This window comes from Schistocerca nitens, chromosome 3, assembly GCF_023898315.1.
Source record: "Schistocerca nitens isolate TAMUIC-IGC-003100 chromosome 3, iqSchNite1.1, whole genome shotgun sequence".
Classification (NCBI taxonomy): domain Eukaryota; kingdom Metazoa; phylum Arthropoda; class Insecta; order Orthoptera; family Acrididae; genus Schistocerca; species Schistocerca nitens.
Genome location: NC_064616.1, coordinates 305,232,834 through 305,304,922, shown reverse-complemented (window position 1 = coordinate 305,304,922; position 72,089 = coordinate 305,232,834).

The following is a 72,089-nucleotide window of genomic DNA, read 5'->3' as shown; positions in this document are numbered from 1 at the left end:
CTACTGTGACAAGGCGGCACACGGAGAGTAACATTACAGCATTAAATTTAGCTCTAACGTCGTCACTATTCAAAGTTGTGTATAAATTTTTGTTTCTTATGGTCCGTTTCCTTCTTTTAATAGCTGACTTCACATGTATACGACTTCCTATGGAGACATCCCCCTTCCTCGCATGACATACTGTGAACCATTGATGGTCACCAGGCCGAGTCCATACTCCTACATTTCGGAAAAGCGTTTGACACAGTGCCACACATAATATTGTTAGAAAGGTCCTGGCGAACGGAATAGTTCCGCAGATATTCTGGATGGCTTGAAGACTTCTTAAGTAACAGAATGCACTAAGTTGTCTTAGGCGGCAAGGGTACCGACAGGGATGTGCCAGGAGCTGCGGCAGGACTGCTCTTGTTCTCCATATACATAAACGTTCTGACGGATAGGGTGAGCAGCAGTCTTCGACTGTTTGCTGCTGACGCTGTCGTGTACGCGTAAGTGTCGTCCTTTGAGAAAGTTCAGAGAACCGGAATTTGCGACAAACTGCTAAATTATCCAAACACCAACAACATGCAACTCGCATAAAGACCGCAAATGCAAGATAAATGAAATCAAGACTCCTACAGCAGCATACCGACAGTCGTTTTTTACAAGAGAGAAACCCCCCCCCAAAAAAAGGAATAACAATGTCGTGGGCGGAGCTAGTGTAGTACGCATTTCTACCGCTGGCATGTATAGCGCAACTCATTGCCAATTCAGTGCCGACTGTGTTGCCGACCTGACTTGTTCTATTCATCTGCTAGCGTTGAATGGTTGTTGTTTCGTTTTTTATGATGACAAGTTTATGTGAACAACGTGCAGCTGTGAAATTTTGTTTTCTACTCGGTGAAAATGCTGCTGAAACTGTTTTAATGTTGAAAACTACTTACCATGATTATGCTATGGGAAAAACTCAAGTGTACGAGTGGTTTGCTCGATTTAAAAATGGCGATAGATTGCTTGAGGACAAACCTTGTTTTGGACTTCCATCAACTGCCGAACCGATGAAAATATTGAAAAAATTCGAGGGCTTGTCCTCACATACCATCAACCGACAATTGATGAGCTGTCAGAGATTAGTGGGTTATCTTGGAGCTCGGTTCAGCAAATTTAAACGGAAGATTTTGGGAATGAAAACAGTTGCTGCCAAGTTTAATCGTCGGGTTCTGGCTGACACTCGAACGGAACGCCGATTTGAAACATCTCGTGTTCTGAAACAGCAGCTTGAAATTGAGCCAGATTTTCTGTCAAAGGTCGTTTACTGATGATGAGTCATGGTGCTATGATTACGACCCGGAAATAAAGCAACAGTCAAGCCAATGGATGACGTCATCGTCACCCCACCAAAAAAATTGTCCTCAAGATAAATCAAACATTAAAACAATGCTGATTCGCTTTTTTGATGTCAAGGACATAGTCCATTCAGAATTTGCCCCCCTAGTTCAGAATTTCAATCAAACCTTTTATTTGGAAGTTGTAAGAGATTTGCACAACAGTGTTCATATAAAAAGACCCGATTCGTGGCAGACAGGATGCTGGTTCTTCCACCACGACAACGTACCTGCACGCAAGGTCATCTCCGTTTTGACAGTTCTTGGCTAAAAATGGCATGCTTCCTCTGTTCACGCACCTTACTCACCTGACCTGGCTTCGTGCGACGTTTTCTTATTTCCATACACGAAAAGGGCCATAAAAAGGACACCGATTTAACAACGTTGAAGGTTTCAAGAAAAAAAAACGATGGAGGAGCTGCAAGCCATTTCTAAAGATGACAACAAAAAATGTTTCGAACAGTAGAAGCGCCATTTGGCCTAATGAATCAGTTGTAAAGAAGAGTATTTTGATGGGAATAAGGTTATTTTGTAAACCATTTGAAAATATATAGCGTTTACAATATAATTCGGGTCATTTTTGGGTAACCCCCCCGCCCCCCCCCCACCATATAGCTTCAATTGTGAGCGAACAGGGACGGAAATGACTACAGTAGTACAACGCACCCACCACCACGCACCGTATGATGGCTTTCGGGGTATGTATGAGTGGCTCTTACATGTACAAGACTTTGTATACGGCACCCAGTAGCTTTGTCTGAGTGACGAAGCTGTGTATTTGTATAATTACTTACTTCGCATGGCGACTACATTTGGTATATACGCTAAATACCGACAAGTTAACCATAGGTACACTGTAATCGAATGAAGCATGTATTACTAAATATATATCATATTTCCACATACGCTGTGAACAGGCGTCTTTCTTTAGGTACTGCTCACGTCTTCTGCATGTTACAGGGAGAACCATCCTGCCGCACGGTCACACCCACCGGCACACTGACAATCGGACGAAAACTCCTCTTCAGCGATTTTCTTGGGAAACACTGAAACATCGTCCATACAGCCCGAATCTCTCACCGTGTGATTTAAACATCCTTAAGATTTGTGATTTGTGTGTGTGTAGTTCTTGATTTAGATCTATTACACTCTGTTTGTTAACCTAAGAGGACAATTCATTTGTTCTTGTGTTATTCGCCATTCGTCATTATATGTTACGTGGTTTTTCAGATTATGGGATATTGGGTTTATTGCCACGAGATACATTGTAGCCATGTCTAACTTGAGAAATCTTCGGTCTTTGTTCGTGCTCACAACTGCTTTAGAACACCCTGGAATCTATATACAACTTTTATTCAGTCATGTAAGCCTTCTAGTATAAAGGAGACAACCCATTCGGCCGGTCTTTTTTCATTCATATTTGCTAAATAATTCTACCTTATACGAGTGGAGCTATACAGGGTCTGATAATATAACTTTTGAGATTGATTAATGCTATTACATGGGTTGTATGTGCAGACTTCGTCTTATCTTTCTAAAATTCCGTAATTTAACCTCGGGCTGGCTATTTCAGTCATTTTCTGACTGAGCATTAGAAATTCGATGCCCTGAAGATGAAGGGCAGGAGGAGCGCGAGAGTGGCACAGTGAAACCGACCCCCTGTGGCACGGGGGAATGCGTCTTCGGAGAACTGCTAGCAGTATACTGACAGGTAGAAGTTGCCCTCACCTTGGGGAAAGTCGCCTTCGTTACCATCATACTAGTGCCCAGCCTATTGTGAAATTTAATGCCCATATCCAGTTAGGATTGCCGAGCTGAAAGCATTTGTTCTGTCCGACGGAACTCTCCTGGCAGCAGGTAGCCGATTACACCACCATTCAAAGTATACATTCAGCTGATATACATCTTCCGGCAGTCCAAAAAACGTGATAAAACAGCTCTGATACAATACAGTACAGGTTCAGAAGATATCGCAGAGTTGACGGAAAGCCTCACGCACGTGAGTGGGGGGCGGGGGGGGGGGGCATGATGCGAAGCTACCGGCTGCTTGAGAGGACACCGTTTGGTGAAATTGAAGTAACTTCAAGAGGACGTACCATGTAACGCCACGTTCTTAGCAAAAGAGGGGAGGATATCGAGATTATTTATTTTTAACGTTTCGCCTCTGCTAGCGGGATATTTTGTAACAAGGAAACAATCACGCCATTGGCGGACAGGTATATCTTTTAAGGGATTGGTGGCCGAGATCGTTGGTGGGAATAAGAGAGCAGTCAGTTCTTTACTGACTATAAATTAAGGACTTCCTCTTTTAAATCGGCGCAGAACGCATCGGTACTCAGCAGGCTTCACTCTCAACTGGAACAACGCTCGAATCCTCCGCAGACAGGTTCTGGTGACGTGCTTGATGGCAGCCAAACATGGTGTCACCGATCTGCTCATATCGCACTGACAATGATGGCAAGCACAACTTCGGCAAGTTAGGACAGTCGCGAACTAGAAATTCAGAACTGTGTTCGGATTAACTTTCCCACATTAGCCAGCGCATTTTCAGTTGCATAGTCTCCCTCATTTCTCCAGTCAGACAAATGTGTAGGCAGGTCGGGTTAAATTTCACAAACCCAGGTATACGATTATAAGCTAATTCCGACCTCCACCATGTAGCTTTACCAACCGATGGTTAACTTGTCTACTTATCGTAGTCAATATTCTATGTTCGTAATTTTCGTGATTTCATGACTTATTTAGATGCTTGTTCATTCTTATGTCCTTTCGTAGTAAACTAAACAGTTCACTTAGTAATCATGTCTTTGACTCGAGAAGACGTTAATATTTTTCAGTGCTCAAACGTGTATGCCTCACAGCATAAGTCACTGCTAGGGCCACGATTTTTCGTAGCTTTAAACATTTCGTTGCTTACATTTATTCCAGAATTAGGCCTTAAGGGTGTGTCTACGTCATTATTCGTTACCATTCAGTTAACTTCACCCACACATACGCAGGTATTCGCAAGGTTATCTCATTGCTTTTTCTATCATAATGTTTCGGCAGTTAACGTTTGTATGTGGTGGTTTTTGTCTACTGTATCTGCAAAATCATGTGAAGGTAGGTGGCCCATACAGTGGGTTTTTATGTGACACATGAGATTATTGTATTCAATAGCTGAACAATATATTTAGTGTAAACGTGATTTGGAATTCGTACTAAATAATTTTCATTACATTCAGTTTTTGTTCAAGTTAATACCTGACGTGTTCCTTAACTCCACCAATGGCCTTGCCGCAGTGGTAGCACCGGTTCCCGTCAAATCACATAAGTTTAGAACTGTTGGGATTGGCTAGCTCTTGGATGTATCACCATCTGGGTCTGCCGAATACTGTTGGCAAGTAGGGTGCACTCAGCCCTTGTACTAGTAGTAGTAACTTTTTTCATCCGTAGATCTCTTTTTACAAGGGTATAAGACATGTCAAAGTATTTACCAGTTTAGAGCCCAATTGAGGAACTACAGGATTGAGAAGTAGCAACACCGGTCACGAAAACTGACAACGGCTGGGAGAGCGGTGTGCTGACCACATGCCACTTTGATTCCGTATTCAGTGACGCTTAAGGGCTGATGATGACACAGCGACAGGTCGGTACCGCTGGGCCTTTAAGCCCTGTTCGGACGGTGTTTGTTTTTTTTTTTTTTTCTCCTTAACTCCGCGTGTGTTCACTTAAATACTACGTTCTGGAATGTGCTACTTTCGCTTGAATTATATTTAAAGCCAAGAGAAATGTGTGTGTGTGGGCTTCTCCTTTTCCTTGAACTCACCCGCACACTATATATTGTCCGCCGCCTTGATCCCCCTCACTCCCTGGTGTCTCCCTTCCTCTCCACCCCCAACCAGTTGCTGCACCTTTACCGTTGTGTCCCACCCTCTCCATCTCCACACCATCCATCTCCTTTCCCAACGCAACTTCCACCATCTACCCCTCCCGTTGTGTCCCACCCTCTCTCCATCTCCACACCATCCATCTCCTTTCCCAACGCAACTTCCACCATCCACCCCTCCCGGATGATGAGCTTCGCCCTGACATCAACCCTTCCTACCAACTCTAACCCCATCTTCCTGCCTCCTCCTAAGGGCTCCCTCTCCTCTACCTCCCTTCTCCTGAGCGGCTCCCCCCCCCCCTACTCCACCACCCTCTCTTGTGCCCCCTTTCAGTGTCTCTGCACTCCATCCTGCCTTGTCTTCCCTCTTCATCTCCTGCTCCATGTGTCTCCTGCCTCTTAGTGTACCCGCTGACGCCCCTACTCTCTTCATCCCGCCGCCTCCCCTGCTGCCCCTTTCTCTCACCTCCTTTTCCATCCTCTCAGACCTTTCCCTCGGCAGGTCCCACCTGGCAGTTTTATTCTTCATCGTGTGTGCTCCAAGTGGGTTTTAAGTATGTTGTTCTGGAGTGTTTTTAATACTGTGGCCGACTTTTAACCTGTGCATGTACATTCAGTGTCTTCCTTGTGTTTCAAGAATCGCCAACTGTGTTTTTCTTAACTTTCTGGTGACTTTTTTAACTGTCCCCCATGAACGTCTCCATGTCACTGTATTTTTACCTCCATTTTCTCCCCTTACTCTGTTTTATGTTCACCTTTTTTATCACCTTATATATGCAATATTTTATTCTTGTTTTAGTTGTCATGTCACTCAGCTGACGAGCGGCGGATTGAGTCGCTGACAGCCCTCCCCTGCCCATATGGGGCAGGGGAATCACACTAATAAAAAAAAGTGTGTGTGGGACGGGTATGGATCCTCTACACCACCTGTAAACTTGACCCCCTCAGCCGCTTGTCTCTCCCATCCTCTCCCACCCCCATCCGCTGCCGCACCTGTATTCCCACGTCCCACCTGCTCTCCATGTCTCCACTCTCCATACCCTCGCCCAAGGTGGCTTCCACCAACTCCCCCTCCCTGATGATGCACTCATCCCCTCCATCTGCCCCTCCTACCAACTATGATCTTACCCTTCCACAACCTGTGTTTTTTCCTTAGGGCACCCTCTCTCCCTTCTCTCCCTCCTCCCTTCCTCCCCCCTCCTTCCTGGGGCTTCCCCTAACCCCCGTACCTTCTTTCCTCCCCCTCCCATCTCCTCTGCCACTGGCATCTACACCCTCCCTCTCCCTCCTCCCACACCTTTTCCCTATTTTAGCAGGTCCCCGGACTTGTACACGTCAAGTGAACATTCGCGCACCGGAGATCATCGCCATCGGCTCTTTGCATATGCTATCGTGTTAGTGCTTCAGTGTTTCACCGCCCACGCTCCATCGTTTACGTGTGTGATATCAGTCATCAGTGTTCGTGTACAAGTGCTGCACGTGTTTTATTTTACTACACCTGTGAATGGCTCCATGTCTTTTACTCCTGTGTCTACTGTTTTTTGTCCACCATTATGTTTTGTTTTTCTGTGTCTTCCTTGTTTCTATTTGTACTATATGTGGCCGAAGAGCGGCTTAATATTGCCGCTACTGGGCCACCTTTTGTATAAGGTGTTAAAATAATAATAAAGAAAAAATAGTGTGTGTGGGACTGTATACACACCCAGGTCGAACGCCACGACCCTATCCTCCATTGTCCCGACGACATCTCCGGAACCACTGCCTTCCTCACCAGACCTTGTCTGACGCCATAGCCACCCATATTCCTACCAAAGCCATCCACTCTCACCACCCAGCCCTGCCCCCACAGGACGTTCTTCTCCTTTGTGAATCCTTTCGCCTCTACCGATGCTTCCTCCACACTAGTGACCGGGGCACACTCACCCGCCACTGGCAATTACAAGTACAATGACACATTCGCAACATGCCTACTGCGAAGAAACGCCATGCCTGGCGATGGTCATGCACACAGCTCAACGCCATACTCCCAATAAACTCTACTAAGTATTGGTCTGCTATCCACCACCTTACTGGAAACTGCCCTACCCTGCAGTACCCTGTCCTCCTTGATGTCCGTCCGTTTCCTGACAACTTCAGTGAGGCCAACCAATCTGCCTCCCAACTACCCAATGTATTTTCCATTCCAGATGATTCCCAATTTGATTGTTCCGTCTTCACTGATGTCATTGAACGTACAGATACCTCCACTCCTCCCCTTTCTCCTAGCTTCCAGTACTTGGGCCACACAAAACGATAAGAACTTAACACTTCCATCACCACACAGGACATCCGCCTTACACTTTGCACCAAACGCAACACCGCCCCCAGTCACGACTGCATTACCTACCGCCATCTCAAACACTGCCCTCCCTCCTTCCTTGAAGTTCTTGCCTCTACAACATAATCCTTGCCACCAGCTTCTACCCTGACCTGTGGAAAACATCACGTATCCTGACGTTCCCCAGACCTAACAAGTCTCCATCTGATGCCTCTTCCTATCGCCCTATATATCTCACCTCAGCAAGCTCTTGGAATCCATCCTCATCCAGCCAAACCGTCACCACCTCCACCACCACTACCTCCTCCCCGACACCCAATGTGGCTTTAGACCTTCCTTCTCTGCCAACGACCAACTTCTACATCTCACCCATCTCCTCTCCCTCCAGCTTAACTCCCATAACTCTGCCATTTTTGTCTCCCTAGACCTTGAAAACTCCAGACCTACTTCCTTCCTATCAACTATGTCCGCCTGATTGCCTCCTTCCTTTCCCGCCGCTTCTCCTACGTTAGCATCCATAACGCCGATTCCCGCAGCTTCTACCCCTCCGTGGGTGTGCCCTAGGGCTCTGTCCTCTCCCCTCTCCTCTACCTCCTGTACACGGCAGACATGCCCCAACCCCGCCTCCCCCCCCCCCCCAGTCCACCTCCTGCAGTATGCCGATGACACTGCCTTCCTTACCCTCGCTCCTATCCTTTAACGGTCCCAACTCCTTCTCCAGAATCACCTGCCCGTTTTACCACATGGTTAACCAGTGGCTCCTCAAAATCAATCCTTCGAAGACGAACGTATAACACTGGCTGACAAGCAATTTTTTTTTTTTTGGTAAAGAATTCTTATGGTGTATTTTTTGGTGCTGATTTCAGATAAAGTACCTGGAATGTTCATATCACTTGCAGTTTTGACACAAATTTTGAATTTATATGAGGTATGCAAGATGTATTAATTAATCGTTATAATAACGCCAATAATGTTTTGTGAAGATTTCCAACGTAACTGCTACAAAAAGATGTTTACTTTTGTATTCTGTAATATAGCTCCCATATATTCCGGTTTGTCGTGTTGAGGCTTATACACTGAACAGTCACATTAATGTGACCATCAGTGAAAACCCTGAATAACCTACTATTTCAGCGCAAGACATGAAAGAAGAGAGTCAGTGAGGTTCTGGAAGCTACCAACAGAGATGGGGAACCATGCCTACTCTAGTGCTGTGGCCAGTTGCGCTATGTTTCTCGGTTAATAATCCATGGTGCGAACTACTCGATCGAGGTGATCCCACTTATTCTCAGTTGGGTGTGAAGTTTGGTGACCAGGGGAATACAGTAATCTCATCCAGTTGCTCTTAGAAACATACACGCACACTGAGCTGTGTGACACGGTGTGTTGTCCTCCTGGTAGAGGCCATCGTGCTGAGGGAGAAACAAACTGCATACGGGAATGGGCATGATCCCCAAGGATAGACGCAAACTGATGTTGATCCATTGTCTTTCAGAAAGACGAAATATTTCAGAAAATGCCACGGAAACATTCCCCAGACCATAACGCTCCGTCCGCTGGCCTGGACCCTCCGTCGATTGTTGCAGTGCGTTCACTTTTAGACATTTAACGCGGTACACGCCAACGGCTATCTCTCCGACGGTGCATAAAACGTGATTCATCTGAAAAGGCCACCTGTCGCCACTCAGCGGACGTCCACTTGCGGTACTGGCGTACAAATTCCACCCTTAGTCACCAATGAGCAGCAGTCAGCATGGGTACGTGAACCGGGCTCCTGCTGCGGAGGCTGATAAACAGCAACCTTTGCTGAATGGTCATTGAGGAGACACTGTTGGTAGCCCCTTGTTTTACCTGGGCGGTCAGCTGCTCACCAGTTGCACGTCTACTTGCCTGTATACATCTCAGTATCCGTCATTCACCCCTGTCATCTAGGGGTCGTGCTGCACCACAGTTGCCTCAGCTCCGGTTTTGGGTAGCGCCATTTTGTCATGCACGGTATACTTTAGCCACGGCGGCATGCGGACCGTTTACAGACTTAGCTATTTCGGAAATGTTTCCACCTTTGTCCCGAAAGCCAACGATCGTGCCCTTTTGAAAGTTAGATAAATCGCTCTGTTTCTCCACTACGACCGCGATTCCATTCTTTGTCCGAAGCAGCAGCATCACATCTTCTCTTAAGTACGGGTATGTGCTGGGGTGCAGTGTTTACCTTCACAGCATTTACTGCTGTATCTGTGGGAAGGAGTTGAGTGTGTAAGGACATTCGTTATTCTGTATGCTGTCGGTTGTGCGTAGGAGGTGTTGGGCCAGAGTCACTATCTGTGGTACCTTACATCCTACTGAGGAAGGAAACCGGGCGTTTCTAAACGTCTCGAGGATCGTTGGGCCTACCCAAGCGGCGATTGAGTGGGTTAACGGACCCACGTGTCTGTTTGTAGAAAGACTGAGCTGGTTTCTTAAATCGGAAGATGACGTCCAGTTCTTCGGTGGTAACAGTGGAAAGTTGTAAGACACAGGACAGAACCTCTGCAGTGCCTTGTTCTGGAGGGTTTGCAGTCGGTGACGGTGGAATTTCGCTGCATTACCCCAGACAACACAAGCACAACCCATCACGGGTCGCAGGCAGAGCCAATAGTTCGTGAGACCACAACGGACGGAGAACACAGAGCTTTCATTAAGCAGGTGGTATAGTGCCCCTAGTCGCTATGACACCTTGCTACGAACTTCTTGGACATGCCTCTGCCAGGTGAGTCGAGTGTCAAGAATCACACTTAGGTATTTGACAGATGTGGTCCACTGAACTGCTCCGCCGAAAACTTCCTCTTCTGGGATGTAGGGACAATGTTTCTTCGATAATATCAGCACCTGGCTTTTGGCAGCATTAAACCCAAAGCGCCATTTCGTCGACCAGAATTCAAGGGCGCCATAGGCGTCTTGGAGACGAAGGCGTAACGCAGAGCTCCCTCCACTTCTCGTTAGCGGCGACGTATCGTCAACATTGATGGCCCTAGTAATCCTCGGGTTCGTCGGCAGGTCGGACGTATACAGGGAATAAAGTACTGGACACAGCACCGATACCTGTGGAGCGCCAGCATGCACATTACGCACGGTGGATGTAGCTCCTGTCGATGCGGACGACGAACGTCCGACCCTCGAGACACGTCGATAGTAGCATGACGTAGGAGGACAAGAAGCCCAGGTGAAAAAGCTTACAAAATAACCCCTTCGCCAGACACTGTTGAACGCACGAGCGACGTGTAAGAAGACTGGACCGCAGGACTCCTTGTTGTTGAACGCTGTGGTTGCCTTTTCCACAATACGAAGTAGATGGTGTGTCGTAGCATGCCCCTGGCGTAAGCCAAACTGCTCTGGCCGCAACAAGTTACCTCCAGAGATCTTCAGGCTTAGCCGCAGCAGTACAAGACCCTCGAATACCTCGCTCAGAATCTACAGAAGGGTGATTGGCCTATAACTCTTCGGGTCAGCTCGATTCTTGCCGGGTTTGGGCACAGGAGAGAGACGGAATGCTGCCACGATCGCGGAACTTGCTTCGTATGGAGAATCTGGTTGAAGATTGAGGCTATGACTTCGTCGGCATCTCGCAAGTTCTTTCATCATGTTGACCGTAATATCGTCATGGCCGGGAGACTACTGATAACGGTACGAACGGCTCGTGACGTCATTGTAGGGACACTGCTTGTCCGTATCCCCCAGACGCGCTTTATATACCCTCCACTGCTTCCATTGCTAGCGCTGCCACCCGCCGTCTGTAAGTGGTTATTGTACGTTGACACAGAACGTAGGTGATGGTCACATTAATGTGACCTGACCATGTGTGTTAGGTGTAAATACAGTTTTTCTCTCAAATTTCAACAACGGGTGAGAAATCGAGTGGTGCCTGTTTCTGCAAATGTCATGGCTTCAAGAGGCTGTTTTAATTCTACTCACCACTTCTGATATACCTGTGGTAATCTTGTATTGAAGAAGCCGCAGCGGGCAATCTCAGACTCTGTCAAAGAAGTGTATTTTCTGTACTTAGGGGTAAAGGTTGTAGATCAGGCCAAGTCATGCACGTCAAATCGAGTGTATTCTAATTGTGAGGAACGACCCCTGCTTCCAGTGCAGATGTGACAGACGTACAAAAGACAGGCACTGGTCTCTAAAAATCCGGCGAATCACAACGCCAAATGCAGGAAGGAGAACCTAGTACTAGATTCAAAGGCGGACCAAAAAAAAAAAAAAAAGATCTTCTGCCGCCACTTGAGATAAAACTTGGCTTAAGAAACAATATATTAAAGCCGTACCAGAAGACTGTGGCAACTGCAGGATGTGGAAAGTCAGTTACCGCCACTTTTAGAAGCTAAGATGAAAGGTGTTAGTCAGCTCTGAATTTCGTTAATGAGAGACAAAACATTCCATGAAACAATGAATTAAATTTAAATATCATCTTGGAAATAATTTTAAAAAGTTGCAAAAAGTCTCTTGGAAACTGCAAAGTCCTCGAGTAGGAGAATTAATAAGAAACATTGTGGGTGTGTTCAAAGTATTGGATGCTTCGATGATCCTGAAGCTGCACTTTCTGGACTCCCGCATCACTTATTTTCTAAAAAGTCTAGATGTGAGTGAGGAACAGGGAGAAAGTTTGTATCAAAGCATTAAACAAATGCATCAGGGGTACCAGAACCGATGAGATGTCAGCATGATAGCTGACTACTGTTGGATACAGCACAGGGCGTGTCCTCCGTCAGTGCACAGAAGGAAAGGCATCGCAGATTTCAGGGGAAAAAGAACAGGCATTAAGATTTACACTATTGTATTAGAGCCGAAGGGTTGTCAGAAGTGCCTTACTCACCATGATTTTTACCAGTTTTTTTATTTTTTCAAAAAACCCTTATTTGATACAGAGAAAGCATCATCATTTCTGAACTTAGCATATCAGAAAACATTAGAACCAACTAAAACGATTAAGAAAATGTTTCAGAGTGACGATCCGAGCCGCAAAGGGGGAAACCAACTGACACTGTTGAATATGTTCCTGTGCAACAGTTGACAACCATGTATTCTTATGTTGACTAAACAACGCCGATAATTATGGTTTCAGTTGGGACAGGATCGTCGAGACTGAACCGTGTATCAATGGAATCGTGCGGTCTGTTCGAATGTATCACGTTTCCTTTAGCACCAGGTCGATAGTCTTGACTGGATACTCAGTCATCCACGCAAACGGCTACTGGAAACTCCCACCGTACCACGGTGGGAACAATATTATGCCACTGGCGACATTCACCTGGAGTTCCATGTGACATGTGGTAGTAATCAAAGGTACTATGATAGCTGTGGACCACTTGTGTATTAGTGTGGACCGCCTGCATCCCTTCATACTTTACGTCTTCCTCGCCGACCATGGTATCTTCCAACATGGTAACTCTCCGAGCCAGAAGGACAGAATCTTACCACAGTGGTTTGAGGAGCATGGTAGTGTACTCACATTGTTGTACTGGCCACCAAGTTCGCCTGACCTGGACCCTATGGAATGCTTCTGGGACACGCCAGCCAAACCATAAATCAGTAATCAAGAACTACGTGATCTAAGAGTTGACATCAGATGATACATAGCTCCACATTCTACGAACGACTTGTCGAAACCTTGTCACGCTGACTCACTGCTGTATTGCGTTACACAGGTGGACAAATACACTGTTAAGTGGTGGTCATAATTGTTTGGTTCATCACTGTAGCTTAAAGCAGTTCATTAATTTTCGGTCGTGTATTTTTTATGAATTTTTGCGTATAGAAATCGGCTGTCCCACGTGAACTATAAAACTCTCTCTCTCTCTCTCTGTCTCTCTCCAAGAATGCCCCTTTCCGCACTGTATCCAAGCAGAATTCCTTCTCCGCTGACAAGTATGTCATCGCCAGACGCCAACATAAAGTCCAGCACCGATGGCTGAGGCAGGCGTATCGGCCGTATATATGGCTGGGGGACTGTGGTCTCTTGTGAATACGAAACTAACGCGGCTTGCTACAGTACCTGGCTATAAATAGGGCACGGCGTGATGTACGGCGGCCTGCTGCCACTGTATTTTACTAGCGCACAGAAAGAGATACAGCCGTCCTTGGACGAAGCAGTAAGCCGTTATTCTCTGGCCGAGTACAGCGGGGCTATCTCGCTCCAGAGTCACCGTGGCGTGATTGTACGGCCCAAGCTGCTTCTGATTGGTAGCCGACTGGACTCCATCTCAACGGTGGCTCCGATAATGGGCAATCTTGTTTCCACGGCTAGATCCTTTGTTGCTGCCTTCCCTCCCCTACCTACTGTAGCATCTCTCTTTCTCGAATGAGAAGCCCGGTTCGGAACGATATCCTTGTTTCTTTTATTCTCGCGCTGCAAACGACATTTTGGATTCCTGAGTCAGTCAGAACCAGCAAGCTGTCTTATATTCAAGCAGTGCACACCACGAAACTCGTACGTCAAACGAAAATACAGAGGCATATGGCAACGCCACCTTTTGATGCAGCTGTTATTTCCGAAGAAAGAGTTGTACTTAACGTTCCCTCAACGATGACGTGGTAAGACACGTTGTATAAGCTCCAGTAGCGGAACTTTGGAGAACGAAATCTCAATGTTTCTTTTCCTTTAAAAATATCCGGAATTGTCCTCTGTCGATTGGGGGAAAGCACAGGAAGTGTAATTCAGTTTAGCTGGACGGTGATTTTGAGCACGACCCTCCAAACTACCAGACCAGTCCAGTATACTAACCAGAGGCTAAGAAGTACATCATGTGTGTTCTTACGGCGCTTACCTAACTTTCCTTCCGATGTATCAGGTGGTGAACCAAGCGATGTGGCGCTGTGGTTATCACACTGACTCGCATTTGGGAAACAGGCGGTACAAATCCCCATACAGACGTCCTCATTTAGATTTCCCGTTGTTCCCCTAAATCGCTTCAGGCAAATGTGCCCATTCAAAAAGACACGGCCGATTTCCCTCCCCATCCATCCCAAATCCGAGCTTGTGCTCCGTCTGTAATGACCACAGGTATGTTCAGAAATTCGCATGTTCAGAAATATGGGTATGTGGCACCTGCTAACGTCGGAAAGTAATCAGTTCTCGCCCGGCTCTCTCCTATGTCAGAAATAGACCTTTTGTTTCCTTTGTTCATACTCTTTATCTTGTTATTTGGTTTGCATTCAAGATACCTTGTCGAGGTTGCATTAGGGCCTAGTATTTTTCCTACTAGTATTCTAGCACATGAAAGAAGAAATATCTGACAGAAGAAAGGTATCTTCGGTTTGCAATACCTGGAAAAAGGAAAGACCTACAGTATACGTAAATAAGTAAGTAGATAGATAAACGTTTCTATGAAAATGGTTTCAACAGAGAAAAAGTCAGATACATTTAAAGGGAGAAATAGTTTTTGATGTTATTTGAGACACAGAAAGAAAAGAAGATACAAAATATAAATTAAAAAGGTGCTGCTTATTGCCTCATAAATATTGTTGTGTTTGTAAGTATATATTTTCTCCAGCAAATAAATGTTTTGAAATGTCTGAACGATACAGTACGTGTCCTTTGAGTGATGAGGAATTTGGCAAATTAGCCATACTAACTTTGTCCAGAACATCTACTATGGATTTGGCTTTGATCGTCAATAAACTCAATTACCATCGCTTGATCTTACAGTCGTCTCTATATTTCGATTATATCGTAAAAAAGATGGTCCTTGTAACTTGCCTTTCATCGTTCAGGTGCCAAACTCGCCGGCCGAAGTGGCCGTGCGGCTAAAGGCGCTGCAATCTGGAACCGCCAGACCGATACGGTCGCAGGTTCGAATCCTGCCTCGGGCATGGATGTTTGTGATGTCCTTAGGTTAGTTAGGTTTAACTAGTTCTAAGTTCTAGGGAACTAATGACCTCAGCAGTTGAGTCCCATAGCGCTCAGAGCCATTTGAACCATTATTTTTTTTTTTTTTTTGCCAAACTCGGCAGCAGACAGCTGTCACAACACGCACAATTTCTCGGTGAACTTCTTAAAATACCACATAACAGCGTCAGATATGCGATAGTTTAAAAAGTTTTGTGACAAAGCCCTACGGCAGACGACTACTACTTTTCTATTATGCATTTAAATGGTGATTAACTAGATGACATGTACTAGACAGACTCAACGACTCCCACATCGGCTATAGATAATGTGATTTTACATACAATATATGATGAAGGAAACCGTTTTAAAGCCGTCGAAACCATGTTCAAGGTTTAATTAACCTGTATAGGGCAACTGTTTGGCCGTTATTTCTAATCCACTGAAGCTCTTTAATCCATTACTATATATCACTGTAAATATACGTGGCCATGTAAATGCAAGTGTGATGTACAACTGAACAAGGTGTTACATATCAAAAATAGCTACATCTCACATTCAGTCACCTCGTACCCGGAGTATAGCTTCACATCATCAAGTTTGGAACACGACTAAATCAGGGCTGAATAATAGTTTCAATAACCACTTGTAGAGTGGTGAAGAAGCACCCAAAATCTCGCCATGTTACATTGGTAAATGATCCTTCTCCGTTGCATTATTCAAGCTTAAATTATATCGAAATGGATTTAAGGAGATGAAAATTGACCTGTAGTGATCTGAGACAGTTCTCCTTTGGTCTCGTGAACGACTGAGTGTCGTCTCAGATACACATAGCAGCTTTGCAATACTGCGTGTCCCCGTTTAGGATCTTATGAAAATAGCCGGTTGTGCCACAACAGGAAACTGTCGCGCGGCGTTATCGCGTTGTAAATTGCCCATCCCACACGTGTCCGAACATTTAACGTCGCTGAGCAATAAGGCACCGGTACGTACACAATTTGCTTGCCTGTGTTAGCTGTACATTTGTCTTATAAGCTGTTGCAGCTTTCACCAGAAGAACGCGACACAACGTCCTGTATTCTTCCCTGTCCATGTTTCTTGCAGTTCAGACAAACTATTTATATAATACCTTGAACACCTGTCCTGGAAAGTACTTTCCTTTCGTGACGCCTCCTCGGGTACGGTCTTTCACTTGTTGTATGAACAAATCACAAAAAATCCATTATTTTGAACAAATCACAAAAAATTCATTATTTTTGAGAAATATTATTTGACGTATCTTTTATTTCCTAGGATCGCCCATCACAAGAAGCGTTCATCCGAAAACTGGAATTTCTCTGTACGGCCAGTAGTGGCTTTCCTGTTGCCACATCATTGTCTTTCTCTAGACCGAGAAACACAGTGGCACCCACTCTCTGCCTATGCACGCTGTATCACCTGCTCCATGAAATTTCGATTTTTTTGTTTTATATATTATTACTATTATTTTATATGAAACGGAGCTGAGGAAACAGACCAGCTTGTGTCGGAACGAAGATGCAGAAACCAGTAAAAACCGCGCTTAATTTTTTCACTGAACACACCCATCAGCGAAGCACAAGGATTCAATCTGGTTATGGCTCCATCCCATTACATCATACCCACTACGTTTAACAAACTCAAATACTTAAGATGAATGGAAAATGCTTTCTAAGTTCAGCGAACACGTATTCACTAAAATAATTTTCTATAAACTGCAGTATGGTTTATCCACTGTCTACGAATTCTGGCGTTTCTTTACAGGCGCTACGATCGCAATGAAAGCAAAACTTTACCGATTGCATTGCATAATATGCTGGGCTGTTTTTGCCACATTTTGATACTAGGCATCTATCACGATGCCACCTCTGGAAAACTACACCTGGGAGACAGCACAGGTCATTGAATGTGACCACCAGCTCATATGTATAAACACTCTTTCCAACATTATTATCACAGCAGCGGTGAAATTGTGAACAACCGGGAAGTTCCAACGAAGGAAGACTAGGATTTAACGTCCCGTGAACGACGGCTTACTTGTACACTCCTGGAAATGGAAAAAAGAACACATTGACACCGGTGTGTCAGACCCACCATACTTGCTCCGGACACTGCGAGAGGGCTGTACAAGCAATGATCACACGCACGGCACAGCGGACACACCAGGAACCGCGGTGTTGGCCGTCGAATGGCGCTAGCTGCGCAGCATTTGTACACCGCCGCCGTCAGTGTCAGCCAGTTTGCCGTGGCATACGGAGCTCCATCGCAGTCTTTAACACTGGTAGCATGCCGCGACAGCGTGGACGTGAAACGTATGTGCAATTGACGGACTTTGAGCGAGGGCGTATAGTTGGCATGCGGGAGGCCGGGTGGACGTACCGCCGAATTGCTCAACACGTGGGGCGTGAGGTCTCGACAGTACATCGATGTTGTCGCCAGTGGTCGGCGGAAGGTGCACGTGCCCGTCGACCTGGGACCGGACCGCAGCGACGCACGGATGCACGCCAAGACCGTAGGATCCTACGCAGTGCCGTAGGGGACTGCACCGCCACTTCCCAGCAAATTAGGGACACTGTTGCTCCTGGGGTATCGGCGAGGACCATTCGCAACCGTCTCCATGAAGCTGGGCTACGGTCCCGCACACCGTTAGGCCGTCTTCCGCTCACGCCCCAACATCGTGCAGCCCGCCTCCAGTGGTGTCGCGACAGGCGTGAATGGAGGGACGAATGGAGACGTGTCGTCTTCAGCGATGAGAGTCGCTTCTGCCTTGGTGCCAATGATGGTCGTATGCGTGTTTGGCGCCGTGCAGGTGAGCGCCACAATCAGGACAGCATACGACCGAGGCACACAGGGCCAACACCCGGCATCATGGTGTGGGGAGCGATCTCCTACACTGGCCGTACACCACTGTTGATCGTCGAGGGGACACTGAATAGTGCACGGTACATCCAAACCGTCATCGAACCCATCGTTCTACCATTCCTAGACCGGCAAGGGAACTTGCTGTTCCAACAGGACAATGCACGTCCGCATGTATCCCGTGCGACCCAACGTGCTCTAGAAGGTGTAAGTCAACTACCCTGGCCAGCAAGATCTCCGGATCTGTCCCCCATTGAGCATGTTTGGGACTGGATGAAGCGTCGTCTCACGCGGTCTGGACGTCCAGCACGAACGCTGGTCCAACTGAGGCGCCAGGTGGAAATGGCATGGCAAGCCGTTCCACAGGACTACATCCAGCATCTCTACGATCGTCTCCATGGGAGAATAGCAGCCTGCATTGCTGCGAAAGGTAGATATACACTGTACCAGTGCCGACATTGTGCATGCTCTGTTGCCTGTGTCTATGTGCCTGTGGTTCTGACAGTGTGATCATGTGATGTATCTGACCCCAGGAATGTGTCAATAAAGTTTCCCCTTCCTGGGACAATGAATTCACGGTGTTCTTATTTCAATTTCCAGGAGTGTATTATGTAGAGCGTTGTCATTCCGCCCTCTGCCTCCGAAATCTCCTTCTAAGCGCTTTTCGTGTTCAACTTTGCACCAGTGCATACAGAATGGGTTATATACTCGCGCACATCGAAATTTTTGGAGACATAACAGTTTCCCTTAAAATATTAAAAGAACGCTTGAAACAGAATTTCCTCTGTACGCCCTAGAGATCCAAATCCACCACTGCCAGTCCCAAGCCCGGACGAGAAATGAGGAGGGTTAGAGGATGGATCAATCCCCATCCTCCGTAAAAAAAGAACCCGATTAAAGGAAAAGACAAAAGGAAAAGCCGGACAGATCAAAATGTTGACAAAACTGAGTAAGTAAATGGATTCCCCGGATTTAGAATTGCACGTGCAATTTAAGGTCAATTATGACAGGGGTAATGAAACAACTTGCAGAAAATCTCTGTAAATATCAGTGCCTAGTGACAGCAATCCAATAAACGAGACTTCCTGAGGGTGTTATGAAGATTGGAGACACCCACACGCATCTGTTTGATTTTAAACACTAAACCATATAAGATCTGCGCAGTGAACTATTATGCTCCATCAGAGGATGCTGATGAGGAAACAAGGAACGATTTCTACCTTGAATTAGAGATTGTAGTAGACAGACTACCAAGACATTCAATTCACTTGGTTATGGGAGACTTCAACGCCCAAGTGGAAAGAGAAGTACAGTATCGTCCAACAATTTGTCCCGACAGTATCCACGAAACAAGGAACGAGAACGGTATCAGACTAATAAACTTCCCCAGACAAGGAGCATGACCATTAGAAGCACGTACTTTCCCCGCAAAGTAGTACATAAAGTTACATGGGTATCCCCAGATGGAAGTACGATGAATCAGATCGACCGTGTTCTTGTTGATCGAGTACACCATTGTAGTGTCGAACATGTGCGATCCTTCCGCGGGGCAGATATGAATTTCGATCATTTCTTGGTGGTAGGCAAACTACGTCTGAAACTGTCTCCCAAATGGCGAAGAAATCCTGAAAAGATAGCCCGCTTTGAGAAGGATAAGTTGGAAGATGTAGAGATGAGACAACGCTATCAAGATAAAATTATAGAAAACCTCACAATATCGGAGAACCCTACTAGCGTGGAAGACACGTGGTTGGTGTTGAGGAATGCAGTGTTAAAGAGTGCAAGAGGAGAACTTGCTTGCCATCTAAAGGGCAGAAGTAAACCTTGGTTCGATGGAGAATGTCGAGAATCTGCTGGGATGAGATCCGCGAAGAGAATACAGTCGTTATAAAAACTCTCAGCAGCACGGGTAGCTTTCTGTGAAACGAGGCGTAACACGGACAAACTCATGAGGAAGAAGAAACGGGAATGCCTTAAAAGACTGTTGAAAGCAGTAGTAGAAGCAAAGTCATCACGCTCGTTTTTCCAGGCCTCAAGATTTGCCAGAGGTGTCTACCGACAACATAAATTGGTTCTAACGACTGAGGCGGGTAAAGTGGTGCCACCAGAAAAGCATGTAAACCTATTAGAAACTTTTTGAGAACCTGTTGAATGGGGACGGTCCACTGATGGTGACAAATCAGACGGGAGCCAGTTTTGATAGAGTAGAAGTCCCAGGACCATCACAGGAAGAAACCAGTGTTGCCCTAAAACTACTCAGGGACATCAAGGCCCCAGGAGGTAGTGGTATCACAGCTGAGATGCTTCGTGTGGGAGGACAACCACTGATGGATGCATTGAAACGATTACTAATCACAATATGGGCAAACAGAAATAATTCCTGAAGAATGGAAGGGAGCAATTGTATGTCCCATATTCAAGAAGGGTGATTTTACCCAAGTATCCTACTACCGAGGAATTTCACTTCTTGAAATTGGATATGAATTCTTTACAACTCTGCTGCTAAACCGAATGAAACCTCTGGCTGAAGGAATTGTAGGCACATATCAATGTGGGTTCGTTCCCGGACGGTCTACCATTGACCACATATTTTGAGGCAGATGATAGAAAAATTCTGTGAGTTCAGTCGGGAACTACACCACATCATCACATATTATCGGCAAGCTTATGACAGCACTGATCACATCACATTATGGGAAACGTTAGAGAAACTTGGCATCCCATCGAAATACATCCGTCTAATTGCAACTTGCTACTCCTAGTCAGCTTCTAAAGTACGGTTTGGCTACCAACTATCACCAGCTTTCACTATCCAAAATGGATTGAGATTAGGAGATCCACTGGCGTCAAAACTATTCAAATTGGCCTTGGAGAAAGTAAGCCACGACACTCGCCGCACCAGAGGAACGGAGATGATTGGAGCAGACACAATTCTGGGATTTGCTGACGAAATTGGGATCCTTGGCGACACTCTACAGCAAATGTGTGCTGATACTTCCCGATTCCTTCAAAATGCAGAGGAAACTGGGCTGGAGGTGATTAGGAGCGAGGTCATCGGTCTCATCGGACTAGGAAAGGATGGGGAAGGAAGTCAGCCGTGCCCTTTCAAAGGAACCATCCCGGCATTTGCCTAGAGCGATTTAGGGAAATCACGGAAAACCCAAATTAGGATGGCCGGACGCGGGATTGAACCGTCTTCCTCCCGAATGCGAGTCCAGTGTGCTAACCACTGCGCCACCTTGATCGGTGCCACTGTTGGGGCCAATTTTTTTTATATGGTTTTGAAACTTGGGCGACACAGCAACGACAGATGATTCAATATGTGCGTTTGAAAAAAACATACTTAGGAAGATCTATGGACCATCTACAATAACATGGAAGGTCAATGGAAAAGAAGAAAGAAAGAAGGCCTCTACCAGAGGTTTGCAAAACCACACATTGGACGGATATTAGGACAGAGGCGACTACAATGGTTTGGCCACATCTTACGAGTGGATGGATCCCTTCCTGAGAGAGTCCTCCACTCTCAAGCCACGGCAGAACGCCCGAGAGGACGCCCAAGAACGCGATGGAAGGATCGAGTGACGATGATCCTTCAAGAAGTGGAACCGGCGCCGTGGAGGATGATGCTAGAGACCGAAAAAGATGGAGTGCCATCTGCAGCAAATACCTCCTCTCTTGTGATTGACTGACATTCCTTTTACTGGGGTTTTTGTGTTTGTAATGTAATTTTTGACTATTGTTCTGCTGTAGGCCTCAAAGGCCCGTTAATGCATTAAATGATGATGATGATGATGATGACGACACCCTAGAGATTCAGCAGACTGCTGACCTAGACGCTTAGATTGATACTGTGTCCCTCGACACCTGAACCGTATTAGATTAAAAATCAATAAAAACAAAATATTCTACTTTAAAGAATATGGGACCGAATTTATTCCTGGAACAAAATTTCATACCGCATGGAACGAAATGTGAGAGCAGTCAAATGAAAACGAACACGTGGCACAGGTTTCATTGAACAGCAACCACCACACATGTTCATAAATTTATCGCATAGCAAGACGAGACGATTAATTCCTGTTTCGCAGAATGCAGTCGGCCGCTGACGGATCCAGAGCCGCACCCACTGTTGCACTTCCTCGTCCGGCTGAAACCGACGTCCAAGACTGTTTTTCTTCAGGTTACCAAAGATGTGAAAATTAGACAGTGAAAAATGCAGGCAGGACGAAGGATGTTGCGGTGTTTCGCATCCAAGTCGATGAAGCGTAGCCTTCATCCGATTGACAGTGTGGTGGCGGGAGTAGTCGTGCAACAGGATAATTTCGTCCGACAGCATTCTGTCAGGCAGAGAGCAAACCGCAAAACCAACAGCGGAAGCATCCCACATCTTCAACGCCAAAGAAATGCAAAGCTGCTCAGACAATTTCCGGTAAGGTCATGACGACGTTCTTCGACTGTAGGGGCGCCGTACTCGGGCGTGGAACCACTATCAATATGCAGCGCTCTTATGCGCCATAAAGTCAAAACGCCCAGGAATGCTGTCGGACTGAATTGTCCTGTTGAGCCATAACGCCCGCCCCCGCACTGCCAATCATATCAAGGCTACGTTTTAACGATTTGGTTGGGAAACACTGCAGCATCCTGCGTTCAGCCCGGATCTTCCATCGTGAGACTTCCATACCTTGGGCGACCTGAAGAAAGACATGCTTGGACATCGGTTTCAGTTGGACGTGAACATGCATGAGTAACTGTATTTGTGGATTCATTGGCGGCCGACCGCGTTCTACGAAACAGGAACTGATTGTGTCGTCTCCCAGTGGAATAAGTAGCTTAACACCTGTGGTGATTAATTTTGATTGGAACCATCCATGGTCCCTTTGTAGGAGCGTGTTCGGTTTTCATTTGATTGCCCCTTATACCTCGATCACAACGCAGAAAAATCGACAGCTGTGAAACTAGTTTCAAACGTATAAGACAGTTATAGTATAAATTAGCTCCATGCCGCTGTTTTCAGACGATTATGGTGTACGTGGGGAAGCCACAGCGCCAGAAGATGGTAGAGAAATGTAGGAAAGACTGCTAATAATTATTGCTTACGGACTATTAATTGATCCACAACACCAAGAAGCATAACATATTTCCCGTAAACAGTGTGAAGAATAAATATTGTTCTGCTGCTTGTAATGTCCCCACAGCAAATACCCTCTACCACGCACCAATTAATCATTTTCAATCAAACCATCCACATCCATTCACTTTGGAAAAGTTATCTGATCTGATTTTCTCGTAACATATGCGGCGACAGCTCGTCGACGCCAAAGTATTTTCTAGTGCGTTTACCCTTTGAAATAAAAGAGATGCATATATGCATTCTCCATGGTTGTTAGAGTGGTAACTAGGACAGCTTCTGGAGTATTTGTTGAGGGATTGACGTGTTTCTGAGAGATACATATTCTGCTTTTCTTCTCGCTAAAGCGAGCCAATTAACATTTGTGCCGCTAGCGGTTTGTTTTGAAGAGAAAGAGGTTGTAAAAGGAAAATAATTAAGGCGTGGAATCACCGTAGATCTGGACATGTAATGGAGATGGATTTAATACACGATTTCCTCCATAAATAAGGTTTGTAACTTTTTTATTCTGGAGTGAATGAACCAATGAGTTTTTTCTGAATCATTTGTTGATCACGTTGGCCCTATAATTAGTGGGGAAGTTTCAGCTGTGTCGAAGAGAGCCTGCAATCACTGAGTCTGTGTTAAATCGTCCAAAAAGGCTTCGTACACATCTGGAAATCGCAATCTTCCGTAAAAGGAACAAATTGTCCAAACGACTGATTCTTCCGACTGACTGCAGTGTTTAACAGTAATAATAAATGTAAAGATCTCTTACAGCAAGCCAGCCGCTGATTACCAAGACGAAGGACTCCACCAAAGTTTCTATTTGGCTGATTCTTTTTATCACTATATCACGTAATGAAATCTTATATTAAAATCTATACATAGATAAAGGAGAGAAAGAGAGAGAGCGAATTAAAATAGAGATAATACTAATAATCCTCCATTAGTCTAATTTTTCGCCTGTCTTATCACGGATCAGCCAAGAACTGGGAGGGCCTTACTTTACTGTATAGACTTATATGTGAAGGTGAAAGGTTCTTAAAGACAACAGATACACGTCTATACAGACAAGACATTACGCAGAGATAGCGGCTAGCTGCATTGACCATCTATTCTTAGATTAAAGAGACGGCAACTTATTATCCGAATATTAAAATGATAAATGCTGATCAGTCACTGGGAACAGTCTGTAGCGCGACGTACGTGAGAGTCTGGAACGACCACATACAGGTGGTCGTAGGAAAGGTAGATGTCAGACAGAGAGTCATTGGATGAATCCTGTGGAAATATAGTCATCAGTTAAGGAAACAGCTTTCAAAAACCTTGTTCGGTCAGCAGCTGTTTTTGTCGAGCACGATTGTTGAGTGTACCGGGAAAGAATTTGGAAATGTGTGGTAAGGTCTTATGGAACTAAACTGCTGAGGTCATCGGTCCCTAAGCCTACACACTACTTAATCAAACTTAAACTAACTTATGCTAGAGACAACACATACACCCATGCCCGAGGGAGGACTCGAACCTCCGACGGGGGGAGTGTAGCGGGAGGGACGTTGGAGAGGGTGATTTTAGTACACAATGAAACCGCGGCCATGCGTTGGCATTTGACTTTCACACTATTATGTTAGGCGTCCTCAGTGATATACGTAATACAAATAATTTTTCCAGACAGATTAAAATGTCGTTTTTAAACCTCTTTATAAGAAAACTGACGGAAAAGATTAAAGATTAAGACAATTTTAACACAGTTTCTTTAGTGGCACTGGATATTAGCGTCACACATAGGTAGAAACACTTTACTTAATAAATCGCAGTTTGGGTTACCAAATTTTAGAAACACGTTGGTTCAATCCTCAGAACATGGCGCTGAATAATTCTAACAATGCTGGAAGGAGAGAAAATTTTAGAGAATGGGGAGAAATCACGATAGGAATCCTACAGGTTTCAACTTTAGATCTACTCCCATTCCTTATTCATGTGAATGACTTTTATCTTAAAGTACATCACGCAAGGTTAGTAATTTCTACAAACAACGCGAATGTTATAATTATTAAATGTAAAGAGAAAGCAAAACAATGCTAACAATATTTTAAAATAATTATTTATAAATATATCGGATGTGTAGATAAAAAACTTACGTGTGTCACCAATTACATGATCAATATTATTGACTTCATTTTTATTAATTTTTAAGCCAGTGTGCTGTTTAACGACCTCTAAATGGAAAGCATGTAACGAGACTTACAATCAGATCACTTAAATTGATTCGTTCTACATCTTTTGGTTAAAAGTCGTGCAAATGGTATACTAAACACTTAACTAACTAAGGAAGTAAGTAACTGACACACTTCACTGTATGTTGCATACTAGAAGAATTGGGAATTTATTCCAGCTAGGAATTTCTCCAAGTGGAAAACCCAGTAAAAAACTAAGTATTAGTTTATAAACTAAAAACTCTTTTGTTTCTGCAATATTTATATTTGCAGCTTAATAAGGTCTAAGCTGAGCTCACGATACCACTTAGGACAAGACAATACTCAGCAATAATTCTGAGAAGGTGAGTCTTATAATGTACAGACGTTAGCTTTGACTCAGGCTGCCCCACGTCGGAATGCATTGTTTCATTCACACTCGACAGTTCCCGATACCGTTGTATTGACCCTTTGACAGATGGAGCTGGTTTCACGAACTTACCCGATAAACATGAAAATTAGTACCAACATTCATTCCGGGCACCCTGGCTACAATAATTTTTCATCTTTAATGCAGCACTGCACCAAAGCGTTTTTTAACAATCCCGATGAAAACCGAGAAAGAAACTCTCGGCAGAAATAATAGGCTTATTAAAATATTTCGACCGTAAGTTATCCTATAATAATAGCTTACGCGGACGAAGCTTTAAAATCTATTTTCCACGCAGGCGTTTAAGCGGACAAAAAGGAAAAGGAGAATTTATGGAGATCGGCGACAGTACGAGCTCATTGCAAATCGCGGCGGCGCGTGCTCTCGGGATCCACATCCGGCGTCACGACGGGCCTAATATATTCCAGCGTGGCGCTAATCAATGTGAAGACTGTCAATTTGTAGCGCCGCCCGCTCCGTCCCGTGACTAATGGAAATTGCTTGGGAAGAGCCATACGGCGCGCCATTCGGGCCTAAGTCTTCTATATATCCTCCACGGCTGCAAGTGTGCCACCAATAAATCACAGCAATTATTTATTCGGCGCATGAGCTGTATCTTACACTGATATTTAACTTAGGGCTGTTTTATAACTTATACAAAGTCAGATATGTAAAAGCGCTTTTAATTTACGATCCATTTTCGCTCTCTTTATAACTGAATTTAATCGTTTTTTTTGTTTTGTTTTTGAGCATCCGAGTGATTTACAGCATTCTAAGCGGCTGAATACACTGACTCCTTATCACTGCGTATCATTAGAGTGGCCTGTGAACAAAAACGAACCTCAAGTATTTCCGGCAAGATGATGTTCACGATATACAGTCTGCAGTACACTGCACTGAGCTTCACCTAGCTGTCGGGAAAGTAACCGAGTTGAAACCACTTTTTTTCTTATTTATTGATGTTTCATCCTCTCGTCCCAGAAGCGTGAGGATTGACTGGCATCAGAACAGTACTCCACTCTTCAGCCAAAACAGTTTAAATGATACAAAGAGGAATATATATTTTGAAAGGATCATGTACACACAAACGGTTTTTTAAATATTTTAAAAGACAATCTTCATTCATGTTATTCAGAAGAACTCGAAAAAACGTCTTACAGCATTCAAGACAGCATGAGTTGCGAGAAAGATAAAACAAACGCTAAACTGAATCACGCTACATTACTACTTGATGGAAGGGATTTCATTGATTATATTTACAACACTACTAATAAAACGTTTTAAGACATTCAAGAAAGTGATACTGAGTTGAAAGAAAGATAAACCAAACTCTCAACTGAATTACACTACACTACCATTTGACAGGAGGGATCTTCATGTAGTAGGAGTAATGGGAAGAGGGAAGATGAACTGACTGCAGTAGGTTTTTTTTTTACATACGTAGTTCAGGTGAGTTGGGTTTTGAGATAGATATAACGTGGGAGGATGGGGTGGGAGGAACACACGAGTTTCAGGGTACAGGCAGCTAGGATAGGGTTCAGACCAAGCAATAGCGGTAGAGGAAAAGGAAGGGAAGGGGGGAGAGGGGAGAACTAAAATCGGAAACAGATGGAGAGGAGCGGGTTAAATCTCATGGATGGGATAGACGCCAGGGGCGGATTTTGATGTCAAGGGGTGGGAATCTGTTAACCTTCCTACAATCAGGATATTTTTTTCTCACTCAGTACCTCTGTTGTCATATAGACTCCCGGTAATTTATACCCGATTTATGGGCAGTATTTTAATGAACTAACATAAAAACACACGTTATAGCTGTTCATTGTAACAGTAAGAACTTATGAAAATATTTATTTTCATGAAGAAACAAAAAGAAATTTTGACGGGTTCATATTAACCCCAGTGCTACTCAGTGCAAGAAGCCACGAATACATTTTGATGTGTTGTAAATATAAAACTGAACACCATGTCATTAGATACGAGTGACTGAGACAGAGGAAACTATATCTTTGGAAAAAATAGCTTCGAGAATAAGGGAAACATGATTTTCCAATGTGCTTATGGTGTCCTAGTGACCCCAGTGGTACTAGAAAGGGTACAACAACTACTGATGCAATAAATGCTAGTAACTGGTACTAAAAATAAGCAGAAAATATTTTCGTTGTAGATGGTGTTTCATATAACAGTTGTTCAACATAACGAGAGTGCTGTATGTGGCGAAAGAGGTGGTAAGAAATGATAAGCCGATAAAGCATCCTCGTAGGGGTGGGTAAGCGGAAAGCAAGGTGAGGTGTTCGAGGATTTCTAGGGACTGATATAAAGGGGCAGTTCAATGAAAACGACGCATATATAGAAAAGTGTGTAGTCTGTTCATCGTTTCAAAAGTTGTCACCATAAGTGTTAATACATTCATCCCATTGTGTGACAACACGGTGAATGACTTCATGGAAAGATGTTTGCAGTGGCCTAAGGAACCACGATTGTGCCCAGGCGTGCACTTCTTCATCTGAAACAAATCAGCGCTCACGAATGTCTTCCATCAGGGCTCCAAAACTACCGAAATGGAGTGAGAAAAATGGTTCAAATGGCTCTGAGCACTATGGGACTTAACATCTATGGTCATCAGTTTCCTAGAACGTAGAACTAGTTAAACTTAACTAACCTAAGGACAGCACACAACACCCAGTCATCACGAGGCAGAGAAAATCCCTGACCCCGCCGGGAATCGAACCCGGGAAGCCGGGCGTGGGAAGCGAGAACGCTACCGCACGACCACAAGATGCGGACAGGAGTGAGAAAAGATCAGGACTGTGTGGAGCATATGTAAGGGTTTCTTAGCGAAACGTCTGCAGTGTAGGTGATACAGCTTTGGCAACACATGGTCCCATCTGTGTAGAAAGACATTCGTGGCGACGGTTTGCTTCTTAGGAGGAGGTGCACGCCTGGGGCCAAAAATGGTTCCACAGGCAACCAAAAACTTTTGCCCATGAAGGCACTGGCCGTCTTATCACACAGTGGGACGAATTTAACAAGTGGGGAAATTTTTATAACCGTTATGGCGACAAATTTTGAAATAATAAATAGGCATAAATACTGGACCAGGTCCACTCGAGGAGCAGTCTCAGGTCGCACCTGATGAAGGTTACGAGCTACGTGACCGAAATATCGTGCAAGTACGACGCTGATATCCGGCAGAACACCCGACAACCCAAGATGTCATTAGATCGCCGGGAAAGCCTGAAGAGTTACAGTTTAAGAACTTTTTTCCATCTTTCTCGTTTTCATTTGACTTGGCCTTGTATAATATTGATTGGAGAGGTATCCAGGCAACCTTTGTGTAGTTGAGGATAGGTCGGTGTTAAGCATTGTGGGGGATTCAAACTACTGTCTAAGAACGACAAATATACGCCCAGTAACCGGCACGTAATAGTTCTCTTACATGTCTCATCAAATCTCTGTCATAACAATAATGCTGGGGGTATGTGCTGCACCATGTGTAGTTGGATGCCGGAATGAGACATGATTTGTTGCCTCAAATAATAGTTTGTTCTTGGAGCCAATATAACTAATGAAATTGGTTGACGTTAGAGATGGTAGTTTGTAAAAAACACACAAATGTCTGTGATGACTCTACAGTGGTGTCTGTTGTTGGAACAGTGCTTCCGTCTGCTTTATTTGAACTAAACTACTAGTTACAAGTACGGTACTAATGTACAACACAAACATCTGGCTGGGTGTGGGTGAACGAAGAATGAACACCGGGAGATACTGATAGTCCGTAATTAAACCCAGGTCCGTCATATTGCTATGAGAGGTCCAGCCATTGTCAAACATTATGCGTAGTCCAAATTCTCAGCATAGTTCTTCAACAAGACGGTAGTATGCGTTTATGTTGTAAGTATGTAGACTATAAACGACAATGACTTGTTGTCTCTATGCGGGCAGATTTATCCCACCACAGAGACAAAAGGATCACGCCACGTGACGTGACGTAACGGAGGAAGGCTGTCGCCGGCCCGCTGCGCTCGCTGCCTGCTGCGCGTCTGCTGCAATGCCGGTTGTGGAAGCAAGTAATGTCGACGTTATGTTGAACCCAATTTTTCTTCCTCCTTCAGCCTCGATAGCTGCGGGGTCATCGCGGTAGATCGCCAACCGAGGGGGCCCCTGTTCCATTTCCAGCCGGGTGGGACTCGAAGACTGCGTGTTGTGTTGTCCTTCTTGTCCCTAAACTCGTATCGCCGTAACTGACAAAGAAAATCGTTAGCAATACATTGTCGTATAGTCTTCCCATTATGGAAATAGTTGAACAAGAGCGAACCGAAAGCATAGTAAAAAAAAAAAATTAAATAGTCCTCGATAATGGAGGTTCCACGTGTCGTCCCATTTGGACGCAATACTGAACTCCAAACCTTGGAGCATTACTTCTAATTTAAGTAGCTCCTGAATTGGCATTGCGAGGCTGACTGCAACACAGTCTAACCCACCCACCACGAAATAAAACTCCTTGGCAGTGCGAAGAATTCAACCCCGGTCCTCCACATGAGAGTGAGATGAGCTGTGCATTACTTCTTTCTTTTCTTATTATTTTTGATTTTACACCGGGGATCTATCAATTATCATGAGCGGTTGCCCTAACCTTTTCTTAATTTAAATTTCTTACAACGAAGAAGTTCAGTCCCTTACAAGGAGGAAATGGTTAGAAAATGGTTATAATGGATACTTCTTAATACTTGTTTTAACAAGGAAAAGGAAAGAAAGTGACACTTATTTTGTAGTTCTGTTTTATCGGCTAGTCCGCCTCGGTAGATCGAGCGAGGTGGCGTAGTGGTTAGCACACAGGACTTGCATTCTGAAGAACGACGGTTCAGACCCGATTCCGGTCATCCAGATTTAGGTTTCCCGTGATTGCCCTAAGTCGCTCCAGGCAAATGCCGGTATAGTTCCTCTGAAAGGGCACTGCTGATTTTGTTCCGCATCCTTGACAGAATCAGGGCTTCTGACAAAGACGGAACATTATCAACCACAGGAACGTGCACAGCCAAAGTTGGCGTAATGTGGCCATTATAACGAATATAACACAACAGAGATATTTTTAAATATCTTGAATTAATTAATTCAGAATTGTCAGAAAGGGATAGCATGTCGGGGTTCGTTTTTAAAAGGATTCAGAACTACATTTGAAGTATCATGCGTTATGCATGGAAGTAATATTACGGTAAATACATTAAAAATGAACTGTTGAGATAAGTGGTCGTCTTGGCCAATTTTCCCGACGAGTAGTGTGGTTACCTTTCCCGATCAGACGTTTTTTCGGAATTGGTGTTACTCAGATGAAAATATCAAACCAAAAGAAACAAAAAGGAACTAAAATTGTAAACCAAAAGATTTGTTTAAATATTGATACCGTAAATAGTATTACTCTGCGTGTAAGTGAGCTATGACTTACATTACACCAGACGACTGAAAATCAGAGAAGTTCCTACTAAAAAGCTTCCTCTTTCAAACTCACTGGCAACAACGATGGTGTATATTAGGACGAATTTGACCACTTCTGCGTAGGCATCAGCACTGTTAAGGTTAAAAACTATGTAATGGCCATATTTCTCACTCTGGTCACTTCACCCTACCTTTTCTTACATGTATCTAGGATCACTTACTTGCGAATAAGCTTCAAAATACCGATTTTTTTCACCTTGAATTAGTGTTTAGAGTTTTGAACAATATGGTGTTAAAAAGTGATCTGGACATCGGGAAGTGGTTTAATAACCAACGTGAAACTCTCCTGGTGTGCAGCAACGCCCATGTATCGGAAACTTTCACACGTTAAATGTTGTCATTAGATTTCCGTTCGAGAAAGATACACAGTACAGCTGTTTTTCTAACTGACAGTCTCTTCAGGAGATAGGATTTGTGATGCTCTTATGTTTTCTCTTGTAGACATTATGTTTTCTAGTATTATTTTGCTTATAAACTTTTCTGTAGTTTGAGATGTTGCTATTTAGTCATTCTCAAAAGTTATTATACATCTAAAAAAGTAGTTTGGTACTGGAAAACACAAGTTTTATGGCAATTGGTTTATTTCACCAGGACGTAGATACTGTGTAGGTACAACTGGAAACCGAGTGGATGTTATGTCGACGCCGTCAAGTGCCTCAGTACAACAGACCAAATTTTTGACGACACAGAATGACACTTCTAAGACAACGGAGCCATGAGATATAAGTGAATACGTTTCCATAATTGCTGAACTGAGGATTTTACGTAGCCTCCTAAGAGATGTGCTTTGCATGCTCTTTGTGGAAAAGCTCTTATTAAAACTGTGGAAGATCTTAAAGTCACGAAATGTGTGGCCAGTATCGTAAATCTTTCAGTTGCAATTCTAGATACAATTCCTTTATTTTACGAGAAGAACTGAGACCGTGAAAAATTTACTCGCCATGAGCGTTTCTGATAATACACTATTACTCTGCCGTCGCACTAAAACCGAGCAGCAATTCTTCAAATAAACTAATAAGACCCTTTGCGATGCTATATCAGTAAGCTTCAGTTCTTTTGTGCACTAACTAAAACTGGGTATTTTTCTGGTTTGTACGGAAGAAGAGTTTATATTACAAATATTAGACCATCGTATGGAACGAGGTGTACTAGAAAGAGTATAAGAGCAGCTCAAACATTTTGTGCTATTGTGGATTTGCCCCACCTCCTAGATTTGAGAAGTACGCACAATTACTTCTCGACAGCGTTATTGAAGTGAGTGCTATATCTACGAAGAAAGTAGTGGAAGAGAGTGCACTGTGCAATGCAGGTGACACTGACATAGCTGTAACCTTTGATGAGACATGGCAGAAGCGTCGTCACCTATCACTGAAAGGCGTTGTCACATCAATACCCTAATAATGGAAAGGTGATGAACATAGAATGTTTGATAAAACACTGCCGTAGCTGCAAAGGGAGCAACCATGATTCCGTTCGTATTCCGAATTTTTCTTGCAACAGTTGTGGATTGCAATTTGAGTTAGTTCTCAGAATCTTCCGAAGGTCAAAAGAGAATTATGGTTAAGTTATGTGAAGTACTTGGGCGCCTGTCTACATATATTAATAAATAATATGAAAAGGAAAAGGTTCAGTGATGACAAACCTGTCCGTGGACGTGGCCGTCTCACTAAGGAAGAAGTGGAACAGCTGCCGCTCTATTATGGTTTAGCAATAAAGAATCAAGGTTATGTAGAAGCCACGAGGAAAGCAATTCGGGATACCATCTTCCATGAAACATGTACATATGACAGCCCACAAAATGGCTCTGAGTACTATGGGACTTAACATTTGTGGTCATCAGTCCCTGACAGCCCACAGCTCAGGCTTCGTGACAGTGCGGTAGACCCATGCATACAGCAAAGAAGTTGCAAGTAGTGGAGCTCATGTTCACCATGTCTGACTGCCATTAGCAATGTCAGAAGTAATTAAGTCCATGTACAGGATCTTAAGCGAGAGTAAACTATTGTCACATGGAAGACGCAAAAAGTGAATGAATGTTTCAGCCACCTGATATGGGGACGCCTGCTAGACAACTGTGGTTGTTAGATTCAAAACTATCTGATTAAATGTGTTGTATGCTGTAATTTGTTTTAATGATGGGACTGTTAGCAGGTTTGAATTTACAGAGTTTCTGGGAATATCTTTTGTATTCAGTATCAGACAACCACTGGTGGCAGTTCAGTTCATCAGAATCTAAGATGAAAAGATGAAAGCTGAAGATGAACAGCGATTAGGCTTAAATAACAACAAAGAACAAGAAAAGTATGAGAGAAGATGAAGATGTAAACCAAGAAGATTATGCAACTGGAATGTAATAAGAACAAAAGAGATGAGTCATGGATTAAATACAACTTCAAAGTGAATTTTCCGAGTATCAAATTTTATGACATGTTTACTTCATGCACAAAATATCTAATTGAGCCAGAAGTTTGGAATTTTTGGGGTTGTTTCGATATACTACTTCGAGGAAACTACATACACTAACGTACTAGCAACAGAAAGAAAATACATCCCGGTTAATTATAAACATTAAACTTATTTTGAGTTACAGATGCAAATATTAGTAGTTATGCAGAACCAGTATGAGCCCCAGACCGGTTATAACCGTTTACATACAGTTATATCTGGTGTCAGGTTACACCTGAGGCAGGTTAAAGTACACCTGTTCGCCCACTGCTTCATTATTGCTCACCAATGTGGGATCCGTACCAGATAGGGTTGATAGAAGAGATAGAGAAGATCCAACGGAGAGCAGAGCGCGTCGTTACAGGATCATTTAGTAATCGCGAAAGCGTTACGGGGATGATAGATAAACTCCAGTGGAAGACTTTGCAGGAGAGACGCTCAGTAGCTCGGTACGGGCTTTTGTTGAAGTTTCGAGAACGTACCTTCACCGAGGAGTCAAGCAGTATATTGCTCCCTCCTACGTATATCTCGCGAAGAGACCATGAGGATAAAATCAGAGAGATTAGAGCCCACACGGAGGCATGACGACAATCTTTCTTTCCACGAACAATACGAGACTGGAATAGAAGGGAGAACCGATAGAAGTACTCAAAGTACCCTCCGCCACACACCGTCAGGTGGCTTGCGGAGTATGGATGTAGACGTAGATGTAGAATTGGGCGAGTTATATTCAAGATCACAAGCGGAAACCCTGAGACAATTGTATGTTCTACATTCAAGGTTTTGAATAACCTGATACTGGTCACAAGGTCGGCGGGCACGTGTGTGTGTTACACACAAGATCCCTGTGTCACCCTATATTCAGTCCATGCATCTTGGGCAACTGAGTGACAAAAATGTTTCCAGAAAATGAAAGTCACCCCCTTCCAAATGGTTCAAATGGCTCTGAGCACTATGGGACTTAACTTCTAAGGTCATCATCAGTCCCCTAGAACTTAGATCTACTTAAACCTAACTAACCTAAGGACATCACACACATCCAGGCCCAAGGCAGGATTCGAACCTGCGACCGTAGCGGCCGCGCGGTTCCAGACTGTAGCGCCTTTAACCGCTTGGCCACCACGGCCGGCCACCCCCTTCCCCTTCCTACTATTATTACTAGAGCAAACACATGAATATCTTCAATGGATATGTGTACACCATAGGGAGAGGGAGAGGATCAAGTTCATTATGAAGAAATTAAGTTCTGAATTATTATTAACATCATTTTTTCTTTCTCTCTCTCTCTCTCTCTCTCTCTCTAGTTCAAATGAAGTGATAGGGTCAGGGTTTTAAGTAAATGATAATAGTTTTCTAAGAAATTAACTTATGGTTTATTATTAACATTTTTCCAACGCACTTTGAAGAGTCCATGGGAAAAATCTGATAAGTCGGAATTGTGTGTGGTTTTTTTTCTTTTTTTTTTTCAGGAGACAAAATTAGAAGGTTCAAGGCTCATAATATTTCAGTTGCTCATGTTAATTTCATTATTTTTGTTTAAGGTGGTAAACTATGACCCAGAGAAACATTACTGTTGAAATTCTGTACATATGGTTAACGTGTACAATAATATGATGTACTTCTATATAATCCAACTTGTACGGAGGGAAAATATGACAAGTCTCTAAGACACTTCAAATAACTACGAGATTTCAAACAGTTATTTAAATTCTCATTACAACAAATTATGTACTGTAATCTTATACCATTACATTATGAAATATTATTCTGTCCTTTTCTCCGTCGGTGGGACCAATGGGGATGAACATCGAAATACACTTGCAGTTGACTATGGCAAAATCTTTTCAAATCTTGAAAATTTATATATTTGTAAAACAATCAGAATAACTTAATTCATATAATTACAATACTTAAAAAATAGAAGCTCACTTTGTGAATTGGGAAAAAAACATCAATACTTATTGTAAAGAAACTACTGTACCGTCATTTCGAGAATATCGGAGGATGACCTCGTCCTCTCTCAAATTGGCAACGTGTCTTTTCTTTCCAGAAAGTAGTAGCGAAGCTTGCTCATGGACTCAATTGTAGCTGCTTCTCAATCAAACCAGTGTTGCATTGAATCGTGTAACTTCCAGTTCTCTTATTGGCCTGGATTTAGAAGGGAATTACTTACCGTATAGTACAGTACCCAGATGCGTTGTCCATCCTTTGATTATTTCTGGCTGCTCCTCAACACCAGTGACAAGAGATGGTGCACGAGCGCGTGCGCGAATGTCGGAAAAATTGACACCACTCCTTCGGCATTTAACATTCCTGAGCTTGGTCAACCATACCAAAAATTTTACCGTATTCGTGTTAGGAATGGCCCCTTATGGGGAATGTTACCTTTAGAAAGTCCAGTTGCTTTTTAATGTGGACTAGATGGTGAAGTAATCTGAACACAGCGGCTTTCTTGTGTTGCCCATCGCAGGGGTCACAAAAATCTCAAAATGTCTGGTTTTTTTATTTAGAACTCTGTGTACAAAATGATGAAGGGACAATGAAACTTCGTCTGCCACTGTTCGGACTGTGCTCTCTGAAAACATATAAAGACAACTTTTTCCTGTTGCCGCCAAAACATGAACACTGAAGACAAATACCGATAACTGTGGTTTAAAATAAACTTTATTTGTCTTTACATTTGGACAAGAGAAATTTTTTGTGTAATCAATGATTACTGCAATCTTAGACGGACTATTGTGATTTTGTTCCTTGGCTTTTTTCTTAGCGTCATGGATTATTGTTTTGCTTTCTAAGATGCAAGTCGTCGACTGTTTCATTAGTTCGGAGTTCACAATGAAGCCCTAATTTCTTTTAAGCAGATGATGTTGAAGTTAGTTCCTTCTTTAAATTTTCCTTCTTGGCTACATACTCATCACAGGAATGTCAAGAATCAGCATATGGATATCTAAAACATATTGATATATGCATTGAATATCATGCGGTATGCTTCAAAGATCCATTTTTATCTTCAAACGTCTCCCTGAACCAAGAGAATTTTTTATATATTCAAGGACTAGGGTAGTAGAATTTTTTGTCTTCGTCAAACTGCGGTAACTGTTGCGATCCTTAAATGGTCCAATGTCATCTTATTATAGCACCTTTTAAAGCCTGTGGGTAGGTTCTGTGTTTGCCTCGGTCATCTCGAAGAATTGGTGTCCAGATTTAAGTTTGTTGAGTAAATGCTCTATCTTACCCTTCTTTATTGCATGTAATAACATAAATGCGTGTAGGCGCACGTGTATTTCTTGGGCAATTCCATTAACCATAACATAATTTATAAGATGCATCTCGAAAGTGTGCCTCCTGCTTTTCTCTTCTGGGACAATTGCACTGTAGAGGGACCACTGTGATAAAAATTTTTAAACAGCCGTTTATTTCATCATGATTTTCAAATATGTTCATTTTTTTAATAAGATTCCTTTTATTTTCATCGCAAACAGTGTGAAAACAATTATTTTTACACTTACACGGTTCTCCTCTTTCACATGACTGCAGTATTGAACGTTTTGAGGCACCTCTAACGTGACGAAACTTCTTTTTTTTTAGTGAGCTTCTTCGAAGATGTCCTGTGTATACCTTCACGAACAGATGAATCACTGTTTCCCTTAGTCATATTATTTTGGTGTAGCACAGTGCTAGATCGAATTTCCTTCATAAAATCCACGAAGTAAACTAAAATAATCAAATTAAACACACCAATGACTGTGACAACAATGGTAATATTGTTTGCAGCAGATCTAAACATGCTAGAAAATACATCATTAAATTTTCCCATTACATTCCCTGGACTTGTCAGAATATTCTCCTGATTGGCATATACACTCCTGGAAATGGAAAAAAGAACACATTGACACCGGTGTGTCAGACCCACCATACTTGCTCCGGACACTGCGAGAGGGCTGTACAAGCAATGATCACACGCACGGCACAGCGGACACACCAGGAACCGCGGTGTTGGCCGTCGAATGGCGCTAGCTGCGCGGCATTTGTGCACCGCCGCCGTCAGTGTCAGCCAGTTTGCCGTGGCATACGGAGCTCCATCGCAGTCTTTAACACTGGTAGCATGCCGCGACAGCGTGGACGTGAACCGTATGTGCAGTTGACGGACTTTGAGCGAGGGCGTATAGTGGGCATGCGGGAGGCCGGGTGGACGTACCGCCGAATTGCTCAACACGTGGGGCGTGAGGTCTCCACAGTACATCGATGTTGTCGCCAGTGGTCGGCGGAAGGTGCACGTGCCCGTCGACCTGGGACCGGACCGCAGCGACGCACGGATGCATGCCAAGATCGTAGGATCCTACGCAGTGCCGTAGGGGACCGCACCGCCACTTCCCAGCAAATTAGGGACACTGTTGCTCCTGGGGTATCGGCGAGGACCATTTGCAACCGTCTCCATGAAGCTGGGCTACGGTCCCGCACACCGTTAGGCCGTCTTCCGCTCACGCCCCAACATCGTGCAGCCCGCCTCCAGTGGTGTCGCGACAGGCGTGAATGGAGGGACGAATGGAGATGTGTCGTCTTCAGCGATGAGAGTCGCTTCTGCCTTGGTGCCAATGATGGTCGTATGCGTGTTCGGCGCCGTGCAGGTGAGCGCCACAATCAGTACTGCATACGACCGAGGCACACAGGGCCAACACCCGGCATCATGGTGTGGGGAGCGATCTCCTACACTGGCCGTACACCACTGGTGATCGTCGAGGGGACACTGAATAGTGCACGGTACATCCAAACCGTCATCGAACCCATCGTTCTACCATTCCTAGACCGGCAAGGGAACTTGCTGTTCCAACAGGACAATGCACGTCCGCATGTATCCCGTGCCACCCAACGTGCTCTAGAAGGTGTAAGTCAACTACCCTGGCCAGCAAGATCTCCGGATGTGTCCCCCATTGAGCATGTTTGGGACTGGATGAAGCGTCGTCTCACGCGGTCTGCACGTGCAGCACGAACGCTGGTCCAACTGAGGCGCCAGGTGGAAATGGCATGGCAAGCCGTTCCACAGGACTACATCCAGCATCCCTTCGATCGTCTCCATGGGAGAATAGCAGCCTGCATTGCTGCGAAAGGTGGATATACACTGTACTAGTGCCGACATTGTGCATGCTCTGTTGCCTGTGTCTATGTGCCTGTGGTTCTGTCAGTGTGATCATGTGATGTATCTGACCCCAGGAATGTGTCAATAAAGTTTCCCCTTCCTGGGACAATGAATTCACGGTGTTCTTATTTCAATTTCCAGGAGTGTAGCTGAAAGATGTTTCCCCTGCAGGCGTTATCAAGATAGTGAAATATTTCAGGACTTTTCAGTTTGTTGCCCAGTTCTGTGAAGTCATCCAGCACTACATTGGCTGAATTATTAAATTACGAAAAAATCAGTAAACTGGTAATTTTGAACTTAACAGATCCCTCTCCTAGACTTTTCATTTGTTAACAACAACAGTTGTTGTTTATTAATAACATTTTAAGTCTTTTGCTATGGTTTTACTTACAATTATTCGCAAGCTATATTACAATACATATTTTATTTCCTTATGACTCATACACGTCTACGCCTTTTTGAAACTAACGCTGTCAGTTTCTTACTAAATTTCCAGACATGCAAATCGGAAGCTACTGTCACTGTTGAAGATCCACAGCTGTACTAAATATTAAGAAATTATTCGCTGATGGAGAATTCTTTGACATCAGCTGTATTAGGTACAGATATTCTATATATATATAATGAAAATCGTATATACAGGGTGTCCCAGCTATCTTGTCCACCCAAAATATCTCTGGAACAATAACAGCTATTGGAAAACGACTTTCACCGGTATCAATGTAGGGCTGGGGCCCATGAATATACGTATTTGGAAACATTCTAAAACGAAAGCATATGTGTTTTTTAACACAAACTTATGTTTTTTTAAATGGACCTCCTATATTTTTTCTTCAGCAATCCATAGCATGACAAAGCACATACACAATGGCGTTGATTGCTTCGCAATATTCCCATTACATCCCGAGATATTGAGACGCGAATTTGACGCTTGAAACACCCGACATGCGCTGCTAGCGCACGTCCTGAGGCTCAGGCGTGAACCCCATGCTGCCCGTAATCGCGATGTGATTGACATGTGTAATCACACCTCCATACTTATCAAGAGGTCCGAAACGATTAATACGGTCTGCTGCCATCAACTCTCATAAGCACATAATGGTTTCCCTCTTGCACGTTTTACGTATCTACTTACACAATGTGAACCAGTACCGATCGGTGTACACCCGTCAGGTTGTCTTATTTATCCTGCACACCCAAAATAAGGTTTATCTAATGCGTTATATGACCCATTGTGCCTGTCGCGCAGGGCCTGGCTCTACCTAGTCAAGTGTCCAACGTAGTTCCCACTACTGCCACAGTTACCACTTCGCCTTGTTTATGATTTGCGACCAATGCTAACTCCTGTACTCCACCACCCTCCGAGCATCCCATTTGTTGTTGCTTTGGCGTGCAGTACACCGTTTGCCAGTGGAGTCGCGCATCAGAGTAATTTAGTAACGGCACGGACGTAGTACACACCGTGAATAAACGTTATGTTGTGGAACTTATACTGTACAGTATAATGTACACACATGAAGATATGGTAGAAATGCTGCTGATCTATAGAGAATGTACGTTGACGGGTAATACGATATGAGATTGCTTGTTTGTTGATAGTACTGTTAGCGAACATTATGATTATTAGGTTAATATGTCTGTTTTCTACCCTACTCTACATACCTGTAATGTACACTGTTTTAGGTGGACGAAATGCTGTTCAGGCAGAACGACTGTGCAGAAGACGATTCCCTGACAAGCCATCGCCTTCGCGCCGGATGTTTGGTCGTCTCACATTTCGTCTACGTGAAACGGGAAGCTTAAATCCAAGACCTCGACATCGTCCTACAACACGCACAGATGAACGTGCTGAAGTTGCTGTGCTCGCTACCATAGCTGTGAATCCTCAAATCAGCACACGTCAAATTGAACGTGAAGTTGGTGTGTCGAAATTAAGTGCACAGCGTATTCTTAGACGTCATAAATTTCATCCTTACCATGTCCATTTACACCAGGATCTTCATGGAAATGACTTCCGCAATAGGATAACATTTTGTCGCTGGGCTCAGCAAAAACTTCTGACTAATCCAATTTTTTTTGCAGATGTTCTCTTTACCGACGAGGCAACATTCTCCAACAATATGAGGAATATGCATTATTGGTCCGCAGACAATCCAAAATGGCTCCGTCAGGTAGAGCATCAACGTCCGTGGAAGGTTAATGTTTGGTGTGGGGTTATTGCAGATACCATTATCGGACCTTTCTTTATAAATGGCATCCAAAATAGCAGACCATCCCTTAGTAAATCTTGCTGGACTGGCCCACAGCGACATAGGACAGAAAGGGCAGCCCCTCCTCAAGACAGGGCTACAGCAGAACAATGCTGCAATACCTGCTGCACCACTAGCAGAAGCCTGGGCTGGGGTGACAGTCTAAAGGAATGCTTCTACACAGTGGAGTCATGAACTGGGCATTGTGTACAGAGCCACATGTAATAAAAAAATCACATGTTTTTTTTTGTTTTCCGATAGTGCAAGCAGGCCAATGAACCACTTCCCTTGGCCGCCTCAGTTGTATAAGAAAACTCTGGCATGTGAGAAATGGCTACAGATAGATTCTTTATTACACCTCATAGCTAGGACTAACAAGCTCCAAGGCACAGATGATTTAGATAAAGGTCTTTGAGATTGTATCTATTCACTTGTTGCCATGGGAAGAGACATGACTTCAGAAAAAATCATCTCTTCCCCCTCTGCTAAAACTTAAAAAAAGCCAATAATTGGCGGTTTCTTTTTTTTCAGACGCAGGTTTCTTAACTCTTGCCCTGGTACGACATGAGTTTGTGCTGTCGTGTGGGAGTGGAGATTTAGCGCTTCTAGAGCCTTGTGATTGTCTCAAGACAGGGTGAAGATGGTGTCGTTCATGCACTTTGGAGGAAAACGGAATTTTTTTTCTGGGGAGGTGCGAAGCACTCAGTGGGGGACTTTGATCTGGTAAGCACATCTGGTCGAAGCACTGGCAAATGTGGTTGCTACTTGGGACCTGTCCTGAGACTGACTTCCCTTGCGAGCAGTTTATACTGGCGAGACTGTGGTGAAGTTCTTACTGTACCGACAGTGTGACTTCAAATGTCTCGGACTACTCGTTTGCCAGCAGCACACTTATTCGTTTTTGGTTTACCAGTCTTGACGTTTGGTATCCTTGTGGGCTCTGTCACATAAGTGAGCCAAATTGGTCCTTGATACCACCAGAAAACGGGTGTGTCATCTACTGAAATCTACCGTGATTTCAGGGCTCTGGTAGAGAGTAAATTGCGATCCATCTGCCTGATCGCTAGACCATGAGATTTTTGCATTTTTTTCGTGGCCGTGATCGATTCACCGGTACCGCCTCCACGTCTCACCTCCTCCACCGCACACATCTCGCCAGCTGCAAGTCACGTCGCCACACTAAGTAAACGGGGTAACGTACTGCCCCTCCGGCATTGTCAGAGCATACAGATCTTAACTATCACTTGCTCTCGGCTGTTGCTACGTAGAGAAACTTCAGTAGATTTGATTAATCAAAGTCTGCTCAGCGTCAGGTCAATTCATCTTGCGTTATCCACACTTTTAGGGCCAGAGTACTTGACTCACTGATCACCTAGTTAAACCGTCTTTGCCAACCAGGATCCACCCAGTGGAGCATTAAATCACCTGTTAGTTGTTTAGGGTATTCAATCTATAATGTCTTTAGTATAATTTATGTCTTGTTTGAAAAAATAATTTTGCCAACAGTCTCAATCAGTTAAACAGGCGAAACAAATTACCTTTCAAGCTCTCTTTCAAAGTGGCTTGACAGGCATTGAGGGAAGTGACAGGATCTCAGTGGCATACAGTAGTGTTGTCAATGCGAGATTTTGAGATCCTATCCCCAAAAGTGCCAGCAACAAACGAGTAGTCCAGACAGCGGCATGATTTACTGGTTATCCACAACAGAGTGACTGCTGCTGCCAGGTCCGGGGTAATGCCAAAGTAATTCCCTGCGCTGTGAATGTCCAGGATGGTTGCGAGATAATGGAGGGATTGGAGTGTGTGCTCCAGACTATGGCAAACGAGCTGGCGTAGACCACCCGTGCCATGATGTTGACAAATCGGGCTGCGGTGATTGTGTGTGTAGCTAATGCATCGTCGACAGGTCAGGCTAGGGTGATTTACACATCATTATTGGGTCAGGTCATGGAGTTACTCAGGCGTAAGCCCGAGTACATATACATCCGTCACAACTGCAAAGAAGAAGGTCGAAACATATTGACAAGTATCATTTGTATGTATAAGATATACGTACAGAAGTCTATAATAATAATTTTTGGTAATACATACGGCGAAACTAATGAACGTCTCAAGTGGTACAGAGCGATCCTATCATGACATCATTATCATTTGCCATAATAATAATTAATACTATATTCACCTCTGGGTCAACATTATCAGACTCATTGCAGTATTTGTCATCGAGTCCTCCAAGAAAGTAGCAAATAAAATAAATCTCATACCTAGTGAATCCAAGTGTGTTGGTAATAAGCTTAATACTGTAGAAGGGGAAGAAAAGCGAAGTACTGTTGTTTATGTATTTGTCTCTTGATGGTTGCTGTCATCCCTGACAAGCTAAAACTGGAGAGTAGAGTCATTACTAGCTCCTGATGAAGGATAATCATTTCCAAATGTAACTGTATCTCTGCAACAGCTTCATGAATCCATTTACCTACATTATCATTGTCATCGAATGCATCTAGAAAGAAACAAAATCCCATAAGCAATTTTTACAAGTACATGTAGGAAATGTACTGTAGAATAGAATGAAAATGAACTAATACTAATTACGTTTTAGCCACTCTATGATCAGAGCCATCTCCTTCGAGCTAATCTTAGAGAATGGTATCAGATTATTTAGTAGGATATAAGCAGCTTCTGTTGCACCATACCATACCCACATAGTCACATCGTCATCGAGTACGTCTACAACATATTATAACTAATGATTGTGGGTGTCTGTGTAACAAATGTATTATTGTAGAACAGAAAGAAAATTAACTACTACTACTTACGTATTACGGCAACGGCCTCGCTGCAGTGGATACACCGGTTCGTCAGATCACCGAAGTTAATCACTGTTGGGCATGGCCGGCAGTTGAGTGTGTGACCATTAGGGCCGCCATGTGCTGTTGCCATTTTTCCAGGTGCACTCAGCCTCGTGATGCAAATTGAGGAGCTACTCGACCGAACAGTAGCGGCTCCGGTCAAAGAAAACCATCATAACGACCGGGACAGCGTTGTGCTGACCACATGCCCCTGCTATCAGCGACTTCAGCTGAGGATTACACTGCGGTCGGATGGTCCCGATGGGCCACTTGTGGCCTGAAGACAGAGTGATTGACTGCACTTACGTATTACTTGCCCCTGAGTGACTCACGTCATCCCACATGAGCTAATACTGGAGAGAGGTGTTGGCTCAAATACTTGGATCTCCAATACTGACAGACTGAGTGATGGATCACTTACTCGAACGTCCAATGAAGGTGAACTTTGAGTTAAATCTGTTTCAGTCCCAAACTATGGCACAGGATATATAGTTATTAAGCTCAGCTGCACCTTCTTCATATCCATAACAGCACTGTCATTGAAAAATTCGGCAACAAACAGAAAAATTTCATGACGTTATATAACTACATTGATCACACAAACACATACACACAATGAGAGAGAGGAAGCGATTTCTTACCTTAGCAAAATTCACCTACCAAAGGTTCTATTAACCATGCTCCATCCTCTGAAGCATGGATGAATTGCTTCAGGTCCTCTAGCGTGCTATCACGCATCAGGAGCGATGGCACACTCACTCCAGCAACAAAGAAAGAAGAAAAAATTCATTATTAAATTGCAGCTAAATACACTCACTCACCAAACATGGCAAGACTTACGTTATAAAATATCATCAGTTGGTTATATTTGTGATCACTTGATTGTGTAGATAATACACTCCTGGAAATTGAAATAAGAACACCGTGAATTCATTGTCCCAGGAAGGGGAAACTTTATTGACACATTCCTGGGGTCAGATACATCACGTGATCACACTGACAGAACCACAGGCACATAGACACAGGCTACAGAGCATGCACAATGTCGGCACTAGTACAGTGTATATCCACCTTTCGCAGCAATGCAGGCTGCTATTCTCCCATGGAGACGATCGTAGAGATGCTGGATGTAGTCCTGTGGAACGGCTTGCCATGCCATTTCCACCTGGCGCCTCAGTTGGACCAGCGTTCGAGCCGGACGTGCAGACCGCGTGAGACGACGCTTCATCCAGTCCCAAACATGCTCAATGGGGGACAGATCCGGAGATCTTGCTGGCCAGGGTAGTTGACTTACACCTTCTAGAGCACGTTGGGTGGCACGGGATACATGCGGACGTGCATTGTCCTGTTGGAACAGCAAGTTCCCTTGCCGGTCTAGGAATGGTAGAACGATGGGTTCGATGACGGTTTGGATGTACCGTGCACTATTCAGTGTCCCCTCGACGATCACCAGTGGTGTACGGCCAGTGTAGGAGATCGCTCCCCACACCATGATGCCGGGTGTTGGCCCTGTGTGCCTCGGTCGTATGCAGTCCTGATTGTGGCGCTCACCTGCACGGCGCCAAACACGCATACGACCATCATTGGCACCAAGGCAGAAGCGACTCTCATCGCTGAAGACGACACGTCTCCATTCGTCCCCCCATTCACGCCTGTCGCGACACCACTGGAGGCGGGCTGCACGATGTTGGGGCGTGAGCGGAAGACGGCCTAACGGTGTGCGGGACCGTAGCCCAGCTTCATGGACACGGTTGCGAACGGTCCTCGCCGATACCCCAGGAGCAACAGTGTCCCTAATTTGCTGGGAAGTGGCGGTGCGGTCCCCTACGGCACTGCGTAGGATCCTACGGTCTTGGCGTGCATCCGTGCGTCGCTGCGGTCCGGTCCCAGGTCGACGGGCACGTGCACCTTCCGCCGACCACTGGCGACAACATCGATGTACTGTCGAGACCTCACGCCCCACGTGTTGAGCAATTCGGCGGTACGTCCACCCGGCCTCCCGCATGCCAACTATACGCCCTCGCTCAAAGTCCGTCAATTGCACATACGTTTCACGTCCACGCTGTCGCGGCATGCTACCAGTGTTAAAGACTGCGATGGAGCTCCGTATGCCACGGCAAACTGGCTGACACTGACGGCGGCGGTGTACAAATGCTGCGCAGCTAGCGCCATTCGACGGCCAACACCGCGGTTCCTGGTGTGTCCGCTGTGCCGTGCGTGTGATCATTGCTTGTACAGCCCTCTCGCAGTGTCCGGAGCAAGTATGGTGGGTCTGACACACCGGTGTCAATGTGTTCTTTTTTCCATTTCCAGGAGTGTATTATTCTCTTAGAGACACTTAAGTTTTACGGAATTGATGGTTTTACACACAACTGGTTTGAATCATACTTAACAAATAGATTGCAAAAAGTTGTGCTGAATAATGAAAACAATGACGAAAGGAGAGAAAATTTTTGTGATTAGGGAGAAACCACGAAGGAGGTCCCGAAAGCTTCAATGTAGAGTCCACTCTTAGTCCATGTACATGTATGATCTTCCACTTGTACATCAAGCAGAATTGTTGCTTTTAACTGACGGTATTAGTGTTATAATTAATCCCATTAGAGAGAAAGCAATAGAATAGATCGTGGATGATGTTTTTCAAACAATTATTTCGTGGTTCTCTGAAAATTGGCTCTGCTTTAATACTGAGATAACATACTATATTCAGTTCTTACAAGAAATAGAGACATATCAACAATAGACGTAGCCTATGAACAGGAGTCAGTAAACAGGGGCTCTAAATTTTTGGGTGTACGTGCTGACGAAAATACGAACTGTAAGAAACATATAACAGAATTACTCAAACATTTAAGTTAAGCTACTTTTGCTCTTCGTATAATTGGCAGAAGTGTAAATTCATATTAACATATGTAGCACATTCCCACTCAGCAATGCATTTTGGAGTAATCTGCTTTCTTACCTTCAAAACGTCCTCTTGCATATTTTACGGGACTAGTCTTCTGGAAGAAAGGAACTGCGGATAAAGAGCTTAGCCACAGCCTGCTTCATTGTTTCCAGAATGACTGCAGTTGAGTGTGGGCTGAGCTGATACTCAGCCCACACTCCGCTCCAGAGCCTCATGCTCATTCTAGAGACAATACCTGTTCAAAATGACAGCGGATACCATCGAGCATATCGTCACTGGCTGAGGTCAGCATGGATGCGGAAATTACTAATTTCCCACACTTTTAAAATAACCGGTAAAACGTCAGGAATTTAAGGTATTGGAAAAAAAGGGCAGTCATCAGCGACTTTCACTGGCACCTCTCTTCTATTCGTGAATTTCGGGAAGGAGATAAAGCCATAAATCTGTCCGCATAGAGAGCCAGCTCTCATATTTACTGTCGATAGGAGTTGACAAAAGTAGCGAGAAAATTTTCGATGGCCTACACATGAATCTGTCACCTTCTCGTGTAGAAGAAACCATTTCGAAAAACTAAGCAGTGAGTTAGAATTTAGAGATACTTCCAATTTCTGAAATTCGAATGGTTGCACTTCTGGAAAGTGCAAGACATTCCACACATCGCTGAGAGACGTGTTCAGGGCTTGGGCTACAGAACCTGTTGTGATCCTACTATTCCTTACAACGGCTCTGCTTATGCCTCCTCAAACGGAACGAATCACTCTCTTGAGATCAACCACGTTCACGTCGAAGCGTTATGAGTAAAACAGTCTTAGGAAGATGGTCATTCAGTTTTCCATTCAAAACCATCATGAAGCACTCGCCACACATAATTCACTGTCACAGAATGCGCTAAATATACCTAGCGAAAAAAGAAAGAAACTCCCGATCTCACAGCAATTTGCGTGCCACTGGTGAGGGACCGCCGCAGCAGCGACACCGCGCTAATCTTCCGCAATAAAATCATCAGGTAGTAGCATCCCCTTGAAATGTGATTCCAGATTCACTCCCTGCTTCTCTCTCCCCCCTTATCCCTCTCTCCCTCTCTCTGTCTCAAGTGGTTACTTACTCTCTGTGTCAACCAAAGTATGCGAACACATACAGAACAAGAGGTCTCCCAGCACCCCATCTTTGTTTCATCTCCCTTCCCTGCCCCCCTGAACAGGCATGCAGACCTGTCGTTGGTAGTGGTGATCTATACTGGTAGGTTTTACGTGATGGAACTTAGGGGTTCAGCTAAAGCACTCAGCCGGATACTACACCTGGACATCCATACACATGTCTACGATCCATTAAATGAAGGTCTAACTATATAAAGATACCTAAAGGCATAGCAGACAAGAAGACATGCATTAACGTCAAAAATGAAACGGAACAGGCTTCTTTTGCATGGTGAGTTCCAGCTTGCGAAAGAAATTACACGAAAAAACTGCAGCGAACATCTCAATTAGATACCTTGACATTCGTAAGTGTTATAACCTCGGTGGTATCAAGTTCCCCTGCAGGAACCAGGACACACCGAAATTTGAGATGCAAAATACCGGAATATCGGTTCATGTTTATATCCTGGAAAAACGCATGTGAATATATCTACACATTATGTGTGTCATGTAAATAGAATCCTTTCTAAATTTCACTTGCAGCTAGCTGTCCAAGACTGATTAGTTTTTAGATGTATATAGCTCACAGTTCATCAGAATTATTGTTCAACCTATTGGGACTATGGAATTTAGTTGTAGTAAAAAATATCTCCGCAGTAGCTTTAGCGTAGAATTACGTATCTGGAAAATTGTAAATGTTCTCATCCAGTGCTACTGAAAAAACTGTGAAAATATTGTCAACCAGTGTTACTGTTGAGGGGTTCTTTGCTTTCTTAGTTATTAGTAATAGGGTGTAAGTTAAAATTATATCTGCCTTGAAGTATCAGAATCAAATTGCATCTCAAGCTCTGAACTGTACCTCAAGAACTGAACTGTATCTCAAAAATCAAAGTGTGTCTGTGTGAACTGAATAAATCGAAAAATTCGTCACTATATGTCTTTGTCGTTGTTACTCACAAAAAAACCTATTCCCTGTTGCTCTATGTAAATAAAGGTTGTGCAGGAGAAAAATTACATTAGTCATGAACATGAAGGTAAAGTTTGAAGTAGAAGATATCGAAATATATAGAACGGTTCCATGAGATTCAGCATATACTGCTGCACGTATTGGGTTATGGGAGCAGGTGCCCACGTCCAACGACATACGGCAAACACGTCTAAAATTATATCACCAGTAGTTGAGGAAAACACTGATGTCGTATCTGGGTAAAACTGTATATTATCAAAGTGGGAACAGGGTGAAGAGAAATCATACACATATTGTGAGATTAAAAAAATCGTTTGTTTCTCATCCAACTTAAAGGTAATTTTACATTTTCATAAACAGACACAGCAAAACTATTTTCACACATCTTCTTTAGCCGATGGAATGGAGGACTCCTGAAGAACTCCAGGTCTTGAATAGCACCAAAGCTGAAGTTTCGACACATCCATGTGATCTTCTCCTTTCCCTTTACGTAGATGAAGCTCTAATAAACGCAGTGACGTCACCATATCTTTGTTGGGGATACCAGTGAATTCCATGTTAAACACTTTGCACTCTTCCATGTTTTAGCACATTTCACATCCTTGAAAAAACTCGGCGATGCAATGCTTGTTGAGAATGTCTCTATTTTAACAGTGTCTTCTGTGTATACTATATCTTTAAATACGAGCTATCTACACTCATCATCATAGAAACGATGAAGTAAAGCAACAGATTATTAAAAAAAAGAAGCAGCATCTTACTTGGCTACGGAGCAGACATTATGATTCATTATTGATAATTTCAACTATACATCCAACACAATACATCTTAATTAATGGTGGTCCACCAATGTGGCATCAAGCATTCGTGTCATAGTGCTTTAAGCAGGGCTCATACATTGACCTGAGTTCATCCGTTTTAAACACGTCAGGTAGCAAATGGAATTTGTGCATTATAATCCATAGTAACGGTATAAGTTGAGTAGGGAACATGTAGGAAACAAGGGCGTTCGACTGTGACGACTCTTAATCATTTTCATATAAATATCCGAGAGCAAATGACGCACATTTCATGATTTCACCCACTCAAAGATGTGTTTTCCCAGCGAATCCGTAGTCCTCAAGGCTAGTTGCAGTAATATACGTGTTCTTGAATAAAGAAGAGTGGTGCAGTCATTATTCCACTTTAATAGCTATGAAATGGCGATAACTAAAGGATGAAACTCAGCAACCACGACCATACTGTGCACAATACACCCACTATCACTGCTCAGATTCACTTTTATAATTACGGCGCTGCTACTGTTTTCCTATTCACAGACATTCTGCACGCAATTGAAGCTGAATAGTTGAATGAAGAGGATTCGTGGTGGTTATTCAGTCATATACAGCTAGGGCACTGAAGTGACAAGTCTATTGTATCCTTGGAATGAAGCATACTTTGCAGTCAAAAGTATAGAAAGTTTCTATATAACACGGTATTCCTTTTGAAAACTCAGCTTCGATACACATTTTGTAGGATCTAAACAGACACATATTTCATATGTATCATTAAGTCACCGTTTCTCCCACATGTAACAAACAAAATCTTTGTATAATGCACTAACATGTTCTTTTTTCCGTAACAAACATATTTTTTCCAGCGGCATTACATCCGTCTCAGAGTGTTCCTTCTCCAAAGCGTGAAACAGGTATGGTGCTTACCAACAGGAATTTAAAATGCGTCAAGACTCGATACAGGAGTCCGCAGCTCGTGGTCGTGCGGTAGCGTCCTCATTTCCCACGCCCGGGTTCCCGGGTTCGATTCCCGGCGGGGTCAGGGATTTTCTCTGCCTCGTGATGACTGGGTGTTGTGTGATGTCCTTAGGTTAGTTAGGTTTAAGTAGTTCAAAGTTCTAAGGGACTGATGACCATAGATGTTAAGTCCCATAGTGCTCAGAGCCACTCGATACAGGACAGTTTTGCCATAACATTAAGGTACACAAACCTTTCCCTTACCCGCATGCTTGACCCTTGAAAATTAAACTCTAATGGACGTATTCCAGTACTTGCACACGCAATGGTGTCTCAGCCGGCCGAAGTGGCCGTGCGGTTAAAGGCGCTGCAGTCTGGAACGGCGTGACCGCTACGGTCGCAGGTTCGAATCCTGCCTCGGGCATGGATGTTTGTGATGTCCTTAGGTTAGTTAGGTTTAACTAGTTCTAAGTTCTAGGGGACTAATGACCTCAGCAGTTGAGTCCCATAGTGCTCAGAGCCATTTGAAGCATTTTTGAATGGTGTCTCAGTTGAGAAAGTTGTATGATCTGTTTGTTAGGTCTACGATAATTATGCGTTTAATCATGCCATGAGGCTCAAATTCACTGACACCAACCTCAACTTGGTGGTTCGAATATATAAGGCGCCACTGTGTTAGCCGGATTTACAAGTATAAAAACACGAAAAGGTTTCGTGGAAGTGGCGAAACCGGGAAAATAAAAATATGTGGTGGCAGTGTTGGCTGGTGGGAGGGATGGAGAGAAGGGGGTTGCTACTGGGCGGTGCGGAAGGACACCCGCTGTTGCGAGCGTGGACGTTGTTGTTTGTTGTTGTGGTCTTCAGCCCAGACTGGTTTGATGCAGCTCTTCATGTTACTCTATCCTGTGCCAGCTTCTTCATCTCCCAGTACCTACAGCAACCTACATACTTCTTAATCTGCTTAGTGTATTCATCTCTTGGTCTCCCTCTACGATTTTTACCCTCCACGCTGCCCCCCAATAGGTGATCTCTTGATGCCTCGGAACATATCCTTCCAACCGATCCCTTCTTATAGTTAAGTTGGGCCACAAATTTCTCTTCTCCCCAGTTATATTCAATACCTCCTCACTAGTAATGTTATCTACCCATCTATTCTTCAGCATTCTTCTGTAGCACCACATTTCGAAAGCTTCTATTCTCTTCTTGTCCAAACTATTTATCGTCCACGTTTCACTTCCATACATTGCTACACTCCATACAAGTACTTTCAGAAACGACTTCCTGGCATTAAAATCTATGCTCGATGTTAACAAATTTCTCTTCTTCAGAAACGCTTTCCTTACCATTGCCAGTCTACGTTTAATATCCTCTCTACTTTTACAATAATCAGTTATTTTGGTCCCCAAATAGCAAAAGTCATCTACTACATTAGGTGCCTCATTTCCTAGTCTAATTCCCTCAGTATCACCCGACTTAATATGACTACATTCCATTATCCTCGTTTTGCTTTTCTTGATGTTCATCTTATAACCTCCTTTCAAGACACTGTCCATTCCCTTCAGCTGCTCTTCCAAGTCCGCTGCTGTCTTTGACACAATTACAATGTTATCGGCGAACCACAAAGTTTTTATTTTTTCTCCATGGATTTTAATTCCTAATCCGAATTTTTCTTTTGTTTCCTTTACTGCCTGCTCAGTATACAGATCAAACAACATCGGACAGACTACAACCCTGTCTCACCCCCTTCCCAACCACTGCTTCCCCTTCATGCCTCTTGACTCTCACGACTGCCATCTGGTTTCTGTATAAATTGTAAATAGCATTTTGCTACGTGTATTTTACCCCAGCCACTTTTAAAATTTGAAAGAGAGTGTTCCAATCAAAATTGTCAAAAGCTTTCTCTAATTCTACAACTGCAAGAAATGTAGGTTTACCTTTCATTAATTTATCTTCTAAGAGAAGTCGTGGGGTCAGTATTGCCTCACGTGTTCCAAAATTTCTACGGAATCCAAACTGATCTTCCCCGAGGTTGGCTTCTACCAGTTTTTCCATTCGTCTGTAAAGAATTTGCTTTAGTATTTTGCAGCCGTGACTTATAAAACTGATAGTTCGATAATTTTCACATTTGTCAACACCTGCTTTCTTTAGGATTGCAATTATTATATTGTTCTTGAAGTCAGAGTGTATTTCGCCTGGCTCATACATCATGCTCACCAGATGGTAGAGTTTTGTCAGCACTGGCTCTCCCAAGGCTATCAGCAGTTGTAATGGAATGTTGTCTGCTCCCGGGGCCTTGTTTCAACTTAGGTCTTTAAGTGCTCTGTCAAACTCTTCACGCAGTATCATATCTACCATGTCATCTTCATCTACATCCTCATCCATTTCCATTGTATTGTCCTCAAGCACATCGCCCTTGTATGGACCTTCTACATATTCCTCCCACAGTTCTGCTTTGCCTTCTTTGCTTAGAACTGGGTTTCCATCTGATCACTTGATATTCGTACAAGTGGTTCTCTTTTCTCTAAAGGTCTCTTTTAATTTTCCTGTAGGCAGTATCTATCTTACCCCTTATGAGATATGCCTCTACATCCTTACATTTGTCCTCTACCCATCCCTGCTTAGCCATTTTGCACTTCCTATTGATTTCATTTTTGAGACGTTTGTATTCTTCTTTGCCTGCTTCATTTACTGCATTTTTATATTTTCCCCTTTCATCAATTAAATTCAATATATCTTCCGTTACCCAAGGATTTCTACTAGCCCTCGTCTTTCTACCTGCTAGATCCTCTGCTGCCTTCACTATTTCATCTCTCAAAGCTAAGTATGCTTCTTCTACTGTATTTCTTTCCCCATTCCTGTCAATCTTTCCCTAATGCTCTCCCTGAAACTCTCTAAAACCTCTGGTTCTGTCAGTTTATCCAGGTCCCATCTCCTAGAATTCCCACCTTTTTGCAGTTTCTTCAGTTTTAATCTACAGTTCATAACCAATAGATTGTGGTCAGAGTCCACATCTTCCCCTGAAAATGTCTTACAGTTTAAAACCTGATTCCTAAATCTCTGTCTAACCATTATATAATATATCTCAAACCTTCCAGTATCTCCAGGCCTCCTCCATGTATACAACCTTCTTTCATGATTCCTGAACCAAGTGTTAGCTGTGATTAAGTTATGCTCTGTGCGAAATTCTACCAGGCGCCTTCCTCTTTCATTTTGAAAGGGTACAGTACCGCCCGACATTGAAAATAGGTACAACATACTTCATTATTCTTGTCAGAACAAAATATTTTTTCTAATAATAACTCAATTTCAATTAATACAGTGAAGCCGGATACCAGTGTGGGAAAGAATGACAATTTATTTATTTAATTGATCACATGTGCACTCCCACAAAATAAATCCCTTCGTCCATTGCGAAATTATGAGAGGCACCCACATGCCTTGCTCATACTGTGGCATCAAGCAGTCAGGCCTGCAAGATGAGTGGTCTGCCAAGCGAGTGGATTCATTCTTATTTATCGAGTAACATGAACTCTCGTACTCACAATTAAGTTACAAATTATCCCCCTGTATGAATAATACGCAACGGAAACGCACATCTGACTATCAGTAATTTACAGAACTCTGACTGTCACTACGCAATGGCAATACCACATTTTCTTTTTTTTTTATTTAACAGCTTTGATCAACACGTGGCCATCGCACTGAATATGAGTGGCGCACACATTATAAATTCTGGATATCATGACAACATACAATTCGAAGGAAAAGGCCACCAATCTTTTTCTTTTCACTATCTTATTTATTCCGATAAATTCTATAACCTAAACACACAAATTATATAACCTACAACAATAACACATGAGAAATTCCGCCTAGTGGGCATGGCTTTACATTAGTGAATCTCTATCTTATGGTCTCGTAATTATTTAACGCTACAGTGCACTTTCTGGATAGGATGGTGGATCATTTATTATTTCTCACACTTCGACTCTCACAATCATCATCACGAAACTTTCCTCCAGACCGAGCAGTACAAAAGGAACACGCATAACCCACTACCTCTGAAACTACCTTGCTCCTCTCCCATGCAAACCACACATACTTAAATTACATGACATACACCACACTACAACATGAAATACTACACAGGGAATAGTCACAACATTATCACTTTCAGCTTTCCCACTTCAATTAATATTTATCCCAGTTTCACACGACACTGCCCCACTTCGTAATTCTACTTTCCTACTATGAACTCTGGAGATATATGCACGTCTTCCTGTGCAATGCAAGCCTAGTGGCGTTGCTGGGTAGACGGCTGACTCACCTTGTTTCTCTCTCAGAGTGTTATTGTTTGAATCAAGCGTCAAACGGAAACATATCTCGCAAAGTAATATTAAGAACATATTCATCACACACACACGAGTCCTCAACTGATACCATGGGCGAGTACTTCTCTTTATCCTTTGTCTCATAGACAGATTGAGACTCACACAGTACTCACCACGTGGAAGTACTCGCCTCTAATTTCAAGTCCTGCACACGCTATTTCTTAAATATTTCAACTTATGGTACACACGCTAGTAATTCAGCTTAACTTAAGCACACGGAAGTATTTCAATTTATTGCTACACGTGGTTTCATTGTGACCGTTGGTCACTTCCGAAGATTACTTCGATCCCATTAATATTATTTTCAACGTCGGGCGGTACTGTACCCTTTCAATTTCTTACCCCCATTCCATATTCACCTACTACGTTTCTTTTTCGTCCTTTCCCTACTATTGAATTCCAGTCACCCATGACTATCAAATTTTCTTCTCTCTTCACTATCTGAATAATTCCTTTTATCTCATCATACATTTCATCAATTTCTTCGTCATCTGCAGAGCTAGTTGGCATACTAACTTGTACTACTATGGTAGGCGTGAGATTCGTGTCTATTTTGGCCACAATAATGCGTTCACTATGGTGTTTGTACTAACGTACCCGCACTCCTATTTTTTTATTCATTATTAAACCTACTCCTGCAATACCCCTATTTGATTTTGTATTTATGATCCTGTATTCACCTCACCAGAAGTCTTGTTCCTCCTCCCACCAAATTTCACTAATTCACACTATATCTAACTTTAACCTCTCCATTTCACTTTAAATTTTCTAACCTACCTGCCCGATTAAGGGATCTGACATTCCACTCTCCGATCCGTGTAACGCCAGTTTTCTTTCTCTTCATAACGATGTCCTCCTGAGTAGTCCCCGTCCGGTGATCGGAATGGGGGACTACTTTACCTCGAGGATATTTTATCCAAGAGGGCGCCATCATCATTTAACCAAACAGGAAAGCTGCATGACCTCGGGAAAAATTACGGCTGTAGTTTCCCCTTGCTTTCAGCCGTTCGCAGTACCAGCACAGCAAGGACGTTTTGGTTAGTGTTACAAGGCCAGATCAGTCAATCATCCAGACTGTTGCCCCTGCAACTACTGAAAAGGCTGCTGCCCCTCTTGAGGAACCACACGTTTGTCTGGCATCTCTGCAGATACCCCTCCGTTGTAGTTGCACCTACGGTACGGCTATCTGTATCGCTGAGGCACACAAGCCTTCCCACCAACGGCAAGGTCAATGGTTAATGGAGTTGGGGGTGACGTATCATAATTTGTTCAGACGCTACATATCTATAAATGATAGTGAAAAATGTTATGCTCTTTAACATAAAGTTACAGTAGCTTACCTTCCAACATATCTCCCGACGTGTGTGGGAAGTGATTAGACTAATATTCATGCGAAAAAGTTACTTACGTATAGTCGTAAGGGGAAGATAGATCTATTGTGGGTAATTGTGATTTCCATGCTGTGAGCAGTATACTCGACTGTAAGGGGGTGATAAATTCATTTCGTAAACAGATGTACAATATAGCAATGCAAGGGTTCAACTGGATCTGATATAGTGTACAAATAGGGCAGTGAATATCACTGTAGCAAAATGGATACACGGAACGTCCTCTCATCGGCTCACCTAAGCAGATCCCCACATATCCTTTGTTGCGCTATCGATTGCGATCTTTATTATAGTACACCTACAGATAGTGGTGAGGTCTTTCCATTCTTTTCGTCCGCAATAGCGCTGTTGATTATCACATAGTGCCAGATGACTGTGCTTTGCAACAGTTGTCTGAGAGAGTCTTGGAGGGTTTCAGTCTCTACTGGAAGCGCTGACTGAAAAGAACTGCAGTCTGTTCGCGAATGTGATTGGCTGGAAGATTTAAATGTGAAATAATTTCCTAGAACTGAAGAGAATCGAGTGTGGACTAAACATATTTTTTCGGATGCTATACACATGTAAACGATAATCGGAAATGTGTATTTGTTAAAGTGTAAAGTTACTGTGCTCGGTGTTCTGACATGTGAAAAGAAAATGACTATGTCCAGACATAAGCGAAGTATAGATTTGACTACTATTTCAACGCTTCGATAATCGTAAGGAGGATGAAAGATTTTAATTGGAAAATTATATCCAGCCATAAGAATGGTACAGATATTGATATTTCCATAGCCACAGTCAGTAGAAGGAGGTGAGGTGTAGTGCCTTATATCGCTTCTGTCTAGAGCCTGTGTATCGGGAGAATGACTCATGCGTGCACAGTGACAGATGGTCTGAATCGGGTTCAGTCGAGTACGTAGTTCTATTTTTCATCTGCTAGAGGACAGTAGTGCGCCGAGACATTCAAGAAACAGGCCAAGACAATGATTTTGTGAATTGTCCTGTTTAGTGATGGGCTAAACTGCGATTTTCCGATATCAGTGATTTCTGTGAATGCTACTTTTTAGTATCTGTTATTCTTAACTGCGATTTGTCGCAGTTAAGAGTCGCAGTTAAGGAACATAGGTCGTGTATCCCTCCGCCATTGCTATTTCTGCTACTTCCGCGATTTCTGCTACTTCTGTGACTTCTGCGATTTCTGCTACTTCTGTGACTTCTGCGATTTCTGCTACTTCTGCGATTTCTGTGACTCCTGCGATTTCTGCGACTTACTACTGTATGAAAAAGTTACATCTGTCAACACGGAAAATTGCATCGCAACAAACCTGTCTTTGGCAAGTATGTTTTACGTTTTTTCTTCCGTTGGCTTTAATTTTGTATTAAAGAAACAACTGGGAAAATATTAATAGTGTAATTAATATGTAAGTAGCCGTACAGTACCGTAATAGTTCGTATTTAGAAAATGAATTCTAACATATTGTTATGTTCACAGGTACCTGAACTACATTTCAGTCGCTCAGTAAAGTGATAACTCAAAATATCATTGTCAACAGATCTGAAGAAATTGCCACTGCGCCTTTAGACGTTTTCGTCAGACGAGAGGTTAGTTTCTAAGCGTTTCGATGGACTTAATTACTTCAGTGAGATCGTTCTTGCAAATGTGATATTCATTATAGCAAATATTAGCAATCTACTCTGTCAATTATATTTCTAGTAATTAATGACAGCAAAAATTGTTTAATAATCCTTGTGTTTTTGCAGACACAGTTCTGACTCTGATTACTGGTTGCTGTACGTATCTATCTACATCAAAGCTGTTGGGAGAGACTCGTGAAGATTCAAGACAGCTCTTAGAGGATTTGCAGTTTAAAAGTGAAACAATTGTGAAATAAGTGTGTGAATGATTAAGCTGTGTTTTATTGAAGTTGTTGTGCGATTTTAAAGGAATAATAAATGTTAAATACATTGAGTGAATAATAAAAATCTCATTTTCCACATGTTAAGCCGTCCTATACCCGTAATTTTCCGCCACTTATTTATTGGTAAACACTTGTTGGATACCGACGTGCCGCCCCCCCCCCCCTTTCTCCACAATCTTGGTGTGACACTGACCTGTAACATATCCCGAAGTCTACAATATGCATTTTGAGGCTGTTGATATGAAAGTGGGAAGTACAGATCTTCCAGTTAAATCAGGAATAGCTTAAGTGCATTACTTGAAAGTGACACAGGAAAAGCTTACTTATGTAGGTGGTAGTAGTGTCGGCAAAAAGTTCTTGTGTGTGAAGTTGCCATGTAGAACACCAGGTGTAAAACTTTTCTCCCGAGTCTTGAACTGTGTCGGAACAAAAGTGAGGCATTCATATGACTGTTTTCATTTCTCTACACTTATACAAATGTCTGAGTTCTGCTGTGTTAACATTGCAAAGTCCTGTAGGCATGTGGAGTATTAACCAAAACTGTCATATTGGAAGCAGAATCAAACACATTTGTTACGTTACTTGATATTTTCAGGAGAAAAAGGCAATGTTGCTTCTTATTAATATAATACATTCAGAGTCACAGCAGTATTTGACCAGCCATAACTGATGCTGAATGTGCATGTCGTCATATAATATGAAGGGCTTATTTCAATAGTGGTACAAGTCCATTACCTCCGCTTTTCTGTCTATAATGCTTCTGAAATTAGTGATCCAAACAAACATAAATAAAGGTTCATCTCTAGCAAGAAGCCATATGTTTGAATATTTCTGGTATCTCAACTGCAGATTTTTCAGCGCTCATTTAACTTTACGACTCTATATCTCAAAATTAACAAAAATGGACTTGTACCACTATTGAAATAAGCCCTTCATATGCACACACAGCACATCGATCTCGTGAGGCACAAGGCTCTCATAACGAAGTACGTACTTTGCTCAACAGATGGCAGTGCTAACTGCGCTTTTTAGTTGCTACTTGCGACTCTTAGTTGCGACTTGTCACGGAAATCGCAGTTAGACTCCATAGCGTACCGCAGAGATGGGCGTAGTACGAACTTTGACCCACAGATGGCACTGTTAACCGCGCTTTCTAGTTGCTACTTGCGACTCTTAGTTGCGACTTGTCACGGAAATCGCAGTTAGACTCCATAGCGTACCGCAGAGATGGACGTAGTACGAACTTTGGCCAACAGATGCCACTGTTAACCGCGCTTTTTAGTTGCTACTTGCGACTCTTAGTTGCGACTTGTCACGGAAATCGCAGTTAGACTCCATAGCCTACCGCAGAGATGGACGTAGTACGAACTTCGGCCAACAGATGCCACTGTTAACCGCGCTTTTTAATTGCTACTTGCGACTCTTAGTTGCGACTTGTCACTGAAATCGCAGAAAGCAGTGCTACATTCGACCAATAGATGGCTCACGTCTTTGAATGTGAAATACTACTTGCGACTGCTAACTGTGACTGAAATTGCAGTTAGATTCTGTAAAGTTGCTACTGTGATATCTGTGACTTCTCAGTCACTGCGATTTCTAACAGATACGCGATTTCCTGCCCACCACTAGTCCTGTTTATTTGGTTCAAATGGTTCAAATGGCTCTGAGCACTATGGGACTCAACTGCTGTGGTTATCAGTCCCCTAGAACGTAGAACTACTTAAACCTACCTAACCTAAGGACATCACACACATCCATGCCCGAGGCAGGATTCGAACCTGCGACCGTAGCAGTTGCACGGTTCCGGACTGCGCGCCTAGAACCGCGAGACCACCGCGGCCGGCTGTCCTGTTTATTTCTTGAATGCTTTTTTATTTATGTTTGTACAGTTTTATACATGCTTTTAATAGTGTGAATGATGCGTGAATGTGGTCTGAAGTAAATATGTAGAACATTGTTTTACTGGTGTACGTTGTACGATGGGGGATTTTGGATCATAATATGTTAAGTAAATATATGATAAAAGGAAAGCTAATTCGAAGGAAAATAGTTAATAACGTAAAGTATAAATAAAATATCAGAATGTTAAATATTTACTTTGGGAAAAGTACAGTTCGAAAGTGTGTTGTTTGTTGAATGGTTAGTCATGAAAAGACCGGGACTAACGCGGGAGAATAATGTTTTTCTATTGGCCTTAAAGAAAACTGACCAGTCAGAAAAGAACATTCTTTGCGCATCTTTTCTCTTGGAGATATAGAATGCTTACAGCAGTCTAAGGAGTCGGAGCCCGGCCTATGAATGGTACGGTCGTGTTTGGTATGAGCTCCGAAGGAAGTTATAGTTTCCCGGTTTTAGTTATGCCACATGCCTCAAAAGTGCTTTAAAGTGAAGGCATATTTATTCCCGTGTGTTTTTTAGAAAGTACGATTTTTTTAAGTAATTTTGTGTAGGAGAAAAGACAGTAATTCCCCGTGGCATATTGAGCAGATCAGTGACTAAAAACTTGAGTGCGTTAGACACCGATAAACTTAATAGTGTGGTAAGAATTTTCATTTAAGAAGAATCCGTGCTTAGTAGCTGTACAGATTTCGGGAAATACGTTACCATAAACTTGCTAACGTGAATGAAAGGGTTTGTGCATGACTGTGTTAGGATTAGCACGGACTTGACAGTGAACGTGTAATTCTCGACTTCGGAATAAACCAAAGTTTTGCCAGTATTTTCACCTTTCATTCGAAATTAAGATATTTTCTAGATTCTTAGAATAGTTGTTGCATGCAGCCTGGTGCTAGTTGCAGTACGGTAGGATTCTGCTCGGCTTTCCTACCAGCGATCTGCTGCAAAAAGTTCACAGGTAGGTGCAGGTAAAAAAGACGAAAGGAACCACTCTGCCGCAGAGGTATTTCCGATACTTCGCTCAGTGTCGAATGTCACACCAGATTGGTAATACGATCGTATATTTAATTTTAATTATATTGATAGGAATATGGCTGCCTCAGGTGGAGTCTAACCGTGTCGCTATCTGGGTAAGTGAATAGCGTGCAGCAGCCTTCGCGATCACGTATGTTGCGGGTATTCTCTAATTTTCATGTGGATATTTGAGAAGATTCAGTATCGATCACTGACAAGTGTTGGCGCTGGAGGTATTGATGACATTTGAACCACAACCGCTCTAGTCGTCCTGGACACTCTCCACAGCTGGGCGGTCCTCTCCGGCTGCTGACTTGGCGCGATCGTTGAGACATGCTTATGTAGCTGTAACTAGAGCTGAGTGACTCTCTACTCTGGGGTGCTGCGTGTGGACATTCGAATAAGAGCGTTTCAGTGCCATTCAACATCTGATTGTGACAGCTACTAATACTACCGAATGGAACGTGGTTTAAGTGTGTGGTGTTTACTACTACTCAGTACTGTCCAGTGGACTCTGTTTTCAGCGGAGAGTTGGAGCTGGTACCTATTATTGTTAATATCCTATCAGATGATAGAACCCTCCTCCTATCCCCTCTACTACTCATTCTTCGTCCTGGTGTAGATGAGAGACTCAACTTAGGGATTATACAGTGCTATAACAACCCAATCACTTCCTTCCACCGGCCAGAGTGGCCGTGCGGTTCTAGGCGCTTCAGTCTGGAGCCGGGCGACCGCTACGGTCGCAGGTTCGAATCCTGCCTCGGGCATGGATGTCCTTAGGTTAGTTAGGTTTAATTAGTTCTAAGTTCTAGGCGACTGATGACCTCAGAAGTTAAGTCACATAGTGCTCCGACCCATTTGAACCAAGCCACTTCCTTCCGAATGACCTAACTGTGCCAATATGAACCAATGTGGGGCAAGGAAAAAGAAATCCAGAAAGGAGAAGAGTACGTTTTGGAGACCAGGCAGTTGTGGTATCGAATCCTGCAAACTATACCAGGATGCAATGAAAAACTGCCTGCACACAAAGGGTATGGATTTAATTAATTAGTAAATCAATCTGATACAGGGGCAATATGTCCAAGACACCCACAACTGGGGGTGTGCTTGGTATCCACCACTATGTTCAGGAAAAAGGCGGAGTTAGTGTGGCACACAACAGACGCTGCCTACATCTTCTTAAATGTCTTTCTTCCGACTGCTAAAGGTTTCCCCGGCAGTGTAAATGTGAAAACAAAGAGATATACCGACTACCAACGCCAGGTCTGCATGAGTGGTTCAAAATGGTTCAAATGGCTCTGAGCACTATGGGACTTAACTTCTGAGGTCATCAGTCCCCTAGACTTAGAACTACTTAAACCTAACTAACCTAAGGACATCACACACATCCATGCCCGAGGCAGGATTCGAACCTGCGACCGTAGCAGTCGCGCGGTTCCAGACTGAAGCGCCTAGAACCGCTCGGCCACTCCGACCGGCTGCATGAGTGGCCAGGGGGACAGAGTAGGGGGACTCAAGGAAAGAAGGGTGTGGAGGACATCTTGGTCTATGTGTGTGTGTGTGTGTGTGTGTGTGTGTGTGTGTGTGTGTGTGTGTGTGTATACTTTGGTTCACGCAAACAGGAAGTAATCACTTGAGACAGAGAGAGAGAGGGGGGGGAGGGGGAGAGAGAGGGAGACAAAGAGAGAGAGAGAGAGATAGAACGAGATGGAGAGAGAGAGAAGCAGGGAGTGTATCTGGTATGAAATTTTAAAATGATGCTACTACCTGGTGGTTTGTTTGATGAGGAGTAGCGTGTCTCATGGCCTCAGCAGTCCCTGACCAGTAGTGTGCACAGTGCAGTGCAACTGACCCTGCAGTCAGCAACGTGAGCGGGAGTTTTTTTTTTTTTTTTCACCAGGCCTGTATAGCACGATCTATGACTATGTAATTATGCGTGGCGAGTGTTCCACGATGGTACTCCTTGCACAATCGGAAGAAAAGCGATCTATTGAATTACTTCTTTTCGATGTATTTTACAAGATCTGCATCTTCCAAAACGGTGTAGAATGATGAGCTTCTCCTGCAAAATAAAAGAGAGATCCAACACCTACAAATTGATTTTTTATAAATAAACAGTATATCCTATGTTATGCAGTTGAATTTCCTGATGTGGGATCCTTACATTCCAGCGGCTCAGCGATTTTTTCCCGCCATTTTTTTCTAGGAGAGATGCAGAGGGAGGGGGCAATGGATGGGACATGCTCTGCTGGTGGCATTGTGCACTAGCTCAGTCGATCTCTGCTCTTCAGGGTGAGCACACAAGCAAAAAAATTTTCCAACAAACAGCTTCTCCAATCTGCAGCAATGAAATTACGTAATTCCCACATGTAATTGCTGGACAACTCTGCACAGACTGAGTGATCTTCCGCCCCAATTTTTTCTTGGATGGGGAGGGTAGGGCTGTAGGATTTCCCAGAAGAGCGAGGGGGTACTTAATTGATTAATATAATTAATTAGTCAGTTAATTTGACATCAAAAGTGTGCTTGCATTGGCGAGGGGAAGAGGGAGGGTTGGTAATTTCCCAGAGAGGTGAGCGGGGAGGGGGAGGTGTGGGGGTTTCTCAGAAATATGAATTATTACCAGGGAGATGGAAACCCAGTTCTAAGCAAAGAAGGGAAAGCAGAAAGGTGGAAGGAGTATATAGAGGGTCTATACAAGGGCGATGTACTTGAGGACAATATTATGGAAATGGAAGAGGATGTAGATGAAGATGAAATGGGAGAAACGATACTGCGTGAAGAGTTTGACAGAGCACTGAAAGACCTGAGTCGAAACAAGGCCCCCGGAGTAGACAACATTCCATTGGAACTACTGACGGCCTTGGGAGAGCCAGTCCTGACAAAACTCTACCATCTGGTGAGCAAGATGTATGAAACAGGCGAAATACCCTCAGACTTCAAGAAGAATATAATAATTCCAATCCCAAAGAAAGCAGGTGTTGACAGATGTGAGAATTACCGAACAATCAGTTTAATAAGCCACAGCTGCAAAATACTAACACGAATTCTTTACAGACGAATGGAAAAACTAGTAGAAGCCGACCTCGGGGAAGATCAGTTTGGATTCCGTAGAAATACTGGAACACGTGAGGCAATACTGACCTTACGACTTATCTTAGAAGAAAGATTAAGGAAAGGCAAACCTACATTTCTAGCATTTGTAGACTTAGAGAAAGCTTTTGACAATGTTGACTGGAATACTCTCTTTCAAATTGTAAAGGTGGCAGGGGTAAAATACAGGGAGCGAAAGGCTATTTACAATTTGTACAGAAACCAGATGGCAGTTATAAGAGTCGAGGGGCATGAAAGGGAAGCAGTGGTTGGGAAGGGAGTAAGACAGGGTTGTAGCCTCTCCCCGATGTTATTCAATCTGTATATTGAGCAAGCAGTAAAGGAAACAAAAGAAAAATTCGGAGTAGGTATTAAAATCCATGGAGAAGAAATAAAAACTTTGAGGTTCGCCGATGACATTGTAATTCTGTCAGAGACAGCAAAGGACTTGGAAGAGCAGTTGAATGGAATGGATGGTGTCTTGAAGGGAGGATATAAGATGAACATCAACAAAAGCAAAACAAGGATAATGGAATGTAGTCGAATTAAGTCGGGTGATGTTGAGGGTATTAGATTAGGAAATGAGACACTTAAAGTAGTAAAGGAGTTTTGCTATTTAGGGAGCAAAATAACTGATGATGGTCGAAGTAGAGAGGATATAAAATGTAGACTGGCAATGGCAAGGAAAGCGTTTCTGAAGAAGAGAAATTTGTTAACATCGAGTATAGATTTAAGTGTCAGGAAGTCTTTTCTGAAAGTATTTGTATGGAGTGTAGCCATGTATGGAAGTGAAACATGGACGATAAATAGTTTGGACAAGAAGAGAATAGAAGCTTTCGAAATGTGGTGCTACAGAAGGATGCTGAAGATTAGATGGGTAGATCACATAACTAATGAGGAGGTACTGAACAGGATTGGGGAGAAGAGGAGTTTGTGGCACAACTTGACCAGAAGAAGGGATCGGTTGGTAGGACATGTTCTGAGGCATCAAGGGATCACCAATTTAGTATTGGAGGGCAGCGTTGAGGGTAAAAATCGTAGGGGGAGACCAAGAGATGCATACACTAAGCAGATTCAGAAGGATGTAGGTTGCAGTAGGTACTGGGAGATGAAGAAGCTTGCACAGGATAGAGTAGCATGGAGAGCTGCATCAAACCAGTCTCAGGACTGAAGACCACAACAACAACAACCAGGGAGTTATGAATCAACCCCATGAGGTCCTAAATCAATTATCAAGATTATAGGTTAAGGGGGAGGGGGTCATAAATCAATCAAGTTTTCCGCTGAATGTATGCAACCTGCATTAAGAAAGTGGCCCAGAACATACACTGCCCTACTACTTTCAGATAGCTAAGTACTGGCAAATAGCATTTTGACAATGTGTATATCGGTAGTGGTTTGTTTATACCACAATCTACCAGTCCCCCTAAATTGTAACCATTGGAATTTTGTATGTGTAGATATTTAAAAGCTTCAGTGTACTCGAGCCCTGTTGATAGTGTCGATAAACTCTGGGAATGCATAGTGGGTGGTTATGAATATATTCGTAACACACCACGGATTTTTGAATGTGTATTGGCATCTATGAGGAGACGTGCTGTAGCATTTCTTCATGGTGGCTATGTGGGACATTTATTGTTGCATACTTGTTCTCAGGAGCACATCTGACATTCAGATCTTCGAGGACTCAGTTATAACGCAGTCATATACTCAGTCGTAACTTGTCGTATTGGGGAAATTGGCTTCCAGACCTACCAATGTCTATTAGGATTATGCACTTTTTCCACTTCCCTCTAGGAGCCTCTTTCGTTTGTACATTTAGTATCAGCACCTTGTATACCAACACGATGCTAACGCCAGTCACAACAACTTTTCCTAGTAGCAGGGAATAATGTGTTGGAAAGTTGAATAAAATATACTGTACGTTGTTATACGTATTACATGCGAGGTAGAAACCAGGTGCCCAGAGACACGGGTTCCAAGCATGTAGGTGAAGCAACAGAAACAAATGTGCCAAAGATACTGTGAGAAATTTTTCGAACATCTCTGCCGGGAAGCGGTGCATAACACAGCCTGCTGTTACATATGGGTAAGCGTCCGTTTTGACTCCATCTATAAAAGATGAAAAGCTGTAAGAGGGCGTTTCTGACAGCTTATGTGCAGGGTGGTTATAATTAACTTTCGCTATTTCAGCCACTGTAGACGGAAAACTATTTACCGTATGGATAGTCATCTTTACAGAAATGATATTCAGACTGTTTGCGCGGGATCTGCGTTGTTAGTACTATTTGCTGTTAGGCTCTGGTAACGGTAAGGTGACGTAAAGTTGAAAAAAAATCAGTATACATTAAAGTTGCAGTGAGTCAACATGGGTACGGAAAACGTGAGCAGGGCTCCGTTTTATCAAAACAACAGCGCTAGTACCTCACCCCTTCGCTAGTATCGACATATTAAAGGAATACGGAGATGCCTTTCCGCATTAGGGTTGAAGAACGAGATTCGGAAATACGAATTAACTGGCGATCTGGAAATTGCACCACAAAGTGTTGAAGAAATCACTGTTGCTCTGTCTGAAAATGCTGGATGCAATGTGTGATCTTCAAGTAGTGCACGATCTTTATCATGACGTCTGAACATTCCATGGTCCCTCACACCTAAGATGTTTCGTGCAGCAGTGAAGCAAGCTCTGGTGCGGTTCCAGGCTGTCGTGGATGCTTACGGTCGTCACGTTGAGCAACGTTTGCAACTTGGAACGTTATCAGGGTACACAACTAACAAACGTTCATGTCTCTTGTGGATATTACAATGTGTTTCTTTCAATGGTTTATTCGTTATTTCTCTTCCTCTTGACGTTAAAAATGTTTCCACAAAGTTTCATTGTTCTACGATCACTCGGTATTCTTGGGGCGCTCTCATGTCGGGAAAGTTTAATTGTAACTAGCTTGTATGTGGATGTGGACGAATTTTACGAGGAATGAGAAACAGCCTACAGAGTTCTAAAACGGATATGAATCGAGATTTTCTGAATACATATCATGAAAATTAATTTTTTAAAAGCAACTGATATAGTTCACCGACTGGAACAAACATCATAAAATTGTAGTGCCATGATTTTTGCTCGCCAATGGACCATGAGTGTTAAAATGTTGATATTCCAGTTTCACAGATGAGCATTTTACGTAACAGACTTGTTGCATTTCGACATTTCAAGAACGACGGCGGAGCAGTAAATACACAAATCCGGTTTACGCGACGCTGCAGGACTGTTTGGTCGGAGTGTTTTATATTACCTGCACCTTTACTGCGTCCAGAAATAGAACGATAATACACTAAATCGTGAATGGTGGCAGCATCCGTAGGTGGTTAAGCTCTACATCTGGTCAAAGATTTTCTCGTAGCCAGGGACGTCTTCCGATGAGCAGCTATAATGGGTAGGTTAGTATCCGTCGTTTGAAGGAAAGCAGCGACGGATTTTCTACATCTGCTGCCAAAGTTTGCAAATCCACTAACTGAACGCACTGAATTAATTAAGTCAATGTGTAAACAACGGTAATATCAGCAGTGAAGGTAATGGACGTTGCAGTAATCGGAGAAATAAATAAATAAAAGGAGGAAGTGGAACGATATTTTTCAAACATGCAAGTATGTAACACGTCGACTTGATGCATGAATAGGAGAATCCTATTAACAATACTGGGTCTGCAATCATGACTCGTAAACACTGTGGTTATACTAAGTCATTAACGTGTAACTCACTAAAAATTCTAGTAATTTCCGTCATCATGATTTGAAAACACGAAGACATACAGATCTTAAAAGGTAAAGAACGAGGTCTGTTGATAAAAGATGATAGGAAAAAATAGGTCGAGATCTGAAATGAGGGTGGCTTGACGGGAATTTGAACTTAATATGAGTTGCGTGCCCCACCAGAGCGCCATGTTGTTCAGTAACAGAGGTATAAGGATTTTCTGAGTATACGCTCTTCCTTTATTAGTCGTGATTCCTTTTTATTCGTTTCTGTATGTATTGCACCTGGCAAATTAATTCCTCCAGACCATCTCGTACGTCTAACCAATCATCCTTAGAGAGTTTACATTACAATGTACACACTAAAAGATCACTACATAATCATAATAATAATACTAATAATAATAAAGGATGTAGCAATGAATACATGGTATTTCAGAAGTTCCAGACATGTAAACATTGTTTTAAGGAATTTCCTCATTACCTTCTTGTCGCATGTGAATAATGTGATTTATCGGAAAAGCCGGCCGCGGTGGTCTCGCGGTTCTAGGCGCGCAGTCCGGAACCGTGCGACTGCTACGGTCGCAGGTTCGAATCCTGCCTCGGGCATGGATGTGTGTGATGTCCTTAGGTTAGTTAGGTTTAAGTAGTTCTAAGTTCTAGGGGACTAATGACCACAGCAGTTGAGTCCCATAGTGCTCAGAGCCATTTGAACCATCTGAACCATTTATCGGAAATGTGTAACAGCAGTACAGAAGGAAAGACATTTGGAGGAGGAACTATCTACTCAAGATATGACTGGAAATTACAGAGTAAAGTTAGCAGACTATAAGACAGGTGCACAAGGGTGAGGAAGTGTTGACAAAGTTACGTAAATACTGGCCTGTTGTTGGAGAGATGGAAAACTGTTGGGATATGCTGGAATGGAAGTTACACCGAAGATATCAGGTAAAGCTCTAATCTCCTCTTCAATGTAGAATGGTTTTGAGTAATTGGATAGTTTGCTTCAGAGCCGCATGACTGAAATGGGCCGGCCGCGGTGGTCTAGCGGTTCTAGGCGCTCAGTTCGGAGCCGCGCGACTGCTAAGATCGCAGGTTCGAATCCTGCCTCGGGCATGGGTGTGTGTGATGTCCTTAGGTTAGTTAGGTTTAAGTAGTTCTAAGTTCTAGGGGACTTATGACCTCAGCAGTTGAGCCCCACAGTGCTCAGAGCCATTTAAACCATTTGACTGAAATGGAGCAGGAGATGGATAATGATTTTTGTGCAATGCAGAGATGCAGTTCAGTTACTTTGCTTAAAATATATTGTATTGCATTTATGAAATGATGAAAGATAATTGATTCGCTAGGAGAGATGTTAAGGACGCTAGTGACTTAGAAACTGAACGTGCAAAAACCACATCACTCATACGGTCGGATCCACCCTAACTAAATATAGGACTGGCGCGATTAAACGACCACCCGTTACGTATCTTATACAAACATTCATGGCTAGCTACAGACTCTGGAGTTATCGATATTTGTGTCGCGATGACTTACATCACAGTCATATTGATTCGACAGAACTAAAGATAGGACTAGACATAATTTTATTTGAGGAGGAAATGTCTTTATAAACTTGTAAAATAGGTGAGAGCGTTATTTTCTGCATGCTGTGACAATTAGTTCTTCCCAGTTTAAATGCAAATATAAGATTACGTTGCGAACTTTTACTGTTTTGTGGTAGGGGCAATTGGATACCATCAAAAAGCAGGAGAAACTGTTCAACGGAAATGTCACTGATCAGCTCTCTCTGTGACGTGAAGACGACCTATGATGTCTAAGGGTTTAGCTTAAGTTACAGTATTAGTTAGCTTAACAACTTTGTGAAATAATGTTTGTCTAATACGGTACCTCTAAACGTGATATATTTCGTATTATTTTCCGATTTTGATTATTTTCCTGAAAATTTTTCATGTGTGCACTTACTACGGAGAAAAGATTTTTAATAACGCCACAGTCAGTTTCATACTACAGATAGCTTGTCACTATATTCTAGACATACAAAATTATCTGAAGAACATGTGTTCGAAGCCTTTACTTACAAGTAAATTAAGGAGCAACTCAACTAGACACACCTGCCTATCCACGTGTACCACTGCATTTCACACTGACAAGTCGTGACATCGACTTTACGACTCACCGAAAGCGTTTGATTGCCATCCTGTTCCGAGACCGCTGAACGTCCGCCTACAACACTACGCAGACTGGAGACTTCGAGCGACCTTGGGGTCTACAAAACCACGCTCCTGTGCACTGAGCGTTTCTCTATACCACTACTGCCACAATTCTGGAGCAACGGATGGTGCAATGACTTTCTGAATGTACAGAACGCCTGCGGAGTGCTGAAGTTGAAGAAACGGAAGCACACAGATCGGACTTCAAAATCCAGCATAATTCACTGGCGAAAGACGGTCTAATGTCAAATTCACTATTGTACTTGGTATCAATACTCACACCTAAAATTGCAACGATACCACGATAATATCGGAAAAAAGTATCGATGCCAAAAGTACAAAGTAATATTGATCACTTAGGTATTATTAAACTTTCTAACGCTAAAGGACTTATTTACAACATTGGAGGAATATGGAAATTACGAAATGTTTTCAAAAAAATAAGTCTAAAATCTATACCCAATAATTATTCCAGGTTAGTGAGTATATTCGTAATATTACAGGGAAATGTTGATGAAAACTAATATGTTTCTTATAAACTACACATGGTATGAAAATTTTAGTAGGAGACTTACGTTCCCTGTTTATTTGGATATTACACATACACTGCTATAAAATATATAACACTTTTCGCCGCGCGGGATTACCCGAGCTGCCAGTTACTCTTGGGACGCGACAGCGACCGGGCGTGCCGGTACTTCCGCATAGTCGTAGCGCTGCAATCCGTGTTTATAGAAATTCTTGGATTGTGACCTGTGATATTCTCAGTGCTTCTTCGCTACCGTCGTACACACGCTTATTAATTAACTCAAAGCTGTCTCGGCCGCTCATATAGTGCAGTTATGGCTCCCAGTGTGCCCCGTAAGAATACCCTGGTGTTTTGCATTTGAGGAAGCTTCCAGGAATGTGCAACCGAGTTCTCTAGAAATCCATGACTGGATAGTAGATATTATTGGCATCACGTCCGACCAGGTCCACACAGCATATTATGACATGGCGGAATACTGTTTCTTTGTGAAGTCTTTAGATCAGATACAACTGGAGAAAATTTTGGCGAATACTGGTGGGAAACCAGAGTTCCAACATTGTGATCAGTCGGTGAGAACAGTTTCAATTACTAACGCTCACATCGAACATAAACAAGTGAGAGTGTTCAATTTGCCACTTGAGGTTGAGAATTGTTTTCTTAGAGATGTCCTCGTCAAATACGGTGAGATCCGACAGATTAGAAACGAAAAGTGGTCGATCCGTCACAAAGTCAAATGTTATAGTGGGGTTCACTCAGTTGACATGGCCGTTAAAGCCAATATCCCATCCTATATAATGGTTTGTGCCCATAAGGCTCATGTCATGTACGATGGACAAATAGGCACTTGTTTTATCTGTAACACGAGTGGTCATTTACGAGACGATTGCCCACGGCGCGTTGTCGTACTTCGAAACAATCTGCAACAACGATAGATCCTTTCTGTCATTGACTCCCAACCACGTGCATCTGTGT